The sequence below is a fragment of the Amblyomma maculatum genome, chromosome 4, assembly GCF_055883805.1.
Source record: "Amblyomma maculatum isolate TAMU_Amacu chromosome 4, ASM5588380v1, whole genome shotgun sequence".
In the NCBI taxonomy this organism is placed as follows: domain Eukaryota; kingdom Metazoa; phylum Arthropoda; class Arachnida; order Ixodida; family Ixodidae; genus Amblyomma; species Amblyomma maculatum.
The window spans coordinates 178995959-179066080 of NC_139347.1; the positions used below are offsets into that span (position 1 = coordinate 178995959).

General features: G+C 48.8%; 2 protein-coding genes and 10 non-coding genes across 12 annotated transcripts; all 12 read left to right on the forward strand.

The window, feature by feature from the left end:
* The first annotated feature begins 15473 nt into the window (after positions 1-15473).
* On the forward strand, positions 15474-15594 carry TRNAL-CAA (transfer RNA leucine (anticodon CAA)). The gene is made up of 2 exons: positions 15474-15511; positions 15549-15594. It is a non-coding gene; the product is annotated as a tRNA-Leu (tRNA).
* An 8881-nt stretch (positions 15595-24475) lies between these two features.
* TRNAL-CAA (transfer RNA leucine (anticodon CAA)) lies at positions 24476-24596 on the forward strand. Its single transcript has 2 exons — positions 24476-24513; positions 24551-24596. It is a non-coding gene; the product is annotated as a tRNA-Leu (tRNA).
* Positions 24597-24846: 250 nt separating this feature from the next.
* On the forward strand, positions 24847-24967 carry TRNAL-CAA (transfer RNA leucine (anticodon CAA)). The gene is made up of 2 exons: positions 24847-24884; positions 24922-24967. It is a non-coding gene; the product is annotated as a tRNA-Leu (tRNA).
* Positions 24968-25088: 121 nt separating this feature from the next.
* On the forward strand, positions 25089-26344 carry LOC146193579 (uncharacterized). Its single transcript, XM_084600114.1, has one exon. It carries the CDS (start codon positions 25089-25091, stop codon positions 26280-26282), a length of 1194 nt encoding a protein of 397 aa, XP_084456240.1. The 3' UTR covers positions 26283-26344.
* Positions 26345-30329: 3985 nt separating this feature from the next.
* On the forward strand, positions 30330-30450 carry TRNAL-CAA (transfer RNA leucine (anticodon CAA)). Its single transcript has 2 exons — positions 30330-30367; positions 30405-30450. It is a non-coding gene; the product is annotated as a tRNA-Leu (tRNA).
* Positions 30451-30515: 65 nt separating this feature from the next.
* TRNAL-CAA (transfer RNA leucine (anticodon CAA)) lies at positions 30516-30636 on the forward strand. The gene is made up of 2 exons: positions 30516-30553; positions 30604-30636. It is a non-coding gene; the product is annotated as a tRNA-Leu (tRNA).
* A 10573-nt stretch (positions 30637-41209) lies between these two features.
* Positions 41210-41330, forward strand: TRNAF-GAA (transfer RNA phenylalanine (anticodon GAA)). Its single transcript has 2 exons — positions 41210-41247; positions 41285-41330. It is a non-coding gene; the product is annotated as a tRNA-Phe (tRNA).
* Positions 41331-41395: 65 nt separating this feature from the next.
* On the forward strand, positions 41396-41516 carry TRNAL-CAA (transfer RNA leucine (anticodon CAA)). The gene is made up of 2 exons: positions 41396-41433; positions 41471-41516. It is a non-coding gene; the product is annotated as a tRNA-Leu (tRNA).
* Positions 41517-41640: 124 nt separating this feature from the next.
* Positions 41641-48536, forward strand: LOC146193584 (uncharacterized). Its single transcript, XM_084600586.1, has 2 exons — positions 41641-42499; positions 47956-48536. The coding sequence occupies exons 1-2, from the start codon at positions 41641-41643 to the stop codon at positions 48534-48536; spliced, it is 1440 nt and encodes a 479-aa protein (XP_084456712.1).
* TRNAL-CAA (transfer RNA leucine (anticodon CAA)) lies at positions 47317-47437 on the forward strand. The gene is made up of 2 exons: positions 47317-47354; positions 47392-47437. It is a non-coding gene; the product is annotated as a tRNA-Leu (tRNA).
* Positions 48537-60165: 11629 nt separating the features above from the next.
* On the forward strand, positions 60166-60286 carry TRNAL-CAA (transfer RNA leucine (anticodon CAA)). The gene is made up of 2 exons: positions 60166-60203; positions 60241-60286. It is a non-coding gene; the product is annotated as a tRNA-Leu (tRNA).
* A 195-nt stretch (positions 60287-60481) lies between these two features.
* Positions 60482-60602, forward strand: TRNAL-CAA (transfer RNA leucine (anticodon CAA)). The gene is made up of 2 exons: positions 60482-60519; positions 60557-60602. It is a non-coding gene; the product is annotated as a tRNA-Leu (tRNA).
* The last annotated feature ends 9520 nt before the right edge of the window (positions 60603-70122 follow it).

Here is a 70122-nt window from a genome sequence, read left to right on the forward strand (position 1 = left end):
AGACAAACCTCTTGCCTAAACACGCCTGTAAGTCTACAGGAGGCTTCCACGAGTGAACCACAAGACGTTGACATAGCCGCGGCTTTCAGCATGCCTGTAAAGCGGGCACATGAGGGCGTCAAAGAGCGTGAAGCTGGCAGGAATGCGAACGGCAACGCGGAGCCACCGACGAAGGCCAACCTGATCCGTCGTCAGAGCTTCAAACCGAGGCGAAACGTCCCTCCAGACCAGAAGACTTCGTCATCAACGCCTCCGCCTTAGCGGGGGCGGGTTTTTCAAAGCAGCTGTGATGTCCCGGTCGGTGACCGGGACTAAATACCGTTTGAGACCTGGTGCTGTATAATGCACCTGGCATCGCTTCACGACACGAAACTTTTGATGTATCACTATGTCGCTCTGCATTATATGTGTGAGTAGAATGATCGTCGTCTTCTTTCTTTAAAATGGCTCGTTCTTTTCAAACTTGCCTACGCGTCGCAACGCTTAATATGAGGGGCCTCTCAGTGCGCCGACGGCAACAGCAGTTAAAAATAACGATATCGACTTACTTGCAGTACAAGAAACAAAAATTGAAAGTGAAGAGAAAACAGATCGAATGGTCAAAGTTTTTCGCAGCAGATACAATGTATGTGAATGCCATGCGGTTCAAAAATCTGCCGGATGCATTACTTTAATATACGCAAGAATATCAACCAAGTTAAAGCTAGATAATGTGTGGAACGGGTGGATAGATTAGCAGTGTGTGAATTCCTTTTTGACGGAATTCAAGGAGAGCAGTGTGTGTTTACGCTCCGAATAAGCGTGCGAAACGTGGGGTTTTTTTTTTAATACGTCGAACCGTACCTGGCTTGCGAGAGGCGTATATTATTGCTTGGTGACTTCAATTGTGTATGCAGACCGAGCATAAGTCAACCAAAAACGTTGTCCGACGCACTAGCGCAGAGTTACTTTTGATAGTAGTTGAGGAGAAAGAGTCTGAAGACGTTGGCAATGTGCTTATGCTTGAAGGCCAAGCGAATTATACGCCCTTTCAAGGTACTTGGCATGCTAGACCTGATCGCATTTACGTATCTGTTCCGACTATCTCAATGGGTTTTAGTTAAAGTGCGAGCATGTCAGCTTTAGTGACAATTCCTTAGTTATGGTCACATTTGGCGGAAAGGAGGAAACCACCAAATTCAATTGGGAACTGTGTAAGTTTAATGATAAAGTATTAGAGGATGAAACATTTGTTACTCAACTAGAAGAACGTATTACAAACCTATTACTGGGCAATGTGTGTGCCTGTGTGCAAGCTTGGGAATTAAGTGTGACATTAAAGTAGCCGCAATAAACAGAGCAAGTGTCTAGCGGTTTAAGGAAAGCGAACGCGAAAAATATCTGCGTAGCGAACTCGACTATATGCTAAGCGTAGAAAGCATTGATCCGGAAAAAAATTTTAAAAAGAAATAAAAGAAGAAAAGAGCAAACTGGAAGTGATCGATGAAGACAGGTATCGCGGCGCGATGATAAGGGCGCGGGCCGAGAGGCTGTGCTGTGGGGAAACGCTCACGCAGCGGGTGCTCAATGATGAGAAGCGGCGCGCGGTGAACAAAGAATTAAACAAACTTTATTACCAAAATGAAGTTACTAGTGAAAAGGCATCAGTCGAACGAGCCTTTTGCGAATTTTACAGAGAATTGCTTAGCCAGAAGCTAAAGGACCTTGATTGCTTTGTGAAGAGCTTTTCACCACTCATCTCCAGGTTGGATGATGACATCAAGCAAATGCTGGAAAAAGCAATAACAGCATCGGTAATTGAAAGTGCCATAGATGAATTAAGTCTTCATAAGTCACCTGGACCTGACGGGCTTGGGGCAGCCTCGTATAAGTTATTCAAGACAGAAATATCTGTGTGTTTAGAACGGGTGATAACTGAATGTTATGAGAATGACTTTCCCCCACCATCTTTCCGCGAGTCCCATGTAGTACTGATTACGAAAACCGAAGATGCGGCTAGATTGCTCTTGTCGAAAACCACCGGCCAATAAGTATAACAAATGTGGATTATAAAGTATACATGAAGGTCCTAGCCAGAAGATTGCAGACTGTCATTACAACCCTTGTAGGACCTCATCAGACGCGCGGAATTAAAGGCAGGACTATATTCACCAATATTCACGTGCCGAGAAGCTTGCGGGGGGGGGGGGGGGGGGAGGGGGGTCATGCAAGATCGCGTAGCAATGTTACAACTGGACCTGCACAAGGCCTTTGATCGAGTTGGGCATGATATCGTGTTTGCACTTTTGGAGCATGTAAATGTCGGGGTGTAATCACAAATGGTTTTAAAAAGTTTACAACGACTACGTTGCAAAATTAGTCAAACAATAAATTGAGTGAATGCATACCGGTGCTATCTTTTGTTAGACACGTTTGTCTATTGTCGCCCCTTCGTTTTGCCTTATACTTCTTACCTTTCTGTTTAAGGCTTCTCTCCAGCCAAGCTATTACAGGGTACTCATTTTTCAATGTTGGAGTTAAGGCCCTAGCCTACGCTGACGGCATCGCAGTGCTTTGTGCGAACCAAGGCAGTGTAAAGGAAGTTGCCAAATAAGCTGTGGAGTACTGTAAGGCAACTGGCAGTGCAATTAACTGGACTAAATGGTTAGGTTTCTGGTATGGAGACTGGAAGCACACACCGGAATACTTTTGCAACATTAGATGGATGATAACACCGGGCACATACTTGGTGTACCACTTGATCAACACAAGAACACTAAAGACTACTGGGAGGAAGAAATGCAGCGAGTTAAAAATCAAATGAACAAGTGTGGAGGACACAACTTTTCCGTGTTTTCCAGAGCTCATGTCTGTAACGTGGTTTTGGTTGTCAGGATATTTTATGTTCTTCAAGCTTTATGGATTACAAGAGTGTCTGGACAGAAATTTCCCATGTATTGGCAACGTTTATATAGGCATCCACTTGGGAACGCACGGACCGGTGCAATCTGTTTCACGCAGTTCAGAATGGGGGCCTTGGGTTCACCCATCTATTTTTAAGGACTGTTTTCTAAGGGCTGTAATCCAAGTGAGATTACGTGAGTCACTGCCTGATTACGTCATATCTGCCTTTTCAAAAATAGTGGCATTAAGCCCCTTTTTGCGGAAAGTTGTTTTATCTTTTAGTATCCTTAAGGCAAGGTTCTCAACTGAATGTCTCTCAATTGTGGCGCGAAAGAAGTTGTATAAGGATCTGCGCGATGTATTTTTGGCAGTGCCAGTGTACCACGCTGTGTATAATGTAGCGTCTGAGCGTGACGTTTTGAAAAGGGTAAAACGTATCCCTATCAGAGCTGATGCAAAATCATTCTTTTTTCAATTGCATTCCGGAACTCTTCCAGTTAAACCATGGCTGCAGAACAAAGGGCTCTTTGTACCTTGGTCTATTAACTGCATTATTAGCAGAAAACTCGAGACCATTGAACATATCTTCTTGGAGTGCCATAACTCAGTTTTCCTCTGGGATATCTTGAAGCGAACTTTAAAAAAGGAATGGCCAATAACGCCATCGAAATTCGATATCTGCCATGCGCTGACCCTAAATGAGTGCCGAGTGACGTGCTGATGCTATTATGTATGCATACCGCATGGAAAACGCGTATGGATGTCAGGCATGAGCGAGCCGCTGTACACCCCGATCGAAACTACTTCAACGAGAGCGTGGTATACCTGCGAAATACTGCGTGCACAAGATAGTTCTCCGGAGTGACTACCTGTACTGGACCAGCTGGCCAGCCCTTTTAAATCTAGCGCTTTAGGCACGATGTGTTTAGGGCTTTTAGCATTCCTTTATGTTTTTGTTTTGTTTTTGTATATTCAGAGTGTATGCTGTGTAGTTGAAAATTGGTAATAAAGGAAAGAAAGTCAGGGTGGCCCAGTGGTCTAAAGCGCCAGACTCAAGGTTTAGTACCTTGCTCGCTATGCTGGCTAACCGAGGCTTCTGATCCACGGATGTGAGCGTGGGTTCGAATCGCACTTCTAACACATTTATTTTTTTGTCATGCTTCGAGCATGAAGTGTAGTGTAGCAGCTAAAATCAGACTGGCAGCAGTGTCAGGATGGCCGAGTGAGATTCTGCTTCCGGCCACGGTAGTGAACGGACGTAGGATGCAAGGCTCCGCCTGAGCATCTACAGCGGCCACGTCTGACCGCGGAAACGAAGTTTTTGCATCTGACAAGGAATACCAGGTTATCCTGCCAAGTCTGCCAACCGGGCGAGCTGTTTTGAATTATATTTTTCTGCGCGCTGACGTAAGGGTCCGCCCATACAGGGTGGAACACTTTCGCGACGCGCCAGACGGAATGGCGCTGCTCCCACACGTTATCGCTCTGGGAGTGTATCACATCAGCCATGTATGGGCGGTAACATTCAAGGATGCGGAAGATGTGAAGACGATTTTGAGTGCGGGTGAGCGGAAGGTTAAAGAACATCGGTGTCTTGTTATTGACTCGGTGAACCAATGCGTGCGTATGAAATTGAACTGGCGTCTTCATAGCATGACTGATGAAGACGTGAGGCTAGCTTTTGCGACATACAGGACAGTAGGAGATTTCACGAGATAGCGGTGGCGCGTTGAAGGTGTCGCCATTAAAGGCTCGACTACGACGTTGGTGTCTCTCAAGCTCAAGCTAGGGATGAAGCTTGACGACTTCCACACCAAGTCATTGTTGCAGGAGAGTTGGCACTTGTGGTTGTATCGAGGCGATCGCCACTCTCCCTCCGGTGCCATTCTGCTGGTCACATCCGATGACAGTGTAAAGTACCACGTTGCGGGGGTTGCCGAAGGTATGGGTACGAACAGAACCAATTCACCCGCCCATATGCCAGCGCTGAAGGCCCCGTGAGCAGAATGATACGTCCGATCTGCTCATGAACGAGGTTGAATCTGAAGAGGCAGCAAAAACTGTACCTGATGTGGACGAAACACAGTCAGCCGCTTCAGGATCCGAGCAGAAGACGACCCCTAAAATGGATAATTCAACCGAGACTCAGCAGACGGTAGTTTCTGCCGGCGAAACAACCTCAAAAGAAGGAAAGGACGGGCCACATGCTGAACATTCATCACATGAGATGCATCATCAAGGTGAAACCATGGATGTCATGGAAGATGCAACCGGTAGTCTAGCGGGAAACGTCCACGGGATGCAACAAGCGACGCATCGCGGACGCCAAGAAACAGCATTGGAGATGAACCGCCACCAAAAGCGGCTTCGACCAGACGGCCGAGTTTTACGCCGCGCCCCAACATCCCGCCTGATACACAGACGGCGGGAAAACCGCTAAAGTAACCATCATGAACCTGTGCATTGGTGCTGGCTGCTTTGCAAAGTGCTGAGGGGACTTTGTGAGGACAGTTTCTAGCTACTGTCTGAATATTGGAACGTATGGTGACGACAAAGGCCGTCACCATACGTTCCAATATTCAAACTAAATCATGGAGCCTAGGAAAAAGACAGAGCTACATATTGCCACATTGAACGTAAGAGCACTGGGAGCAAGAAAAAGACAGTACCAGCTTAAAAGACTTCTCTGGAAAAGGAACTTGACCTAATAGCCGTCCAAGAAACAAGATCCAAAGTGTTGAGCAAACGGGTCTTTTGATAGCGCCCTTTCAGACCCGCTAGAACGTATGTGTTTGCCATGCTCTTGGTACATCCGGGGGTTGCATTCTTTTTATTCGCAACGATATAACAGTCTTCCCTGAATCTGTCGTTATTTGTGAAAATGGGCGTTTTCTTGTTGTAGACTTTTTCTTGCGTGCAACTCGCGAGCAGTTTGTGTTTTTGCGCAAAAGGTTGAGGCTGAACGCGCAGTGTTTTTTGATAATTTTTATCAGTATCTTTCATGCGGCAAGAAAGTAATCCTGTTAGGAGACTTTAACTTTGTCTGATGCGCTGCTGTTCGCCTAAAAAAGCTGCCTGTTAGGGACAAGAGTGCGTTAGGGCTTAATCAGATTGTACAAGAATTCAATTTGGAAGATGTGGGGCAGCCCTAAGAGATGGTTTGCGTCCACTATTTACGCATTTTAAGAATGAAAGTCATGCAAGACTTGACAGAATATGTTTCTGTCGAGCTTTTGCCACTGTGTACCAAATATGAGGTCATACCTGCACAGTTTAGTGACCATTGCCTAATAATTGCAACTGTCGGAACAAGGAAGGAAAAACCGAGATTTAGCTGGGATCTTTGGATGCAGAATGAGAAGCTTTTAGAGGAAGAATTTATTAATTACGTATATGAACAAATAAGATATAATTCAGGCTAATTCGGCAAACTCTGTTGCCGAATGGGATTAATTCAAGCAGCACGTAAATATAAAAACTGTAGAGGGAAGCTGCATCAATAAGTTCAATCACAACATGGAAGAAAAGCAATTACATGAACGTCTTGAATTTCTTTTAGGCATTGAAAGCGACAAGCCGGAAAGCTGTTCGAAGGAAATGAGAGAGGTAAAGAGCCGCATGCAACAGATTGACACGAACAAGTACAAAGCGGCGGTGATAAGAGCGCGTGCTCAAAGGCTATGGGCAGGCGCATCGCCGACAAAACGAGTCTTATCGGACGAGAAAACGAAGTGGCGTCCGTGTGCTGTGCGATGTCAGCGCACGTTAAAGATCCCCAGGTGGTCGAAATTACTCCGTAGCCCTCCACTACGGCTCCCCTTTCCCTCTTTCCCCTTTCACTCCCACCTTCATCCCTTCTCTTACGGCGCGGTTCAGGTGCTCACAGAGCAAGTGTGACAGATACTGCGCCTTTTCCTTCTTGTGAACCAAAAATTCGGACGAGAAAAGGTACGCGTGCCAAAGCGAAATTAAACATACGATACCAAGGTGAGGTAATTTCAGACAATAATATCATAGAGCAAGCTTTTGTTACATATTTCAGTGAGTTGTTAGGCCATGAAAGAGATGTTCAAGAGGGGTTTGAAAAAGCTTTTTACCGCTTATGCCAACGCTTCATGATGAGGCAAAAGCGCGATTTGAAGAACCAATTAGTGCTAGCGAAATTGAAAGTGCAATCGATGGCTTACAATCTGGTAAAGCCCTTGGACCAGATGGGTTAAATGCAAATTTTTACAAGGCGGTTAGAACACCAGTGGCCCTTCTGTTACACCGTGTGTTCTCGGAAGCGTATGAAAAGCAAACAATCCCACTGTCCTTTGGCGCTTCCCATATTACCTTGATACCCGACACTGATGATCTTGAGCAAAGGTTGCTGGTGGGGTCGTACCGCCCAATTAGCCTCACCAACACAGACTACAAAATCTACACTAAAGTCTTAGCAAACCGACTGCAAACCGTAATAAAGCTTTTGGTAGACTCACACCCAACTTGTGGCATCAAAGGCCGCACAGTAGCTACAAATATTCATGTTGCCCATAATGTTCTGGAATGTTGCCATGCTTGTGAAGGCCGTATTTTTATGCTGCAACTCGATTTAGCACAAGCTTTTGACCGCGTATCGCACGCGGTTTTACTTAGTATCCTTGAGCACACCAACGTCGGTCGAGTCATACTAGAAGGCTTTAAGACGTCATACGCACGTTGCACGACCCTTGTGATTGTAAATGGCAATCTTACTGAAAGCGTGCCAGTGCGCTCGTCGGTAAGACAGGGCTGCCCGCTGTCGCCCCTGCTATTTGGAATCTACCTCGAACCAATGTGTTTAGCTTTGCTTCACAGCCATAAGGTGTGAAAAACCGGTTTCCTCCCCCTTCGCCGCAACCGACCACCACCACCCCAACGAGCTTCATGGCAGCGCCGGCTGGGAGAGGAGGTAAATACCTCCCATTGGGGGAAGGAGACCAGCGATGGGTGCGCCACCAAGACGTCTACGCGGGTTCCCGCGAGAAGACGAGGAGCTTCTGGATCCAGCCGGCAACGAGAGCGGTCATCTCCCGCCGCCTCTCCCGGCAAGCGCCGGGGGAAAGCAGGCACGGATTACGCAGCGCACACGGGAGGACCCGTGGTGCACGACCGCCCATCTTCTGGTTCCCAACGGCGAAGCGACCGGTAAATACCGCACGCTCTCGCCGCCTCCCGCGGCAAACGCCGTGGTATGGCTTCATCCGAAGAATGCGGCGCGCACGGGAGATCCCGGCCGCCATATTCACGGCGCGTTCAAATGTCCGCAGCCGAAGTCGCACCCCTATTTCCCAGCCGGTGAGTCAAAAGCACTTCTTACGTAGCCTTGCCCTTCCAAGGAAAACCTTGTTGATGTATAGCTAGCAGTCTGCCAACCAAGATCCGTATAACCCGTGCTATGGTCTTTCCAGTTGTGATGTAAGGATGCGAGAGTTGGACTGTGAAAAAGGCTGATCGCCGAAGAATTGACGCGTTTGAATTGTGGTGCTGGCGAAGACTCTTAAGAGTTCCTTGGACTGCCAGAACATCAAATCAGTCGATATTGTCGACCATAAACCCTGACTGCTCATTGGAGGGTCAAATTCTAAAGTTAAAGCTCAGCTACTTTGGTCATCTGATGAGAAGAGAGGAGTCGCTGGAGAAAGATTTGATGTTGGGAAAGGTTGAGGGTCGCCGCAGAAGGGGTAGGCAGCGAACGCGGTGGTTAGATGGCATTCTCAAGGCATTGCAGATGAAGCTATGTGATGTTAAGAAGATAGTGAGAGACCGGAAAGCGTGGCGTGACATGGTCCAGTGGGTCACGAAGAGTCGGACACGACTGAACGCCTGAACTGAACTGATGCTCTGTATTATTTGCAAGTGCAATAAATAGCATTCCAGTATTAACTATGTGTCGTCCCCGTCCTTTGTTCCCCTCCGCGGGTCGCTAGCGAGGATGTTGCGGAGTAGGAGCGGGGCGGAAGACCGTTACCCCTTTAAACCCCACATTGGCGCCTCAACGTGGTTCTCTGGTGGAAAAGCACTTGAGCTAGTTACCCCTCCCTAGGGACAAAGGACGATAGTCAGTTCGCGGCGTGGAATGCCTGCCCGGACATTTAACATTAGGCCTGACCCTACATCGCTATGCTAGCAAGGCTAATATGCTTTCATGACGGCGAGGTGGGAGGAGTTGCAGCGAGAACAAATGGTCGTGCATGTATTTGTGTGTGTGTGGAGCATTTTTATTCGTGTGTGTGTGTGTGTGTGTGTGTGTGTGTGTGTGTGTGTGTGTGTGTGTGTGTGTGTGTGTGTGTGTGTGTGTGTGTGTGTGTGTGTGTGTGTGTGTGTGTGTGTGTGTGTGTGTGTGTGTGTGTGTGTGTGTGTGTGTGTGTGTGTGTGTGTGTGTGTGTGTGTGTGTGTGTGTGCCCAGACCTCAGAGAGGTACAGCCACGAGGTCCGTACATGGAGCATGAGACCGAGCCGTCCACGGAGAACAGCACGCCGGAAGCGAGTGAGTGCCTCAGCCGGGACGGTGGCCCTACTTTTCTTGTATATAGTTGTAAATATTTCCTTTTCTGTCTCTTTGGCTCTGGGAGCCAGGTGCCGCAATCAGCTGACTGGTATTGCAGCCGTGATTGCCGAAAAGCACCGGGGCGCTCCGACACCGCTGGACGCGGTGGGCGCCGTTCGCTTAGAAGTTGCCTTTGGATGTCAGCGAGCGAGTATAGGTCACCCTGGGTTCCTTGGCGGAGATGCACAGCCTCGCGGCGCTGCGTTCTAGCTATTGTCCTTAGCGCTAGAGCGAATAGGCTTAAGGCTCTTTTTGAGAGCTGCCTGTCGCACGTCGGAGGACAGTCTAACCGTGGTATACAGCATGCGCAAATGCGTTTTGCTTGTTTTATATTGACCTAGCTGTAGCCGAACATCTCGCTGGATTAGAGAAAGCTAACTTCGTTCAAATGAACTTGGTATTTTTGGGCTAAGAAGGAGAATCTGAAATTTTGTGGAACCAGATTATTATGTCGGCAAACGAACCGCGGATGCCCGTGCTTCGTTCGGATTAACGGAACGCAGTGCGGTGCCGGATAAAATTGTTTGGCACTCGCATTGGCCCGCATTTTACCAAATGGTCATTTTACTCAATTTATTCAACCTTTTTGGAGATCGGGAGGGTTGTGCAGATATCAAGTGAAGCCGCCTGGACCTGCTGCCATTGTTTACGTTCCCTCCTGCTGCCCTGCGGCCGTGAACCACCGAAGCTCGGAGTCTCACGGAACCAGTCCGGCTTGACGGGAGAGGAGGCCAACCCCTACCTGCCAACAAAGGCGCGCCAGCGGGAACAACACCCTCCCGTCACGCTGGCTTCTGGGACCTGCCGATGGACACCGGGGCCCCTTCACCTTGCTGCTCGTCGGATGACACCAACGTTTGGATCGTCCTGCTAAGCCTAGTGTTTACCTCGCGGATGGCGTCCAAGGAGCAGCTCTCGACAACCGTAGGTGAACATTTAAGCAGGGAGGGATGTGGAAAACCAGTTTCCTCCCCCTTCGCCGCAACCGACCACCACCACCCCAACGAGCTTCATGGCAGCGGCGGCTGGGAGAGGAGGTAAATACCTCCCCTTGGGGGAAGGAGACCGGCGATGGGTGCGCCACCAAGACGTCTACGCAGGTTCCCGCGAGAAGAGGAGAAGGAGCTTCTGGATCCAGCCGGCAACGAGAGCGGTCATCTCCCGCCGCCTCTCCCGGCAAGCGCCGGGGGATAGCAGGCATGGATTACGCAGCGCACACGGGAGGACCCGTGGTGCACGACCGCCCATCTTCTGGTTCCCAACGGCGAAGCGACCGGTAAATACCGCACGCTCTCGCCGCCTCCCGCGGCAAACGCCGTGGTATGGCTTCATCCGAAGAATGCGGCGCGCACGGGAGATCCCGGCCGCCATATTCACGGCGCGTTCAAATGTCCGCAGCCGAAGTCGCACCCCTATTTCCCAGCCGGTGAGTCAAAAGCACTTCTTACGTAGCCTTGCCCTTCCAAGGAAAACCTTGTTGATGTATAGCTAGCAGTCTGCCAACCAAGATCCGTATAACCCGTGCTATGGTCTTTCCAGTTGTGATGTAAGGATGCGAGAGTTGGACTGTGAAAAAGGCTGATCGCCGAAGAATTGACGCGTTTGAATTGTGGTGCTGGCGAAGACTCTTAAGAGTTCCTTGGACTGCCAGAACATCAAATCAGTCGATATTGTCGACCATAAACCCTGACTGCTCATTGGAGGGTCAAATTCTAAAGTTAAAGCTCAGCTACTTTGGTCATCTGATGAGAAGAGAGGAGTCGCTGGAGAAAGATTTGATGTTGGGAAAGGTTGAGGGTCGCCGCAGAAGGGGTAGGCAGCGAACGCGGTGGTTAGATGGCATTCTCAAGGCATTGCAGATGAAGCTATGTGATGTTAAGAAGATAGTGAGAGACCGGAAAGCGTGGCGTGACATGGTCCAGTGGGTCACGAAGAGTCGGACACGACTGAACGCCTGAACTGAACTGATGCTCTGTATTATTTGCAAGTGCAATAAATAGCATTCCAGTATTAACTATGTGTCGTCCCCGTCCTTTGTTCCCCTCCGCGGGTCGCTAGCGAGGATGTTGCGGAGTAGGAGCGGGGCGGAAGACCGTTACCCCTTTAAACCCCACATTGGCGCCTCAACGTGGTTCTCTGGTGCAAAAGCACTTGAGCTAGTTACCCCTCCCTAGGGACAAAGGACGATAGTCAGTTCGCGGCGTGGAATGCCTGCCCGGACATTTAACATTAGGCCTGACCCTACATCGCTATGCTAGCAAGGCTAATATGCTTTCATGACGGCGAGGTGGGAGGAGTTGCAGCGAGAACAAATGGTCGTGCATGTATTTGTGTGTGTGTGGAGCATTTTTATTCGTGTGTGTGTGTGTGTGTGTGTGTGTGTGTGTGTGTGTGTGTGTGTGTGTGTGTGTGTGTGTGTGTGTGTGTGTGTGTGTGTGTGTGTGTGTGTGTGTGTGTGTGTGTGTGTGTGTGTGTGTGTGTGTGTGTGTGTGTGTGTGTGTGTGTGTGTGTGTGTGTGTGTGTGTGTGTGTGCCCAGACCTCAGAGAGGTACAGCCACGAGGTCCGTACATGGAGCATGAGACCGAGCCGTCCACGGAGAACAGCACGCCGGAAGCGAGTGAGTGCCTCAGCCGGGACGGTGGCCCTACTTTTCTTGTATATAGTTGTAAATATTTCCTTTTCTGTCTCTTTGGCTCTGGGAGCCAGGTGCCGCAATCAGCTGACTGGTATTGCAGCCGTGATTGCCGAAAAGCACCGGGGCGCTCCGACACCGCTGGACGCGGTGGGCGCCGTTCGCTTAGAAGTTGCCTTTGGATGTCAGCGAGCGAGTATAGGTCACCCTGGGTTCCTTGGCGGAGATGCACAGCCTCGCGGCGCTGCGTTCTAGCTATTGTCCTTAGCGCTAGAGCGAATAGGCTTAAGGCTCTTTTTGAGAGCTGCCTGTCGCACGTCGGAGGACAGTCTAACCGTGGTATACAGCATGCGCAAATGCGTTTTGCTTGTTTTATATTGACCTAGCTGTAGCCGAACATCTCGCTGGATTAGAGAAAGCTAACTTCGTTCAAATGAACTTGGTATTTTTGGGCTAAGAAGGAGAATCTGAAATTTTGTGGAACCAGATTATTATGTCGGCAAACGAACCGCGGATGCCCGTGCTTCGTTCGGATTAACGGAACGCAGTGCGGTGCCGGATAAAATTGTTTGGCACTCGCATTGGCCCGCATTTTACCAAATGGTCATTTTACTCAATTTATTCAACCTTTTTGGAGATCGGGAGGGTTGTGCAGATATCAAGTGAAGCCGCCTGGACCTGCTGCCATTGTTTACGTTCCCTCCTGCTGCCCTGCGGCCGTGAACCACCGAAGCTCGGAGTCTCACGGAACCAGTCCGGCTTGACGGGAGAGGAGGCCAACCCCTACCTGCCAACAAAGGCGCGCCAGCGGGAACAACACCCTCCCGTCACGCTGGCTTCTGGGACCTGCCGATGGACACCGGGGCCCCTTCACCTTGCTGCTCGTCGGATGACACCAACGTTTGGATCGTCCTGCTAAGCCTAGTGTTTACCTCGCGGATGGCGTCCAAGGAGCAGCTCTCGACAACCGTAGGTGAACATTTAAGCAGGGAGGGATGTGGAAAACCAGTTTCCTCCCCCTTCGCCGCAACCGACCACCACCACCCCAACGAGCTTCATGGCAGCGGCGGCTGGGAGAGGAGGTAAATACCTCCCCTTGGGGGAAGGAGACCGGCGATGGGTGCGCCACCAAGACGTCTACGCAGGTTCCCGCGAGAAGAGGAGAAGGAGCTTCTGGATCCAGCCGGCAACGAGAGCGGTCATCTCCCGCCGCCTCTCCCGGCAAGCGCCGGGGGATAGCAGGCATGGATTACGCAGCGCACACGGGAGGACCCGTGGTGCACGACCGCCCATCTTCTGGTTCCCAACGGCGAAGCGACCGGTAAATACCGCACGCTCTCGCCGCCTCCCGCGGCAAACGCCGTGGTATGGCTTCGTCCGAAGAATGCGGCACGCACGGAAGATCCCGGCCGCCATATTCACTGCGCGTTTAAATGTCCGCCGCCGAAGTCACACCCCTATTTCCCAGCCGGTGAGTCAAAAGCCCTTCTTACGTAGCCTTGTCCTTTCAACGAAAACCTTGTTGATGTATAGCTAGCCGGCATGCTCTGTATTATTTTCAAGTACAATAAATAGCATTCGAGTATTAACTACGTGTCGTCCCCGTCCTTTGTCCCTTTGTTTCCCTGCGCGGGTGCTAGCGAGGACGCAGCACCTGCGGAGTAGGAGCGGGGCGGAAGACCGTTCCCCCTTTAAACCCCACAAAGGTGATCGGTTTTAAGCTTTACGACGCTCTTGTTCAGGTCCTAGCTTATGCGGATGATATTGCCGTCTTTTGTTCAGATAAAGACAGCGTTCGGGATTAAGTTGTTACCATTACGGGGAGATATTGCAAACAGACAGGCTTCAAAATTAATTGGGAAAAATCTCAGGCTTTTGGCAGGGACAATTCGACAATATTTCAGTATTTCGCTTTCATGAAGTGGGCGGAATTACTCACAAAGTACCTCGGCGTGCCGCTTTGCTGTTATCGTGGCACTGAGCGACAGTGGGCAGAGCAAACCAACAGAGTACGGAAAAAAGCGAAAGGATGTCAAGGAAGGGATTTATCTATGTTCGCGGGGACTAGCATCTAGCAGCTTTCAAAAATATGGTATATCATGAGTGTCTTATCTATGTCACGGCTCCATGTACAGAAAGTGCATCGCATTTCTTCTGTGTTTATTTGGTCCTCTACATGGAAAAGAATAAGGCGCACAAATTTGTTTCGGCTTCTTAGATACGGAGGCCTTGGTCTCGTTCATTTATTTTTACGCCAGATTGTATCTCGGTTTCTATATCTTCGAGACCAGCAAGATCCATTTTTGCGAACTGTTTTACAAATAAGAACGTGCAATATGCTTCCGCAATTCATTGTGTCGTCATTTTTAGAGTGAGCGACCGGAAAGCGTGGGGTGACATGGTCCATAGGGTCACGAAGAGTCGGACACGACTGAACAACTGAACTGAACTGACCACGATCTCTGGTTACTTACGTGAGGTTGTTCTTGCATTTAGAATGTTGAGTGTCCAATTTCCAATGGAATATCTCTCTTCAGTTCCAAGGCGCAAACGGTATACAGACCTTATTGACATTATGCTATCTGTGCCTGTGTACCGTTCTGTATACTATGGAGGCCCAGGACAGGAAACCTTGAAGAGAGTAAAGAGGATGCCAGTTAAGCCAAGACAAAGTCGTTTTTCTTCAAATTACATACCGCGACACTTCCACTCAGGGTTTGGCTGGGAAAGAAAGGAATATTTGACCCGGGACAACCAATTGCTTTCTCTGCAAGAAACCCGAAACAGTTGAGCATGTCTTTATAAACTTCTGGGACCCGATATTTCATTGGGATGTTCTTCAAAGAACAATAAAAAAACCTCCCAAGTGATACCTACGGTATACGCTTCCTGTCAGTTGAAAATAAACTCCATACGATATGATAATTCTCCCTAACGTTCATAGTATATGGAAAACTAGAAGGCAATGCGTCATGCGGACGTCAATACGCGACTTGTTAGAGAAAATTTCGTCGAGAGCGTGGCGTATATCCGAGAGGTGTACAAAGGCAAATTTGATCCACCGGAATGGGTAAATATACTTGACCAGTTGGTTGGCATCAAGGAATTTTAAATCACATGTGTCATCCGAAGGATTGGCGACACTTTTATCATTGATTTGTTGTTTTTTACTTGTCATAAGCCTGGTAATAAACAAGAAGTCAGGATGGCCGAGTGGTCTAAGATGCCAGACTCAAGGTTTAGTACTCGGCTCGCTATGCGGGCTAACCGAGGCTTCTGATCCACGGATGCTGGCGTGGGTTCCAATCCCACTTCTGACATATTTACTTTTTGTCATACTTCGATCATGAAGTGTAGTGCAGCAGCAAAATCAGGCTTGCGGCAGTGTCAGGATGGCCGAGTGGTCTAAGGCGCCAGACTCAAGGTTTAATACCTGGCTCGCTATGCGGGCTAACCGAGGCTTCTGGTCCACGTATGTGGACGTGGGTTGGAATCCCACTTCTGACACATTTAATTTTTGTCATACTTTGAGCATGAAGTGTAGTTCAGCAGCTACAATCCGACTGACGGCAGTGTCAGGATAGCCGAGTGGTCTTAGGCACCAGACTCAAGGTTTAGTACCTTGCTCGCTATGCGGGGTAACAGAGGCCTCTGGTCCACTGATGTGGGCGTGGATTCGAATCCAACTTCTGACACATTTATTTTTCGTCATACTTCGAGCATTAAGTGTAGTGCAGCAGCTAATATCAGACTGGTGGCAGTGTCAGGATGGCGGAGTGGGGGACTCCACTTCCGGCCACCGAGCGTGACGGACGTGTTCTGACGAGCTCCGTTGGAGCGGCTTCAGCGGCCATGTCGAGCAGCGGTGACAGGATTTTTGCATCGGGTGAAAAATACCAGATCGTATTGCCTAGCTTGTCTACAGGACGATTCGTTCTAAACACTGTTTTCTTGCACGGAGACATCAGGGTCCGCCCATACCGGGGGGAAAATTTCCGGGATGCGCTCGCTCCCCTATTGCCTATGCGCACGATCCTGCCGGAAGTTATCGCCCTCGGGGCGTACCGCATGATCCACGTTTGGGCCGCAACCTTTAAAGACGACGTGGGCGTAAAGAAGATTGTGGAAATGAGTGAGCTGAAAGTGAAATCTGCTCGATGCCTTGTGATTGACCCGGCGAACCGAGACATCCGGATGAAGCTGCATTGGCCCAGCGTACCGGACGAGGATGTGCGGCTCGCTTTTGCGCCGTTCGGCACAATGACCAACATATCTAAGGAGCGGTGGCGCGCACAGTTTGTGGCGGACTCAAGGTTTAGTACCTTACTCGCCCTGCGAACTAATCGAGGCTTCTGCTCCACAAATCTGGGCGTGGGTTCGAATCCCACTTCTGACACATTTATTTTTTGCCGTACTTCGAGAACGCACTGCAGTGCAGCAACTCGTCGGGGGCGGACGCGGGATGGATCGCTCCGAGCGAGGTGCTTCTTTCAACGGCGAAAGCCGAGGTGCGAGTGTGAATGTCTCCCTCGCGGGATACCGGTTTGTGCTACCTTCGCTGCCGTCGCACGAAGGACTGAAGGAATGTGTTTTCCTGCACTGCGATGGGGAAGGAAGGCCATACAGGATAGAAGATTTTCGAGCACCGGTTGAAGAAATTGGAGTTTTGAAGGCTGTGGCAGGAATCGGCCCGTACCAGATGGGACATGTGCGGCTGCTGAAGCTGCGCAACCATGAAGACAAGGAGAAGCTGGTCCGAGCCCATGGTGTGCAGATGAAGGGACGCTACTGTGCTGTAATTGATCCTGTGCGTAGAGAAATCACCGCGAAGATCCACTGTGTTCCCTTCTACGTGTAGGACGAAGCCCTTCGCAAAGTTTTGAACGAGTTTGGTGAAGTGATGGACATTCGTCAAAAGTTGGCGGAGTCGATGACTCGCGTTGCCCGAATCGTCCTGCAGAAAGGAGTCACGCTGGATAACCTGCCAGACCTTTTCAAGTTTATTGATGGCACTGCCCTTGTCGTCGTGCCCGGACGTGCTCCGACTTGTCTGCGGTGCTAGCTAAAAGGACACATCCGAAGGGACTGTTAGACGCCGTGCTGTAGCAAGTGCCGAGCCTTCGGGCACGAACGCACTGATTGTGTCCGCACGTACACTGTCGTGGCCTGGGCAACGAAGCAGGGTGAGGAAACGAGCCAGCTAATGGACGAGGAAGAAACGGAAAAGGCAGCTTCCTCGCACTTCAACCCAGCGAGTACAGGAAAGCTCTTCACGCCCAGCGCTGATACTGTGATAGAAGTATCAGTGCCTCAATGTGACGAATCTACTGCAGCTGACAAAGAGACCACGATAGTTTCAGCCAGCACAGCTGAGGACAAGACGACCACGCAGGACTTGGGCCCCAAGTCTAACGAAAATGTCTCAGCTCACAACAAAGACGCGACCGCCACAGGAAGCGAGGAAGCCGCCACCATGGACGTCGAGGCGGCATCGGCCAAGAGGCGTCGCGACAAAGGAGAGGTGGTGGTGGGGAAGCAACAAATCGAGTGGAAAGTATACACGTGGAAGAAAGGAAAATATGGCCGTCCCAACCGTACGTCTTCACTGCAGAGGAGCGTCAAAGGCCCGTCCGCGGGACTGGTCCGGGGAGGAGAAGGCGCGTAATCGCCTTGGCTGGGGTGAGTACTCGCTTTCGCAATAGCTCCTGAACTCGCTCCCCTACGCTTAGCCACGCTCAACGCGAGGGGGCTGGGGAGAAAGAGGAGACAGTACCAGCTCAAGAGGCTGGTGATTGAAGTTCAGGAGACCAAAGTGCAGAGCGAGGGCAACACCGACAGCATGGTACAACCGTTTTGTGGAATGTACGGTGTGTGTGTCAGCTGCGCAGGTGGGTTCTCCAGAGGCTGTGTTTTATTTTTGAAAAAGTCGCTAGGCTTTGTTGTAGAAAATGTTATTCCCTCAACGGGAGATATGTGATGTGTGATTTTAAGTATAATTGTCTCGATTTTCGTGTTTTGTGCATGTATGCTCCGACGAAACCTAGAGAGAGGCTCCAGTTTCTTGAGGATGTCGCTCCTTGGTCTAAATGCGACAGGCTTCTCCTGATTATGGGAGACTTCAACTGGGTCTGTGAAGCTGAGGACAGAACGCCGACTAATTTCCATAAAGACGCAAGTGCAGCTTACTTAACAGACCTAGTAAACGATGTTAATTTGATCGGCGTGGCACATTTGGCAAAGGGGGGAAAGCGCCAACATTTCACGCATTATCAAGACACAAGCCATGCCAGATTAGATCGAGCGTACATCTCGGTGCAACTAGCACCTGACTGCGAGTACTACAAGGTGGAAGTTGTGTCATTTACTGATCACAATTTAGTACTTTTCTCGATTGGCCGAACAAAAAGGAGAATAGTAGACTGGGCCATGTGGAAATTTATTGCGAAGCTTTTAAAAGACGATGCATTTATGATAGGAACGGAGAGAGAAATTGAAGCTCTTTTCAGTCCCGACAAAACGACCATAACTGAAAGGTGGGAAACTTTTAAACAAAAAGTGAAAATGCGAGCCATAGATAGAGGTTGTGAACTGAAAGTTATTGCCCGGAAGGAAGAAAAAAGACTTAGAGAGGAGCTTCAATCACTAGTTCAATTAGAGACCGCTATACCTGGTGGTTTTTTTCAAGAAATGAACGAAACTAAACTTAAACTGGCGAAACTCGACGAGGATAAGTACAGGGGAGCCATGATCCGAACGCGGGGTGAGAAGCTGTTGGCCGGTGAGGCTCCGAATAAACGCGCCCCATCGGGCGAGAAGGCGTATGTCCAAGGTAAAGATATCTTGAAGATAGACTGTAAAGGAGTAATGTCATACGATCATTCTGGTACCTAGCGCGCCTTCGAAGAACACTATACGCAGCTTTTTGGACACCGAATTCCCGATAAACCCGGAATTCAGGAAGAGTTTTTGTCGATGATGCCTAAACTTGATCAGGACGCTACAACAGTTCTTGAGAGATACAACACCGTAGGGGAGGTTGAACAAGCCATTGACGATCTCAACCCCGGAAAATCACCGGGTCCGGATGGTCTGAGTGCTGCTTTCTATAAGGAGTTCAAAAATGACATCGCTTCTGCATTACAAATGGTATTCGCAGAGTCCTTCGAAGGCAAGACATTGCCGCCATCGTTCACCCATGCCCACACCGTTTCAATACCTAAAGGTAAAGATGAAGTTACACTTAGTACTGTTACGGGATATAGGGCTATCACATTGACAAATGTCGATTACAAGGTTCTCATGATGTTCGCGAGGAGGCTCCAATCAGTAATTAAGGATTTAATTGGGCCTCAACAGACGTGCGAGATAAAGCACACAACAATATACACGAATATTCACGTCGCTAGAAGCGTTTTAGAGGTTTGTGACAGCGAATTCCTCAGTGTTGCTACGCTCCAGATTGCTTTTGCGACGGCCTTTGATAGAGCGCCGCATGAAACAGATTTTCTTTTGATGAACCATGTGGGTTTAGGTTCGGTGATATGTGAAGGAGTAAAAATGGCCTACTTGTCGTGGCGGAGGGGCTTGCGAAACTCGATGAAGTCGTGAGCTCTGCTGTGTAGTGCCACCCAAGATAGACAGGTCACGGCAGAGAGTTCTGACAAAATGTGATTCACTGGAGAAGGTAATGGCAACCCACTCCAGTATTTCCTGCCAAGAAAACCCTATGGCCAGTCACAATACCATTATCGATATGGCGCCGGAAGATAGCCCCCCAGGTTGGAAGGCGTCCCACATGTTACTGGGGATGAACAAAGGGCGATTCCTAGTAGCTCCAGGACGAATGAAGCGGGTGGGCTAAAGCCAAAAGGACGCTCAGTTGTGGATGTGTCGGGAAGCGACCGGAAAGTCCGATGTTGCAAGGAGATATATCACATAGCAACATGGAATGTAAGATCTATGACGCAAGGTAAACTGGATATCGTCAAGCGAGAAATGGACAGATTGAAGATTGATATCTTGGGTATCAGCGAGCTCAAGTGGACCGGAATGGGAGAATTTAACTCCGGCGACCATTATGTCTTTTATTGTGGGCACGAATCCAAGAGAAGGAATGGGGTCGCTCTCATAGTAAACAGAAGAATGGGCAAAGCAGTGCTAGGGTACAACCCCAAAAACGACCAAATGATTTCACTTCGGATCCAAGGTCACCCTTTCAACATAACAGTTATCCAAGTCTATGCACCGACCACTGCTGCTGAAGAAGCTGACGTTGAGAGATTTTATGCGGACCTACAATGCCTTTTAGACCGCACCCCATCATCAGACGTCGTTTTTCTCATAGGAGACTGGAATGCTAAGGTCGGGAGTGAAGAAATATCCGGAATTACAGGCAAGTTCGGTCTTGGTGAGCCAAATGAAGCTGGGCAGAGGCTAGTAGAGTTCTGTCAAGAAAACAACCTGACCATAGCGAATACTCATTTTCAACAGCACAAGAGGCGCCTGTACACATGGATTTCACCGGACGGTCTGTACAGGAATCAGATCGATTATATTATTTGCCGGCAGAGATGGAGAAGCGCAATACAAGCAGTAAAAACAAGGCCTGGGGCCGATTGTGGCACCGATCATCAGCTTCTTGTTGCCAAAATTAAGCTTAGATTGAGGAAAACGCAGAAAACTAGAAGGCCTTTCAGGTATGATCTGGATCAGATTCCATTAGAATATGCTGTGGAAGTGAGGAATCGATTTCAAGAATTAGATCTAGAAGACAAAGAGCCCGAAGAGATGTGGACTGATGTTCGTAATATAATACAAGAAGTTGCTACTAAGGTAGTTCCAAAGCAAAAGAAATACAAAAAAGCAAACTGGTTATCTGAAGAGGCTTTGCAAATAGCTGAGGAAAGGAGGATGGCAAAAGGTATGGGGCAAAGAGAGAGATACAAGGTTCTCAATGCGGATTTTCAGAAAATAGCAAGGAGAGATAAGAATGCCTTCCTGAACATACAGTGTCAAGCAGTTGAGGACAACAGCCAATTAAGGAACACAAGAGATCTGTATAAGACAATCAAAGATATCAAAGGAAGCTTCTGTGCTAAGCTGGGCGTGATAAAGGACAAACGAGGCAAGAACCTCACTGAAGCCTCAGAGATAAAGAAGAGGTGGCAGGAATACACAGAAGAACTGTACAAGAAGGACCCGGATGTGCAAACCCAACATAGGACGGTTGTGATTACTGATCTCGAGCCGGGCATCCTGAAGAGTGAAGTTGAATGGGCCTTAGCCAGCCTTGCTAAGAACAAAGCTAGCGGAATTGATGGTATTTCAGCTGAGTTGCTTCAAAACCTCAACGACGACACTGTTAACACACTGCATACATTATGTCAAAAGATTTGGACAACCCTGCAGTGGCCACAGGATCGGAGGAGGTCAGTTTACATCCCCATTCCAAAGAAAGGCAGTGCCAAAGATTGTTCCAACTACCGCACGATCGCGCTTATTTCGCATGCTGGCAAGGTGATGTTAAAAATCCTGCAAGGTAGGCTGCAGCAGTATGTGGATCGGGAGCTTCCGGACGTGCAAGCTGGGTTTCGCAAGGGCAGAGGAACTAGAGACTAAATTGCCAACCTTCGCTGGATCATGGAAAAAGCAAGAGAGTTCCAGAAACCCATTTACTTCTGCTTTATTGATTATGCGAAAGCGTTTGACTGCGTAGATCACAGCAGATTGTGGCAAGCTCTCCAAGAGATGGGAGTTCCAATTCACCTCATCTGTCTCCTCAGGAACCTTTATGAAGGGCAAGAGGCCACAGTCAGAACTGGGCATGGTCTTACTGATTGGTTTCCGATTGAGAAAGGGGTGAGGCAAGGCTGCATACTGTCGCCCTGCCTATTTAACCTATATGCAGAGTGCATCATGAGGAAGGCCGGTCTGGACGAGTCTTCAGCTGGAGTGAAGATTGCTGGAAAACGTATCAACAGCCTTAGATATGCGGATGATACCACTTTAATGGCAGAAAGTGAAGTGGAACTCAAGAGACTTCTGATGCGCGTACAAGAAGAGAGTGAGAAGTTTGGGCTTAAACTGAACATTAAAAAGACGAAGATCATGGCGTCTTGCCCTATCAAGTCCTGGAGCATCAATGGACAAGAAGTGGAAGCGGTGACAGATTTTCTGTTCTTGGGCGCCAAGATTACCTCGGAAGGAGACTGCAGCCATGAAATTAGGAGACGCCTGCTTCTGGGAAAGAGAGCAATGGTTAGTCTTGACCGCCTAGTAAAGAGCAGAGACATTAGTCTGCCAACCAAGATCCGTATAACCCGTGCTATGGTCTTTCCAGTTGTGATGTATGGATGCGAGAGTTGGACTGTGAAAAAGGCTGACCGCCGAAGAATTGATGCGTTTTAATTGTGGTGCTGGCGAAGACTCTTAAGAGTTCCTTGGACTGCCAGAAGATCAAATCAGTCGATATTGTCGACCATAAACCCTGACTGCTCATTGGAGGGTCAAATTCTAAAGTAAAGCTCAGCTACTTTGGTCATCTGATGAGAAGAGAGGAGTCGCTGGAGAAAGATTTGATGGTGGGAAAGGTTGAGGGTCACCGGAGAAGGGGTAGGCAGCGAATGCGATGGTTAGATGGCATTCTCGAGGCATTGCAGATGAAGCTATGTGATGTTAAGAAGATAGTGAGAGACCGGAAAGCGTGGCGTCACATGGTCCATAGGGTCACGAAGAGTCGGACACGACTGAACGCCTGAACTGAACTGACATGTATTGCACCATGAGCCTGATCGTAAACCGAGAATTATCAAGACGTACAAATGTACTCTCTTCGGTTCGCCAAGGTTTCCCACTTTCACCGTTACTTTTTGCGCTCTTTTTGGAGCCATTGTGTCGTAAAGTTTCACAGAGTGAGGAGGTTACAGGCATCCGTTTACAGTCATGCGAAGTCCGAGTACTGGCCTACGCGGACGATGTTGCCTTTTTTTCCCTGGACAGACACAGTATCAGGGCTATACTGAAAATAACGCAGGACTACTGTGCCAAAAGCGGCAGCATGCTGAAAGTGTGTTAGATTGTGACATGGTTCATGGGACAAGACACCACCTCTCTTTGAGAAAGTTCAATTGTCTACTACACCGAGCCTCTATCTCGGGGTGTCGCTTGAATGCTACCGGGAAAGTGACTTGACCTGGAGCAGAAAGGCAGTTGAGGTGAAAGAGCTGACGACTCACTGGGGGGGCCGCAGCTTGTCCGTATTCGCGTGGGCAGCAGTGTGCAATGTTTTTCTTGTTGCAAAAAGTATGTATATTTTGCAATGCTTGTTTTGTTTGCGGGGGAATTTCCAGAAATTCCATCGCATTCTTGCAACATTCATCTGGAGGTCCGATTGGAACAGAATGTCCCGAACGAGCCTCTTTCGAAAAGTAGGTGACGGGGGCCTTGGCCTTTGTAATTTATATGTAAGGCAGATTGTTCGGCGCTTCATGTTTCTGCGCAGAATACAGCATCCCTTCCTCCATACTTATGTTCAGCACATGCTGTCCAACGCCTTACCGGATTTAATATTTTCATCAAGCGAAGGGGGTCGTTATGGTGTGTCGCGCTATCTCCGAGAGGTGGTGGCGTCTTATCGCTTTCTTGCCATGCGTTTTACCAGAGAGCATTTGCACAGAGTAAAAAGAAAGCAACTTACGAAAAATCTGATTGACATGAAGTTTCCAGTTCCCTTGTACCTACAAATTTTCATAGTTACTGCTGGGCAAGATGTGTTGAAGAGGGTGAGAAAGATGTGGGTCATGCCCGCAACCAAGACCATTTTTTCCACTTACACACTGGAACCCTACCCGTTTAAACTTGGTTATATAAAAAAGGCTTAGATCTACCATGACGGAAAACTGTTTTTTGTGTAACAAACCAGAAACAATCGAACATATGTTCCCTGAGTGTAACAACTCTACCTTCTTTTTGGACGTGTTGCAGCGTACCATTCAGAAGGATCTTCCTCTTACACCGCGTGCTATCAGGTTTCTGCCAGTTCAAGACGATACAATACCATGCGATGCCATGATCCTGCTGGGCCTGCATTCTATGCGGCTCAGTGCTATGGATTATCGGCACGGTGACACCCGTGCCAGATCCGTGTATGATTATTTTGCCGAGTGCATTAATTGTGAAAATACATGATGTTCTGAAAGATATAGCTACATGATGTTTTGAAAGGTATAGCATGTGGTGCTCAAATTGAGGTGATATTTAGAAATCTTTACAAAATGAAACGACTGCTTCTCTCGCGGGCGGCAAGCGGCCTGCCAACCTTGTAAATATTTCGTATTGTATATTTTGTCATGTTTCATTTAGCAATAAAGAAAAAAAAACAAAAAATAATGTCAGGATGGCCGCGTGGTCTAAGGCGCCAGACTCAAGGTTTAGTACTTCGTTCGCTATGCGAACTAACCGAGGCTTCTGGTCCACGGATGTGGGCGTGGGTTCGAATCCCACTTCTGACACATTTATTTTTGCCATACTCGATCATGCGCTGTAGTGCAGCAACTAAAATCAGGCTAGAACAGTGTCAGGATGGCCGAGTAGTCTAAGGCGCCGGACTCAAGGTCTATTACTTAGTTCGCTATGCGAACTAACCGAGGCTTCTGGTCCACGGATGTGGGCGTGGGTTCGAATCCCACTTCTGACACATTTATTTTTGCCATACTTCGAGAATGCAGTGTAGTGCAGCAACTAAAATCAGGCTAGAACAGTGTCAGGATGGCCGAGTGGTCTAAGGCGCCAGACTCAAGGTTTAGTACTTTGTTCGCTATGAGAACTAACCGAGGCTTCTGGTCCACGGATGTGGGCGTGGGTTGGAATCCCACTTCTGACACATTTATTTTTGCCATACTTCGATCATGCGGTGTAGTGCAGCAACTAAACTCAGGCTAGAACAGTGTCAGGATGGCCGAGGGATTCCACTTCCGGCCACCACTGTGAACGGACGCGTTATCATGAGCTCCATCGGAGCGGTGTTAGCGGCTCAGCCGAGCCGCGGAAACAGGTTTGCTGCTGAAAATAACGACACAGGCTACGAAGTTATGCTGCCCCACCTCCCAACAGGTCGTATTGTTTTTAATACCGTATTTTTGCACGGCGACGTTCGAGCGCGGCCGTATAGGGTCGAGGACTACAGGGATGCCCTAGCCCGTTTGGAATTGCTTCCCGAGGTTGTGGCCTTGGGAGCATTCCAAATGAATCATGTGTGGGCAGTCACGTTTAAGAACACGGAAGCCGTTAAGAAAGTGCTTGCTGCCGGGAGCATGACTGTGAAGGAGCACCGGTGTCCTGTGATTGACCCCAACAAGCAAGAGGTTCGCATTAAAGTGCACTGGGTCCTTCACAACGTGACTGATGAAGAAGTGCGTGCGGCCTTCCTACCGTACGGCGAGGTGACCGAGTGTTCGAAGGAGCGCTGGCGTGTGCACGGCGTCACAGAAAAAGGGTCAACGACCCGTGTACTAAGCCTGAAGCTGAAATCCAACCTGACAGTTGAAGATATACCTCATCAACTGCGAATAGCCGGTGAACCTGCACTTTTGGTTGTGGCTGGGAGGCCTCCGCTCTGCCTCCGTTGCCAAGGGAAAGGCCACATTCGCCGCGACTGTCGGGTACCCCGGTGCTCGCGCTGTCGCCGGTTTGGTCACGACGAAAGCGAGTGTGTACCTACGTACGCAAGCAAGACCGGACCAGAAAGGAACGTCGATGTGACTGAACACGTTATGGACGAGGTGGAGGCTGAGGAAGCATCAAGGGCAGCTGGAGGCAAAACAGCAACCGTCGAGAAGAGCACGCAGCCTTCAAGTGTTAGGCCTAGCGGCACAAGTCCGGCCGAGGCACCTCCAGTACCGCAACGCGTCTCGGAGGAAAAGACGAGCCAAGAAAAGCAGCCGCCTACTCTCAGAGCCCCTGCTAGAACACTTGACGAACCGCACGTCGAACACCCCCATAATGAGGTCTCATTGGAGGAAGCTGCTGTCACGGCCACAAAACGCGCTTACCTCGAAACTGTGAAAGATGACCGACAAACTGATGGAGCACCCGCGGAGGAGCCGCCCACCAAGGCGGTAATGACGCGACGGTCTCCCTACAGGCCAAGACCAAATATTCCACCAGACATACGACCTGCGGTAGAGGCGCCTGAATAGCGCTTCTACAGCTGTAATGTGCTGCCGTCGGTTTCCGGATCAGCGTGCCATGGTGGAGACGATATACCATTGAAGGGAACTGTGAGCTTGACCGTCAAACTTTGGCCATGGACTGTGAAAGTGCGTGTGATCATTGCGAGGCGGTGCACTTTGTGGAGCTCCAGCACGCGGAATCCCCTTCAGCGCCACGGTACCCTGAGGTGAGCACTGCGCGAGCAGTGGGTGCCTTTAAGAATGAACAAAAGATTGAACTGCCACTACGCGTAGCCACACTGAACGTGCGTGAACTGGCGGCGAGGAAGCGCCAGTGTCAGGTCAACCGCCTCTTTTTAGAAAATGAATTGGATATAACCGCATTACAAGAAACTAAGATTGAGAGCGAGGAGCACACAGATCGCATCGGAGCACACAGATCGGTCCCGATACAATGTCTGCGTATGTCACGCGGTTGGAAAGTCCGGAGGTTGCGCGTTATTTTTGAGAAATAATCTTGGAATTGGGAATGAAACCATTGTCACATCCGAAGAGGGTCGGTTACTGGTTGTCGATTTCACCCTTTCTGGATGCTCTTGGAGAGTGATTTGTGTGTATGCCCCTAACAATTACAAGGAACGTGTTAGTTTTTTTGAAAAGGTCAAAGTGTTTTTAAACTGCGAGAGAAGCGTCGTTTTGATGGGTGATTTTAACTGTGTCTGCATGCCAGAGGATCGAGTGCCGATCACCCCTGTGCGTGATCAGAGTGCGCAGTATCTCGATGCAATAATTCAAGAACACGACATGGAAGATCTGGGCTGGGTGTTGCTTCAAGTCTCGCAGCCATGTTTTACGCACTTCCAACGCGGTAGCAATGCAAGACTAGATAGAGTATACGCAAGCATAGGATTTGTGACAATGTGTTCCAACAATGAAGTGAAACATGTTTCTTTCAGCGATCACAGCCTTGTTATTGTAAGCTTTGGGAAGAAACATAGTAGGACTCGTTTCAACTGGAAACTTTGGAAATTTATTGTTAAACTGCTGGAGGATGAAAGCTTTGTTAAAAAAATTATAGACTTAATCAAAATGCCTTGCGTCAAGTCAGCAAGCTGCGCAGATATGTGGGAAAATTTTAAGAACACAGTCAAGATGAAAGCGATAGAACGAGGAACTATCCTTCATCAAAGCGAAAAGAAACGAATCAAAGAATTGGAGTGCAAATTAGACTTTTTGACAAGTATGGAAACAGTAGTGCCCGGTTTGTACATAAAAGAAATCCGAGAAGTCAAAAGCCAGCTAGAAGCTCTGGAGGCAGATAAGTACCCAGCGGCTGTGATAAGGGCGCGCGCCGAAAAGTTGTGGGCTGGTGAAGTGCCGAATAAGCGTGCATTGTGTGATGAAAGAAGATATGCAGCACAAAATGAAATTCAACAGATCCGTTACCGCAACAGAATAACGACCGACCGCGAAGAAATCGAGCGAGTGTTTGTTGAGCATTACAAAGAACTGACAGGGAATGACAGAAGCGCAAAGGGCAGTCTGTGGGACGAATTTTTGCACCTCATGCCTCGATTAGACGAAGAGAAACGTGCGCGCTTAGAACAGCCTATTAGCTTAGAGGAAGTTCAGAAGGCTATTGAGGACCTGCCACTTGGGAAAACACCAGGACCTGATGGGTTAGGCGCTGCTTTCTATAAAACATTCAGAGAAGAAGTCAGCCCGCTGCTATACGATATGATTGCAGAAGCATACAATGTAAAACAAATGCCACCTTCCTTCTCTACTGCCCACATTGTGCTTATCCCCCAAACATGTGACCGAGAAAAAATGCTATCTGTGGGGGCTTATCGCCCGATAACCCTCACAAATGTCGACTACAAGATCTATATGAAGATTCCTGGCAAACGTTTACAGAGTGTCATCACGGACATAGTTGGACCGCACCAAACGTGCGGAGTGAAAGGGCGTACCATCTGCACAAATGTGCACATCGCTCGAAGTATCCTTGAGCGCTGTGATGTGTTCGGTGGCCGCGTTGCAATGGAACAGATAGACCTGTCGTGAGGCGTTTGATCGCGTGGCGCACGATGTCTTGTACTCAGTTTTGGAACATGTAAATGTGGGCAGCATAATACAAGACGGGCTTAAAATGGTTTACAGCAGCTGTACAGTCCAAATAATTGTCAATAAGAACCTGTGTGAACCCATGCCTCTGCGGTTCTCCGTACGGCAGGGATGCCCGCTTTCACCATTGCTTTTTGCACTTTACCTTGAGCCCTTCTGTTTAAGTCTTGTTAACAACGACCGAATAAATGGCTTCATGTTTCAGTCATCTAATGTTAAAATTCTTGCGTATGCGGACAACATTACTGTATTCTGCAGTGACCGCGAGAGTGTACAAGAAAGTGTTGACGTCGCCAAGCGGTTTTGCCAGCAAACTGGGGCTGAGATCAATTGGGAAAAGAGTGCGGGCTTTTGGCACGGAAGCTGGGAAATTACACCACCGTTGTTCGCGAATCTGCAGTGGACAAACATGCCGTTGAACTACTTGGGTGTGCCTCTCGAGCACTATAACAAGAGCGCAGATTCCTGGAACGAGGCGACGTCAAAAGTGAGCGAGAAAGCAAAGGCATGACAAGGACGAGACTTGTCGATGTTTGCGAGAGCAACAGTATGCAACATTTTTTTAATTGCCAAAGTGTGGTATGTTTTGCAGTTTCTGGCTATGTCGCGTGTAAATATGCAAAAAATGCATAGAGTATTTGCTGTGTTTATCTGGAATTCAAGTTGGGAGAGGGTCAGAAGAACCAATTTGTTTCGAACAGTTCAAGATGGTGATCTGGGTCTCGCACATTTGTTTATTCGCCAGGTTGTGTCTCGTTTTATGTTTATGAGGGATTAGAAAGACCCCTTCCTGCGCTCAATGATGCAGGTGCGTCTGAGCAGAGCTCTTCCTGATTTTATAGTGTCCACTGTGAGATTGTCAACTTGTGGCGCTAGAGGTTATTTGAAAGAAGTTGTTGACTCTGTGCAATTTCTCAAGGTTCGGTATTCACAAGAATATCTCAGTACTGTAAAGAGGAAAAAACTGTACAAAGATCTTATAGATCTAATCATGCCAGTGCCTCTGTATTGTATAATAAACTCTGGAGGCCTAGGACAAGATGTTCTTAAAAGAATTAAAGGATGCCAGTTAAAGCAAGTACAAAAACATTCTTTTTCAAAGCCCCGCCGGGGTGGTGCAGTGGTAAGACGCCTGACTACTGTGCCGGAGTACCCGGGTTCGATCCCGACCTCGGCGGCTGCGTTTCGATGGAGGCGAAACGAAGAGGCGTCGTGTGCTGTACGATGTCAGCGCACGTTAAAGATCCCCAGGTGGTCCAAATTACTCCGTAGCCCTCCACTACGGCTCCTCTTTCTCTCTATCCACTTTCTCTCCCACCTTCCTCCCTTCCCTTACGGCGCGGTTCAGGTGTCCACAGCTACAAGTGTGACAGATACTGCGCCTTTCCCTTCCTGTGAACCAATCAATCAATCAATCTTTTTCAAACTGCACACAGGTACCTTGCCGGTTAAGACATGGCTATATGACAAAGGCATTTTTGTACCATGGACAACGAACTGCTTGCTGTGCAAAAAGCCAGAAACCGTTGAACATGTGTTCATTGAATGTTGGGACGCGATCTTCTATTGGGGTGTCCTTCAACGTACACTAAAAAGGAACTACCTTTAACACCGATTGGAATCCGCTACTTACCAACAGACACAGATGACAGAGGTGTCCCTTACGACATGATAATGCTCCTCGGCCTCCATAGTTTATGGAAAACTCGAATGGCGGTACGCAATGCAGATGTAAACGTCCGAACAACAAAGGAAAACTTTGTGGAAAGTGTATGTCATATACGTGATGTGTACCGAGTGCAGAGAGACCCACCCGCGTGGATGGGTGTGCTTGACGATTTAGTTCAAATCAAGTCATTTTAACTTTTGACCGGCTGAAGCAGCCGGGGTGTTTTTAACAATGTATCGGGCTTGTCTCAATAAAAACGATTTAAAAAAAAAAAAAAAGTCAGGATGGCCGAGTGGTCTAAGGCGCCAGACTCAAGGTTTAGTACTTCGTTCGCTATGCGAACTAACCGACGCTTCTGGTCCACGGATGTGGGCGTGGGTTCGAATCCCACTTCTGACACATTTATTTTTGCCATACTTCGAGAATGCAGTGTAGTGCAGCAACCAAAATCAGGCTAGAACAGTGTCAGGATGGCCGAGTGGTCTAAGGTGCCACACTCAAGGTTTATTACTTTGTTCGCTATGCGAACTAACCGAGGCTTCTGGTCCACGGATGTGGGCGTGGGTTCGAATCCCACTTCTGACACATTTATTTTTGCCATACTTCGAGAATGCAGTGTAGTGCAGCAACCAAAATCAGGCTAGAACGGTGTCAGGATGGCCGAGTGGTGATTCTACTTCCGGCTACCGTTCGGTGCGGACGCAGGATCATGGGCTCCACCGGAACAGCGATAGCGGCCCAGGCTGGCCGCGGAAACATGTCCGACGCAAGTACTGAGAGCGAGTATCAGATCGTTTTGCCTCAACTGCCTACAGGACGTGTTGCGTTAAACACGCTTTTTTTGCACGGAGATGTTAAACCTATACCCTTCCGAGTCGAGGATTTCCGCGATGCGCTCGCCGAGACGGACGCGCTCCTCGAGGTTGTCGCCTTGGGGGCGTATCAGGCAAATCACGCATGGGCGGTCACTTTCAAGACCGCTGAAGCCACAAAGCGCATCTGTGCTTTGAAAGAGCTTAACGTTAAGGGGCGACGATGCATTATTTTCGACCCTCAAGACTAGCAAGTCCCCCTCCGACTTCACTGGATGCTCCACGGTGTCGCTGACGAAGATATTCGGACGGCTTTTGCGCCATTCGGCAACGTAACCGAAGTCACCCGTGAACGATGGCGCGTCTCGGGTGTAAACGAAAAAGGCTCCACAACACGGTCCGTACTCCTGAAGTTGAAGACAGGGATGAAATTGGATGACCTTCCCCATCAACTGAGGGTAGCAGGCGAGTTGGCGCTCGTCGTACTGCCCGGAAGGCCTATGCAATGTCTACGTTGCCACGGCTCCGGACACGTGCGACACGAGTGTAAAGTGCCGCGTTGCTCTCGCTGCCGGCGCTTCGGACACGCGGAAGTGGAGTGTGTGCGCACGTACGCGGCGGCGACGGTACCAGCTATGAGAGAGGAGACGCCCGAGGACGTGATGGACGTTGCCGAGGCTGAAGAAGCAGCGAAGGGAACCCAAGAAAACACGGGAGGTTCCGCGGTGCCAGATAATGTGGCGACATCGAATGGCACGGATAAAGAGGTGTGCGTGGACACCAGCACTCAAGAGCCAGCGTTGGCTGTATCGGAGTTGTCCTTGAAAGAGGACGTGTTCAGTCAAGGCGCCGCACAAAAGGGACCAGCAATGAGTGTGAGTGCTATCACGGAAGTCGGAGCTCGGCCAACGGGCACCGCTTGTGCGCCAAAGCGTCCGCATGTCGAGGCCGGCAACTGTGCTGTCAAAGGGAACCCTAGCAACAACGAGGAGCCACCAGCGAAAGCGACACAGAGCCGACGACCACCGTTCAGGCCCAAACCTAATACCTCGGCATACAGGAAAACCGCTGAAAAGCCTTCCCCGCAGCAAGTCGGGCCCACCACAAGTGATGGCGGTGGGACCTCTGGAACTGTCTAGCGGCACGCTAGACGTGAAAGGTAAGCGCCTTGCTCCCGGTGTCCTCCTTATGCATGAAAATGGCGATGAAACAGGCCCTGAGCGTAGCAACGCTTAACGTCCGTGTGTTGGCAGGGAGACGAAAACAAATCCAAGTACATCGCCTTTTGACAGAGCTAGACATAGACGTGCTAGCGGTTCAAGAAACCAAAGTGGAAGGGGAGGAGGCGACTGGGAGCATGGTGCAGCGTTTCATGTCAAGGTATCATGTGGCTGTTAGTCACGCGGTGGATTTATCGGCTGGGTGCCTTCTGCTTGTTAGGCGGTTGCCAGGACTGACAGTGCAGGCCGTGACCTCATCCGCATTTGGAAGGCTCGATGTCTGCGACGTCGTTTTTCACAATAGCGAATGGCGCGTTCTGTGTGTGTATGCACCCAATACTGTTGAAGAAAGGTTCAACTTCTTCACAAGCATGCAACGATATTTAAGTTCAGAGAGGAAACTCGTGGTGATGGGAGATTTTAACTGCGTGTTAAGCGCGAGAGATAAGACCTCAAACCGTGCCTACAAAGACGCAAGCACTGACCGTTGTCCAAGGTGATTCGTGAATTTTCGCTGGAAGACGTTGCGGAGTGTTTGGATGTTGCGCGCAGTGTGCTTTACACTCATTTCCAGGGATCCAGTCATGCGCGACTCGATCGGATTTATGTATCGTTGGATGCAATACCAAACTGTCAAAATTATGCCGTTATCGCGATTTCGTTTTCCGATCACTGTCTTGTGAAGTGCAGTATTGGACCTAGAAATCAAAGCAAACACTTTCTCTGGGAACTCTGGAAGTTAAATTCTAAACTCTTAGATGACCAGATTTTACGTGATGCTATATTAGAGAAAATAAATGAAATAGAGAAGCGACCTAACAGTAACATTGGGGAGCAGTGGGAGCTATTTAAACAAGAAATAAAGATGAAAGCAATAGAAAGAGGTAGTTGCATTCGTCATAATGAAAAGCGAGAAGAGGCAGGACTAAGGTCAACACTAAACATGTGAGTTGCTCAGGAAAGCAAACTGCCGGGGGTGTATAAAGATGACATCAAAAATTTTAAAAAGAAAATAGAGTTAATGGATCAGGAACGATATCGTGGAGCGATCGTTCGTGCAAGGTTTGAAAGATTGACAGATGGCGAGGCCCCCACTAAGCGGGCCCTCAGTCTCGAAAAAGCACACGCTCGTCGAAACGAAATACTAGAAATAGAATGGAACGGCAGCCGTATGACGGATAAGGATGACATACCACGTGTGTTCTATGATTACTATCAGCAGCTATTCGCAATAAGGGACATTGAGTTGGAGAAGTTTAAGGGGGTGTTTGTTTCTTCATTACCCCGACTGGACAACTGCACAAAAGAAAGACTAGAGAAGGTAATTTCCGAGCAAGAAGTAGCACGAGCAACAGAAAACCTAAACCCAGGGAAGTCGCCAGGGCCTGACGGTTTCAGCGCAGCTTTCTACAAGGCATTTAAGGAAGAGCTATCCCCGCTGTTGGCAAAAATTTTTAACGAAGGTTTCCACCTTAAAGTGTTGGCGCCTTCGTTCGCCACGGCACACACTGTGTTAATACCTAAAATTATTGAAACGGAGAAATTAAGATTTGTGACATCATACAGGCCTATATCACTAACAAGTGTTGATTACAAAATTCTAATGAAAGTTCTTGCGGCCAGGCTGCAGACAGTAATTCAAGAGATAGTCGGCACCCATCAGACTTGTGGCATTAAAGGACGGTCCATAACTACTAATATACATAAGGCGAGGTGCGTGCTGGAGTGCTGCGATGCTGTTTGCGCTAGGGTCGCGGTTCTCCAGCTCGACTTGCAAAAGGCTTTTGATTGTGTTTCTCATGATGCTTTTTCTATTTTGGACTATATCAACGTGAGTTCTGTTATCAGAGAGGGCGCGACCCTGGCGTACCGAAACTGCGCCACGAGATTGATTGTCAACAAGGAACTGGGCGATCCAATAAATGTGCAACGCTTGGGGCGCCAGGGCTGCCCCCTCAGCCCTCTCCTGTTCTGTATTGTCACGTAGTGGTGACGAGTTCCACGACACAAATGAAGGGGTCGATGATTGCACTAAAGAAACTCTTTATTTGGGCTGACTTGCGCCCACAAAAGAACTAAGCAGCTCGGCGGCGGCGATAGAAACAAACGTGCTCGTCGATCGTCGTACAAAGAATACCCGTCACACTCGGCAACGCTCAAGTTAAAGGCTGCACAGAACAATCTAGATAACGTCGCAAGCAGCTACCAGCACGGGCTGGAACATTGTGGAAAGACACCCGAGTGGCCGGAACCTTCGAGACAGATCTCGGTGCATCTTGTGCTACAACGAAACTGATAAAGGTGTGACTCGCGGCATCGAGCATTAACAAACAAAGATTACGGAACTGATACGCGGTCCAGAATCAGAGTGATAAGCCTGTATGCCGGCGGCTGTTAAAAAAACAACAAATACTGTTGTGAAGGTTTCGCGGCATTACTCCCCGCTAAAAAAAAAACATCGCCTCGATGTTCCAAAACAAAGCAACTAAACATAAGCACTGCAAATTTTAAACGCCACACATTCTTTAACGCGCGTAATACGGCTTCAGTCGTACAACATGTACAATATCTGGGCGTGCGCGTCGCCGTTGTGATGCTCTCATTCCGTCGGGAATGACTGCATAGTCCAGTGGGCCGACGCGGCGAATGATTTTGTACGGCCCAAAGTATCGACGCAACACCTTTTCACTTAATCCGCGACGGCGAACAGGTGTCCAAACCCACACTTGGTCTCCTGGATTGTACTCTGCGTGGTGTCGTCGTAAGTTGTATCGTCGGCTGTCGGTGCGCTGTTGGTCTTTAATACGCAGCCGTGCGAGTCGTCGGGCTTCCTGTGCACGCTGCAGGTAGGCGGCGACGTCGAGGTTGTCCTCGTTGGTTACGTGCGGTAGCATTGCGTCGAGCGTCGTCGTGGGCTCCCTACCGTACACAAGCTTGAACGGAGTCGCTCTGGTCGTCTCCTGGACTGCCGTGTTATACGCGAAAATCACGTACGGCAAGATGGCGTCCCAGGTCTTGTGTTCAGCGTCGACGTACATAGCGATCATGTCAGCGATCGTTTAGTTCAGGCGCTCCGTAAGGCCATTGGTCTGGGGATTTTACGCAGTTGTTCGTAGATGGCTTGTGTGACTGTATTCCAGGATGGCTTGCGTCAACTCTGCCGTAAACGCCGTTCCCCTGTCCGTGATGAGCACTTCTGGGGCGCCGTGTCCCAAGAGAATTTGTTAGACAAAAAATTTGGCGACTTCTGCCGCGGTACCATTTGGTAGTGCTCTTGCTTCGGCGTAACGGGTAAGGTAGTCAGTGGCCTCGATGATTCACTTGTTACCCATAGACGAAGATGGAAAGGGGCCGAGGAGATCCATCCCAATTTGTTGAAAGGGCAGGACTGGGGGCGGAATCGGGTTTAGTAGTCCTGCTGGTTTGATCGGCGGCGTCTTGCGTCGTTGGCACTAACGACACGTCTTCACTTAGTGTTCAACTTCGGCAGGCAGTCGCGGCCAGTAATACTTCTCCTGGATTCGACGCAACGTGCGCGCAAATCCGAGGTGGCCTGCTGTGGGCTCATCGTGCAACGCCTGCAGAATTTCTTGCCGAAGGGTTTTAGGCACTACGAGAAGCTGCGCGGTCTTGTTGGGTGCGAAGTTCTTCTTCACGAGGAGGCCATTGTTTAACGTGAAGGATGATAAATGTCGCCTGAACACACCAGGAGGGGAAGCGGTCTTTCCTTCCAAGTAATCGGCTAGCGCTTTCAGCTCAGGGTCTGATCGCTATTGTCCTGCGAAACTGCTGGCGCTTACCGGTTCCAAAAAGGCGTCATCGTCCTTCGGGGGAGAATCGAGGGGAGCGCGGGATAAGCAGTCTGCGTCGGAATGCTTCCGGCCCGACTTATAGACTACAGTCATGTCAAATTCTTGAAGTCGTAGGCTCCATCTGGCAAGGCGGCCGGAAGGATCTTTCAAATTAGCCAGCCAGCAGAGCGCGTGATGGTCGCTTACCACCTTGAATGGTCTACCGTATAGGTATGGACGAAACTTAGAAGTAGCCCAGATGATCGCAAGTCACTCATTCTCGGTCGTCGAGTAATTGACTTCGGCTTTTGTGAGAGACCTGCTAGCGTAGGCGATTACTTTTTCCTGTCTGGCAGTCTTCTGGACGAGAATGGCTCCTAGGCCTACACTGCTCGCGTCGGTGTGAATTTCGGTCTCGGCGTTTTCATCAAAGTGGCCAAGTACAGGAGGGCATTGCAGGCGGCGCTTAAGTTCGTCGAAGGCTTCTCCTTGCGGCGCTTCCCATTTAAAAGGTACGTCAGCCTTTGTAAGCTGCGTCAACGGTTCGGCGATCCGCGAAAAGTTTCTGACAAATCGTCGATAATAAGCGCACAGCCCAAGGAATCGGCGCACAGCTTTCTTGTCGGCAGGCGGTGGGAATTGTGCGATTGCAGCTGTTTTCTCCGGGTCTGGGCGAATACCGTCCTTGCTAAAGATGTGACCTAGGAATCGGAGTTCTTCGTAGGCGAAGTGACACTTCTCTGCTTTTAGCGTTAGCCCCGATGACTTGATGGCTTCCAGCACTGTCTGTAGTCGTTTTCGGTGCTCTTCAAAGTTTGACGAGAAGACAACAACGTCGTCCAAATATACCAAACAAATTTGCCACTTCAAGCCTGCCAGGACTATGAACATTACTCGTTGAAACGTGGCTGGTGCGGAGCAGAGGCCAAATGACATCACCTTAAATTCATAAAGGCCGTCCGGTGTGATGAATGCGGTCTTCTCGCGATCTCTTTTGTCGACCTCAATTTGCCAATATCCGCTCTTCAGGTCCATCGATGAGAAGTACCTTGCATTGCAGAGCCGGTCGAGAGTGTCGTCGATGCGGGGAAGCGGGTAGACATCCTTCTTCGTTATGCTATTCAAGCGGCGGTAATCAACGCAGAAGCGAAGTGTGCATTCTTTCTTCTTGACCAAAACGACTGGTGCTGCCCAGGGGCTGTTCGATGGCTGGATGACGTAATCACGGAGCATTTCCTCAGCTTGGTCGCGAATGGCCTGGCGTTCTGGCGGCGATACACGATAAGTGCTTTGGCGCAGAGGTCGGGCGTGTTCGTCCGTTATTATGCGATGCTTGGCCAGTGGTGTTTGTCGTACCTTCGATGACGATGAGAAGCCCTCCCCGTAGCTTCGAAGCAGACTGAGAATCTGGTCTTTCCGGTTGTGGGTCAATGCCGGGTTGATGTCAAATGTGGGCTGACGGAATAGGTCCGGTGCGTCTTCCAGCGTTTGGTCGTGGAGGGTGAATACATCTTTGAGGTCCGCTAATTCGTCGAGAAAGGCGATCGTCGTGCCCTTGTTGAGATGCCGGTATTCTTCGGCGAAGTTTGTTACCAGAACCTGAGCTTGACCTCTCCGGAATTTCGTGATGCCTCTTGCGATGCCGACACCTCGTTCTAAGAGCAATTGGATATTTCCTTCGACGATGCCTTCAGCGGTTTTGATGTTGGCGCTACCTACGCAGACTGCGATACTTGATCGGGGCGGGACGTTCAATTCTTCGTCGAGGACGTTTAGAGGGATGTGTTGCTTCGACGTCGTCGTAGCAGGAATGGCTTTATCTGCAGAGAGCTTGATGAGCTTGGATCGCAGGTCGATGATAGCGCTATGTTCATTTAGGAAGTCCATGCCTAAAATCACGTCGCGGAAGCACTGCTGCAAGACCACAAAGCTGGTGGGGTGAATACGCCCATTTACGGTTATTCTCGCTGTGCATCGTCCCAATGGAGTAATCAGGTTGCCACCTGCTGTGCGAATCAGCGGGCCATCCCAAGCGGTGGTAACTTTTCTTAGCTGAGAGGCTAACGGTCCACTAATGACTGAATAGTCAGCTCCGGTGTCTACTAGGGCAGTGACTCTGCGACCGTCGACATCAACTTCAAGGTCACTTGTTCGCGTCCTCGCATTGCACGTGGGCCTTAGTGTCCGATCTCGGCTCCGTCGTTTCTTCAGATCATGGCCGGGGCATACCGTTGTTACTTCGCTGGGCGGCGGTGTCTGCTTGCACTTTGGTCATGTTGTCGTCGATGACGTCGTGTGGAGCGTCGGTGAAAAGGCTGCGTCGTCGTTAGTGGTCGTCGGCGGCGGAGGATATTCGTCTTTTCGCCGTTGAGCAACCTCACCTCCAAAGGTTGCTGCCTCTAGTTTCCCCTACGGGGGCTTGGGGACCTTCTGCGCACACTATCATCATAGTTATGTCCTGGCGACGCAAAGCAGGCCCTGTACGGCGATGGAGACCTGAATCGACGGCTTGGTGGCGCAATCTCACCGCTACGCAGATAGTTGTCGATTTCTTGCGGTCGTTCACCTGGGCGTGGTCGTGGAGCGTCGACTGCAAAGCCGCGGAGACCGATTCGTTAGTACGGGCAGTGCCGCAGAATGTGGCCGGCCTCACCGCAGTGGAAGCATGTTGGCCGGTTGTTCGCTGTCCTCCATGCGTCGCACTTCCTGGGGCTTGTTGGTCGTTGGTAGGCTTGGCGGGCGGGAGCCAAGGGGCGGTTTTCAGAAACAGGCCGGTAGCGGCGACGGCTCGGAAAGTCATCACGTTGGGGCGGAGGGCGACGTAATGTACCAGCGTAGTTCATCGCTGTTGCCTCTTGTGCTGGAACAGTCGCAGCCGTCGCTTCAGGAACGCCCAGCGCCTGCTGGACTTCTTCACGGACGACGTCCGCGAGCGTCGCCACCTGGGGTTGTGCTGTGCTGTAGGCTGGGCCATTGTCAGCGTCGATGCCTTCCGAGATCGAATGGGGTCAAGCAGCAGACCGTGTTCGGGTTGTAGGCCTTGAAGTCGGCGGCTGGCTCGGTGACCTGTAGGCTGGTCTTCCAGGGCGACAGGAACACGGCTTGGGTCTTCGCTTGAAGGATCAAAGGCAGCACCTCCACCAGATGTCACGTAGTGGTGACGAGGTCGACGACACAAATGAAGGGGTCGATGATTGCACTAAAGAAACTCTTTATTTGGGCTGACTTGCGCCCACAAAAGAACTACGCAGCTCTGCGGCGGCGATAGAAACAAACGTGCTCGTCGATCGTCGAACAAAGAATACCCGTCACACTCGGCAACGCTCAACTTAAAGGCTGCACAGAACAATCCAGATAACGTCGCAAGCAGCTACCAGCACGGGCTGGAACATTGTGGAAAGACACCCGAGTGGCCGAAACCTTCGAGACAGATCTCGGTGCATCTTGTGCTACAACAAAACTGATAAAGGTGTGACTCGCGGCATCGAGCATTAACAAACAAAGATTACGGAACTGATACGCGGTCCAGAATCAGAGTGATAAGCCTGTATGCCGGCGGCTGTTAAAAAAACAACAAATACTGTTTTGAAGGTTTCGCGGCAGTATTTATATAGAAACTTTGTGCTTGTCTATTATACGAAGCGAATTTGTCTAGGGGGTTTCCAACTGCATATGTGCGAGCTGAAACTCTTGGCGTACGCACATGACGTAGCAGTTTTCTGCTTGGACAAAGAAAGTGTACTCAAGGCTGTTGAGATAGTGAAAGAATTCAGTGCGATCTCAGGAAGCCCAGTAAACTGGGGAAAGTGCTTAGGGTTCTGGCATGGGGAGTGGTCATCGACACCCAATGTTTTTGCCAACGTAACCTGGGTCACAACACCGGTGAAGTATTTGGGCGTACCTTTCGAATGCTATGAAGACAGTGATTCATTCTGGCGTGCTCAAGCTCAAGAAATAAGCGAGAAGGTCGACAAGTGAAAGGGGCGCCGCTATCTATCTTCGCACGAGCCACTGTGTGCAATCTGTTTTTTGTGGCAAAGTTGTGGTATGTCATGCAGGCACTTCATTGTTCCAGGTTAAATGTACAAAAGCTTCATCGAGTTTTTTCAGTTTTTATTTGGGCATCCAAATGGGAAAGGTGTAGCCGAGATAACTTGTTTCGCCGGGTTCGAGAAGGTGGACTTGGGCTTGCTCATCTATTTGTACGCCAACTGGTTGGTTGGTTGGTTTAATCGTTTTATTTTCCTCCGTGACGTCTCAGACCCTTTCTTACGTACTGCGTGCCAAGTAAGGCTCATGCGGGCAGTGCCCAATTTTGTTGTCTCTACGAGAAGTATTCCAGGGCGAATTTCCAAGATTTTTCAAGAAATAGTAAGCAGTGTCCGAAATTTAACTGCTCGTTTTTCGGTAGAATACTTAAATACAGTCAAAAAGAAGAAACTGTACAACGATATTTGTGACAACCTTTTTCCTCTTCCTATGTACAGAGCCTTGTACAGCGAGAGTCTAGGTCAAGACGTAGTAAAACGCGTGAAAAGAATGCCAGTTTCTCCGGGGGTAAAGACATTTTTCTTTAAGCTACATACAGGTACATTATCGGTGAAAACATTTTTCGAAGACAAGTGTTCTAATCTGCCTTGGCGTTCACAATGCCTAATATGTAGACAACCAGAGACAATAGACAATGTTTTTCTGCACTGCTGGGAGGGGGTTTATTTTTGGGACGTATTACAAAGAACACCTAAAAAAGAATTACCTTTAGATCCACACGGAATCAGGTTCCTGCCGACAGATAATGAAGATGATGTACCCCTAGACACCGTAATGTTGCTAGGATTACACAGTCTTTAGCGGTCCCGAATGGCGGGCTTCCACGTTGACTCTGAAGCTGGCCCTGCAAGGCTCTACTTTCGCGAGTGTATGTACACATTTGCTGAAATGCACAAAGCGATGAGTGCAGTCCAGCATGGGTGGTGAAAGTTGAACCACTGGTAGAGTTGAAAGAATTTTAACTCGACAACGTCAACCCCAATAGGGTCAACGGCTTTTTTACCTGTGTCATATTTTTGTGAACATCACGAGCCAGAGTGTTCAGTTCAATTTGTGTGTCAACCTTGGTTATGTGTATGACAGCCGGCAATAAAAAAAAACAGGATGGCCGAGTGGTCTAAGGCGCAAGACTCAAGGTTTAGTACTTTGTTCGCTATGCTAACTAACCGAGGCTTCTGGTCCACTGATGTGGGCGTGAATTCGAATCCCGCTTCTGACACATTTATTTTTGCCATACTTCGATCATGCGGTGTAGTGCAGCAACAAAAAATCAGGCTAGAACAGTGGCAGGATGGCCGAGTGGTCTAAGGCGCCAGACTGAAGGTTTATTACTTTGTTCGCTATGCGAACTAACCGAGGCTTCTGGTCCACGGATGTGGGCGTGGGTTCGAATCCCACTTCTGACACATTTATTTTTGTCATACTTCGAGAATGCAGTGTAGTGCAGCAACTAAAATTAGGCTAGAACAGTGTCAGGATGGCCGAGTGGTCTAAGGCGCCAGACTCAAGGTTTAGTACTTTGTTCGCTATGCGAACTAAGCGAGGCTTCTGGTCCACGGATGTGGGCGTGGGTTCGAATCCCACTTCTGACACATTTATTTTTGCCATACTTCGATCATGCGGTGTAGTGCAGCAACTAAAATCAGGCTATAACAGTGTCAGGATGGCCGAGTGGGATTCCACTTCCGGCCACCGAGCATGACGGACGTGATTATCATGGGCTCCCAAGTAGCGGATTCAGCGTCCCAGCTGGGCCGTGGTATCAGGAGCATGGAAAGGCCTGCCAAGGATTATGAACTGGTTCTGCCGCATCTGCCTACAGCTTCGAGTGTTTTGCACACTGTGTTTTTGCATGGTGACATAAAAGCCAGGCCGTACCTGGTGGAGCTCTTTCGAGACTCCCTCGCTCGTCTTTCACTGCTGCCGGAAGTGGTTGCCCTCGGGGCATATCAAATAAATCACGTGTGGCCGGTAACGTTTAAAGGTGAAGAGGCGAAAGCGAAGATTTTGCAAGCCCAAGCTCTTGAAGTGAAGGAACACCGACGCGTGGTCATTGACCCTTGTAACCTAGGCATCAGGTTGAAACTTTTCTGGCTGCTGCACGGCGTGCAAGACGATGATCTGCGAGCGGCGTTGGCAGCTTTTGGAAAAGTTACTGAAATTTCGAGAGACAAGTGGAAAGCGCAAGGGTGTGTCGACAAGGCTTCAACGACTCGAACGGTCACGCTGAAGCTAAAAGTGGGCGTGACCATTGAGGACTTGCCGCATCAGCTTCGGGTCGCCGAGGACGTCGCACTCGTCCACGTCCCAGGCAGAGCCCCGCTTTGCCTCCTGTGCCGCGGGAAAGGTCATATACGGCGCGAGTGTCGTGTGCCGCGCTGCGGGCTGTGTCGTCGCTACAGCCATGACGAGTCCCAGTGTGTGCGCACGTATGCCAACGTTCCAGGTCCCGTGCCGAGTGAAGTGGCAGGCGAGCACTTGATGGACGCTGTGGACGCCGAGGAAGCGAGCAGTGGAATCACTGAGGAGGCAGAACAGAAAGAACAGTCCTCTGAGAAGACCCCTGCCCTTAAAGGCACACTGTCCACCCTCCGGTCGAAAATATTTTCTTCCCCGGTGACTGTGAGACTTCGCCCCTAGAACGCAAGGCCGCAAAATGTTTTTGAAAAGAGTAACTAATAACGCAGTCACAGCCATCGCAATCACCCGATTCTGTCATGCCTCTCTCCTTCCGTTCCCTCGCAAAAGTTTTTCACTCTCCTGCCCGAGGTCGTCTAGCCTCCGCAATACAAATTCCCCTTCCTCCTCCGCGTTTGGCGGGAGGTGGGGCGCGGCTCTCCGCGAGCGCGAAAAAAAACGGTCGAGGGAGCGCGCGCCGCTGGATTCAGTCTGGCCGTGGCGAGGGAAAAGTGCGCTGCGAGCGGTAGACACCCATCCTTCTCCCGTCAGTCAGCGAGACGGACCAATGGACATCGTTCGTGGTACGTACGTCATTATTGGGACCCGTCGGGCCAGCGCAGGAAACAGGGAAGCTGGCTTCCCAAAGGAGAGCATGAGAGAGCTTTGAATTGTATTTTCGATGCTTTGCGGCGCGCGTGTCACTGTAGCATTTTGCACAGACTATCTCCGGTACCTTATCGAAACACTGCAGCTCCTTTGCTTAAAAGGGCCTTCCCTGGACAGTGGCTCTTTAAAGAACACTGTGAATCAGAGTTGATAGTTCCGTTGTCGAATGTCGCTGGGACCGAGACACCCACGAAAGAAAACGGCAATACCAGTGCTGCAAGCCCAGCTTCGCCTACGCAACACAGTGAGGAACAGGGAGACACTGAAGCTGAGATGCCAGTTGCTTCTACCTTGCCTGTGAAGCGTGTGCACGAAGACAGTGTCAACGAGGAATCAATACAAGGAGGAGCGGGGAACGGTCAGCCTCCACTGAAGGCGGCCCCCCTTCGCCGGTCGGTCTTCAAGCCAATGTCAAACGTGCCTCCAGAGCGGAGAACTATGTCACCTGTGCCTCCGCCATAGCGGGGGTACCCTTTCGGTCGAGACGTCACAAGCCCGGTCCATGATCGGGAGCAGCGCTTGGAACGACGGACAGACTCGCCAAAACGGAAGAATGGTCAACCCATGCAACAGTTCAACCGCAATGCTGTCTTTCTGCAGAAGAGATGTGAGTGAAATGTTTCGCGATTTATAATTTCTTGAGATGGCGACCAATTTATCCACTAGCTTGCGCGTAGCCACGCTAAATGTGAGAGGGTTGTCAACGCGTCGGAGACAACAGCAGCTGAACCGCCTTCTGCTAGAAAATGAAATTGATGTGCTAGCAGTTCAAGAGAGCAAAATGGAAAGCAAACAACAGACAGATCAAATGGCTGAAATATATCGTTCCAGATATAGTGTTTGCGTTTGTCATGCGGTTGGAAGATCGGGGGGATGTGCCATTTTCATTCGAAATTGCATAGAGTGCGTACAGTCTGTGTTCTCGTGTGAGAGTTGTCGGCTTTTGAAATGTGATTTCAGTTTTTCTGGATTGGAGTTATCCGTGTTTATGCGCCTACTAGAACGTTTGAGCGCGAAGATCTTTTTCACTATATGAAATCCTTCCTAATACATGAGAGGCGTGTTCTCCTGCTTGGAGACTTCAACTGTGTCTGTAGACCGGAAGATAGAACAACAGACCGCGTCCTTCGTGACAAGAGTGCAGAGTTACTTATTGACATTGTTAATGAGGCAGAGCTTGAAGATGCTGGCTGTATACTGACGCATGAAGGCCAAGCAATGTTCACGCACTTTGAAGGTAGCTGTCATGCAAGGTAGGACCGAATATATGTTCCCATTGATTGTGTGCTCTTGTGCTCGGAATATCAAACACTTTCCATGAGCTTTAGTGACCACTCCCTCGTAATGATTACTCTAGGTATGAAAAGTAACGCAACAAAGTTCAATTGGGAGCTATGGAAATTTAATGAAAAACTGCGGCTCGATGAAGAGTTTACCACTAAAGTGAAAGAATATATTACGCATATATTACAAAATGACTCTAATTTTATACAAGCATGGGAGCAGTTTAAGTATGATTTAAAGAAAGCTGCTATTGACCGAGCATGCACTATCCGACGTTAAGAAAGAGAACAAGAAAAAGAACTTCGTAGCACACTTGAATACATGCTTAGCATGGAAAGCGTTAAGCCTGGCTTGTTCGCCCAAGATATAAAAAAGATAAAAACCAAACTTGAGGTGATAGACGAAGAGAAGTATCGCGGTGCGGTGATAAGGACACGCAGCGAAAAATTGTGGCTCGGAGAGACGCCCACGAAAAGGGCGCTTAGTGATGAAAAAAGGTCCGCAGTGTCAAAAGAGATAAAAGAAATCTGCTATCAGAACGTATTTACCTCGGAAAAAAAAAAAACGATTGAACGGGCGTTTGTGGAATTTTACAGGGAATCGTTTAGCCTGAAAACACTGGACACTGAACGCTTCAGAAAAGACTCTGTCGCTGATGCCAAGAGTGGAAGACGAAGTTGCGCAGAGACTTGAAGCAAGTATTACTTCCGAGACAATTGATGCCGTTATCGGGGAATTAAATTCCGATAAGTCACCCGGACCAGATGGTCTTGGTGCTGCCATATACAAGGCCTTTCCCACTGAAATGGCTGTTTTACTGGAAAGAGTTATTAGTGAATGCTACGAAAAGAACGTACCTCCTCCGTCTTTTCGAATGTCACACGTTGTACTAATCCCGAAAACAAATGACCCAGTTAAGCTTCAGTCTGTGGCGTATTACCGTCCTATAAGTCTAACGAATGTTGACTATAAAATTTACATGAGAGTATTAGGGCGACGACTCCAACGTGTAATTACTTCTCTTGTAGGCCCACATCATACATGCGGTATAAAAGGAAGGACCATTTTTACTAATATACACGCAGCAAGGAGTGTTCTCGAATGTTGTGACGCGATGCATGACCACGTAGCCATTATGCAATTAGACCTCCACAAAGCATTTGATAAAGTGGTACATGAAATTTTGTTCTCTGTTTTAGAGTATGTCAATGCAGGTTCCTTGATTACAAATGGCGTGAAAATGGTTTACGAGTGCTGTTCAGCGAGACTGGTCGTGAATAAGCATTTAACCGATCGTATACCTGTCCAGTCGTTAGTAAGGCAGGGCTGTCCTCTGTCTCTCCTTTTGTTTGCACTTTATCTGGAGCCTTTCTATTTAAGATTGCTTACAAGGCCAAACATACGTGGTTACAGATTTTTTCAAAGTGAAGTACGGGTTTTGGCATACGCGGACAATATTGCGGTTTTTTGTACGGACCATGAGAGCGTTCAAGAAGTTGTAAAAGAAGCCGCTCCTTTTTGCACTGCAAGTGGAAGGGAAATTAGTTGGGCAAAGTGTTTAGGATTTTGGCATGAAATCTGGCAATACGCGCCTGAACTGTTCTACAGTATGCAATGGACATTAACGCCAGGCAATTATCTTGGTGTTCCACTAAAGCATTACCGTGAAAGCAAGGAATGTTGGGGCGGGGAAGTTGAGCAAGTGAAAACCCAAACAAACAAATGGGGAGAACATAACTTTTCTATGTTCGCCAGAGCTACCTTTTACAATATGTTCCTAGTTGCAAAAATTTTTTACATGCTGCAAGTGTTATCTATGTCAAGAATTTCTTTTCGAAAACTGCATAGGGTATTTGCCACGTTTGTGTGGCTTCAACATGGGAGCGTACCAGTCGATGCAATCTGTTTCATAAGGTGCATAACCGTGGACTGGGATTGTCACATTTATACTTTTAAAGCAGATTGTAACCAGGTTCTTTTTTTTTTTGCGCGAACAAAGCGATGTTTTTCTTAGAACGGTAATCCAAGTGCGATTGCGTGATTCACTGCCGGAATATGTAGTTTCGACTGTCTACAGGGCCAATGGCTCTAAGTGCTTTTCTTCGCGAAGTTGTCGCGTCTTTCCAAATAGTGAAGCCGAGATTTTCAATTGAGTATATGTGTACTGTTACGCAAAAACGGCTTTACAAAGATTTATTGGAAACCTTTTTACCTGTGCCTCTTTATCGCGCTGTATATGTTTTGGGTCCGGAGCGGGACGTGTTGAAAAGAGTGAAAAGAATGCCCATCAGATTGTCCTCTAAATCTTTCTTTTTTCAATTGCATACCGGAACTCTTCCGGTGAAGCCATGGCTGGAAAGCAAAGGCATTTTTGTGCCTTGGTCTGCTGACTGTTTAATTTGCAAAAAGCTGGAATCCATAGAGCATATTTTCCTTGATTGTCACGATGCGGTTTTTTTTTTGTGGGACGTGCTACAGCGTACTATTGAAAAGGACTTACCAATAACGCCGTTTGGCATACGCTACCTTCATTGCGCCCAGCCATGAGAAGTGCCCAGTGATTTATTAATGGTCTTGTGTATGCACAGCATATGGAGAACGCGGATGGATGTTCGCCATGAGCATGTTGTCGTACACCCAGTCCATCAGCATTTTGTTGAAAGTGTAATGTACACGCGTGATGTTTTCGGAGGGCAATCTGAACCCCCGGAATGGCGGCCAGTCTTGGACAAGCTCATGTCACTTAATCCATTTTATCACAAGAAACCTGTCAGAAAGTGACTGGTGTTTTTAATTCCATTCGACTTTTCATCGTTCTTTGTAGTTGCCAAGTCGGTAATTAAGGAAAAAAAAAAGGTCAGGATGGCCGAATGGTCTAAGGCGCCATACTCAAGGTTTATTACTTTGTTCGCTATGCGAACTAACCGAGGCTTCTGGTTCACGGTTGTGGGCGTGGGTTCGAATTCCACTTCTGACACATTTATTTTTGCCGTACTTCGATCATGCGGTGTAGTGCAGCAACAAAAATCAGGCTAGAACAGTGTCAGGATGGCCGAGTGGTCTAAGGCGCCAGACTCAAGGTTTATTACTTTGTTCGCTATGCGAGCTAACCGAGGCTTCTGGTCCACGGAAGTGGGCGTGGGTTCGAATCCCACTTCTGTCACATTTATTTTTGCCATACTTCGATCATGCAGTGTAGTGCAGCAAATAAAATCAGGCTAGAACAGTGTCAGGATGGCCGAGTGGTCGTCATTCTACTTCCGGGTACCGTTCGGTGCGGACGCAGGATCATGGGCTCCACCGGAGCGGCGATAGCGGCCCAGGCTGGCCGCGGAAACAGGTCCGACGCAAGTACTGATAGCGAGTATCAGATCGTTTTGCCTCAGCTGCCTACAGGACGTGTTGCGTTAAACACGCTTTTTTTACACGATGTTAAAGCTAGACCCTTCCGAGTCGAGGATTTCCGCGATGTGCTCGCCGAGACGGACGCGCTCCCCGAGGTTGTCGCCTTAGGGGCGTATCAGGTAAATCACGTATGGGCTGTCACTTTCAACACCGCTGAACCCACAAAGCGCATCTGTGCTTTGAAAGAGCTTAGTGTTAAGGGGCGACGATGCATTATTTTCGACCCTCAAGACCAGCAAGTCCGCCTCCGACTTCACTGGATGCTCCACGGTGTAGCTGACGAAGATATTCGGATGGCTTTCGCCCCATTCGGCAACGTAACCGAAGTCACCCGTGAACGGTGGCGCGTCTCGGGTGTAAGCGAAAAAGGCTCCACAACACGGTCCGTACTCCTGAAGTTGAAGACAGGGATGAAATTGGATGACCTTCCCCATCAACTGAGGGTAGCAGGCGAGTTGGCTCTCGTCGTAGTGCCCGGAAGGCCTATGCAATGTCTACGTTGCCACGGCTCCGGACACGTGCGACGCGAGTGTAAAGTGCCGCGTTGCTCTCGCTGCCGGCGCTTCGGACACACGGAAGTGGAGTGTGTGCGCACGTACGCGGCGGCAACGGTACCAGCTATGAGAGAGGAGACGCCCGAGGACGTAATGGACGTTGCCGAGGCTGAAGAAGCAGCGAAGGGAACCCAAGACAACACGGGAGGTTCCGAAGTGCCAGATAATGGGGCGACATCGCATGGCACGGATAAAGAGGTGTGCGTGGACACCAGCACTCATGAGCCAGCGTCAGCTGTATCGGAGTTGTCCTTGAAAGAGGACGTGTTCAGTCAAGGCGACCACAACAGGGACCAGCAATGAGTGTGAGTGCTATCACGGAAGTCGGAGCTCGGCCAACGGGCACCGCTTGTGCGCCAAAGCGTCCGCATGCCGAGGCCGGCAACTGTGCTGACAAAGGGAACCCGAGCAACAACGAGGAGCCACCAGCGAAAGCGACACAGAGCCGACGACCACCGTTCAGGCCCTAACCTAATACCTCGGCAGACAGGAAAACCGCTGAAAAGCCTTCCCCGCAGCAAGTCGGGCCCACAACAAGTGATGGCGGTGGGACCTCTGGAACTTTCTAGCGGCACGCTAGACGTGAAAGGTAAGCGCCTTGCTCCCGGTGTCCTCCTTATGCATGAAAATGGCGATGAAACAGGCCCTGAGCGTAGCAACGCTTAACGTCCGTGGGTTGGCAGGGAGACGAAAACAAATCCAAGTACATCGCCTTTTGACAGAGCTAGACATAGACGTGCTAGCGGTTCAAGAAACCAAAGTGGAAGGGGAGGAGGCGACTGGGAGCATGGTGCAGCGTTTCACGTCAAGGTATGACGTGGATGTTAGTCACGCGGTGGGTTCATCGGCTGGGTGCCTTCTGCTTGTTAGGCGGTTGCCAGGACTGACAGTGCAGGCCGTGACCTCATCCGCATGGGGAAGGCTCATTGTCTGCGACGTCGTTTTTCACAATAGCGAATGGCGCGCTCTGTGTGTGTATGCACCCAATACTGTTGAAGAGAGGTTCAACTTCTTCACAAGCATGCAACGATATTTAAGTTCAGAGAGGAAACTCGTGGTGATGGGGGATTTTAACTGCGTGTTAAGCGCTAGAGATAAGACCTCAAAGTGTGCCTACAAAGACGCAAGCACTGACCGTTTGTCCAAGATGATTGGTGAATTTTCGCTGGAAGACGTTGCGGAGTGTTTGGATGGTGCGCGCAGTGTGCTTTACACGCATTTCCAGGGATCCAGTCATGCGCAACTCGATCGGATTTATGTGTCGTTGGATGCGATACCAAACTGTCAAAATTATGCCGTTATCGCGATTTCGTTTTCCGATCACTGTCTTGTGAAGTGCAGTACTGGACCTAGAAATCAAAGCAAACACTTTCTCTGGGAACTCTGGAAGTTAAATTCTAAACTCTTAGATGACCAGATTTTACGTGATACTATATTAGAGAAGATAAAAGAAATAGAGAAGCGACCTAACAGTAACATTGGGGAGCAGTGGGAGCTATTTAAACAAGAAATAAAGATGAAAGGGATAGAAAGAGGTAGTTGCATTCGTCGTAATGAAAAGCGAGAAGAGGCAGGACTAAGGTCAACGCTAAACATGTTATTTGCTCAGGAAAGCAAACAGCCGGGGGTGTAAAAGATGACATCAAAAATTTTAAAAAGAAAATAGAGTTAATGGATGAGGAACGATATCGTGGAGCGATCGTTCGTGCAAGGTTTGAAAGATTGACAGCTGGCGAGGCCCCCACTAAGCGGGCCCTCAGTCTCGAAAAAGCACGCGCTCGTCGAAAGGAAATACTAGAAATAGAATGGAACGGCAGCCGTATGACGGATAAGCATGACATAGCACGTGCGTTCTATGATGACTATCAGCAGCTATTCGCAATAAGGGACATTGAGTTGGAGAAGTTTAAGGGGGTGTTTGTTTCTTCATTACCCCGACTGGACAACTGCACAAATGAAAGACTAGAGCAGGTAATTTCCGAGCAAGAAGTAGCACGAGCAACAGAAAACCTAAACCCAGGGAAGTCGCCAGGGCCTGACGGTTTGAGCGCAGCTTTCTACAAAGCATTTAAGGAAGAGCTATCCCCGCTGTTGGCAGAATTTTGTAACGAAGGTTTCCTCCTTAGTGTTGCCGCCTTCGTTTGCCACGTCACACACTGTGTTAACCCTTTCTTGGCCAATGATTCCTGCAGGAATCATAATACACTGGCGGGCTTCACTGCCTTACACTAAAAGCGAAACCGAAACTGACACCTGGAATGAATTTCTCGAAGAGTCTAGTTAGCCTTCGCACCGCTAGATGGGAGCACAGGTTCTACTGTTTGCAGTCAATGTAAAGTTCGCGGGCTTTTTCACCAAGGCTGCTCAAGTGGATGTTTGCAAGAATTTCGTGCATCTATTCCGAGGGTAAGAGATATTTCTGAGCTTTCTAAAAAAATTGTCACGTTCTTTGTGCCTTTATTTACGCTTGCACTCACTTTTTGCCCGCTCAAAGGAATGAACGGCTCCGTGAAAGCTCTCGAATGTTTTGATTCCTTCTGGAGTCTTTGACTCACAATGGTGGACCCAGTCACCTTTTATGGACGGTCGCAACCAAGGCACCTTTCGAAGTTCCGGGGGCGTAACATCGTAGACATCTTCGCTGCCGACACTAGAGACGACGAGGATGATGATCCCCACCCTTCGGGATTCGAACTTGGTGAGCTGTCACCGCATGACGTTTCTGATTCGTCGGAATCGGACTTTGAAAGCGAAAGCTCAGAAAGTGAAGACGAGAGCAGCAAAACCGATGCTCCGTCAACCAATCGTCGCGGTAAAGCAAGCCAGTCAGCAAAGGAAAAAAAGGCTGCCACAAAAAACAAGTGAAGAGGACGTTTGTGTGGCAAAAAACGTCCATGCTGGATATTGACGTTCAGTGGAAAGGTTCTGTTCCCGATCCACCACCTGAAGTTAGGACTCCGTTTCAATACTTCAGACAGTTCTTTGATCGTCAAATGTTTGACATCTTGGCAGAGCAGACAAATTTGTACTCTGTCCAAAAAAGTGGCAAATCTATCAATACCGACGGCGACGAGATGGAGCAATTTGTAGGTATGCTTTTTCTAATGGGGCTGATCCCATTTCCCCAGTACCATCTGTATTGGTCAGAAAAGCTCCAGTTTTCTCCTGTTTCTGAGACCATGTCCAGAAACAGATTCAAGCTTTTGAGACGATATTTTCACGTCGCCGACAACACGCAGATGTTGCCAAGAGACGATCACAATTTTGACATTCTTTTCAAGTTGCGCACATTTTTAGATGCTCTCCAGGAAAAATGCTTGGCATTTCCCCCTGAGGAAGCACAGAGCGTGGATGAGCAAAATGCTCCATTCAAGGGAAGGTCAAGCTTGCGCCAGTACATGAAGAGCAAACCTCACAAATGGGGCTTCAAAATTTTTGTTCGGGCCGGAATTTCGGGGATCGTGCACCAGTTTGCAGTGTACGCTGGTGCGTACACGTTCAGCAAAAGCCAAGACTACAATTTAGGCTTTTCAGGGAATGTTGTCATGGCACTATGCGAAGGCCTCCCAAATCACCAGAATTTCAAGGTAACCTTCGACAACTGGTTCTGCTCAATTGAGCTAATCGAGGCACTCAAGAAAAAAGGAGTATACTCGTGCGGTACAATTCGCAGCAATCGCATGAGAGGCTGTGCACTGAAGAGCGAGAAGGACCATCGTAAGGAAGGAAGAGGTGCTTTTGATCATCGAGTGGAAAGCACAGAAGACGTAGTAGCTCTGCGATGGCTTGACAATAAATCTGTTCAGCTCGCATCATCATATCTGGGAGTTGAGCCAACAGATGAGGTGAAACGGTGGAGTGCTTCAGACAAAAAACTCGTGTTGGTCGGTCGGCCAGCAATCGTGAAGACGTACAATGAAACAATGGGAGGTGTCGACCTGGCAGACCAACTGATCGAGTACTACAGGATCCCAACAAGGTTCAAGTGGTATAAAAAAATGTTCGTGCACTTCCTCAACCTCATAGCAGTGAACTCGTGGCTTCTCTACAGGAGGCACGCAAATCAGCTTCAGATTTCAAAGCAGCTGACGTTGTTTGATTTCGTCTTGGATGTCTCTGACGCGCTGCGGAAGTCAGGAAAGGTTTCAAAAAGAAAAAGGGGCAGGCCTGCAACAAGTCCAAGTGCACCCATGAAAAAATGTGGTCGACCAGCTAACCTACGCCCACCAGCTGACACAAGGTATGACCAGATGGCTCACTGGCCACAGTTTGAAGACGTAAACAACGCTGCAAGCTCTGAGTTTCTTCATACACAAAGTGGAAGTGTACAAAATGTAACATAGGGCTCTGCCTCAGCAACACCAAAAACTGCTTTGTGGAATTCCACAACAGCTAGAGGCGGTACAGGATGACCCTAACTGACCGATGACACCTGGGGGAATCATAATGGTCATAGCCCGATATCAGCCAAGAGGTCAAGTTAGGATTTTTTCTTTATTTTTCCTTGAGTCTGTAATAAAAAAAAAACAGTGAAAAAATTTCTTGTTGTGATTTCAAAATTTGGCCCTGAAAGCCTAAAACTAATGAAACGGAGAAATTAAGATTTGTGACATCATACAGGCCTATATAAGTAACAAATGTTGATTACAAAATTCTAATGAAAGTTCTTGCGGCCAGGCTGCAGACCCTAATTCAAGAGATAGTCGGCACCCATCAGACTTGTGGTATCAAAGGACGGTCCATAACTACTAATATACATAAGGCGAGGTGCGTGCTGGAGTGCTGCGACGCTGTTTGCGCTAGGGTCGCGGTTCTCCAGCTCGACTTGGAAAAGGCTTTTGATTGTGTTTCTCATGATGCTTTGTTTTCTATTTTGGACTATATCAACGTGGGTTCTGTTATCAGACTGGGCGTGGCCCTGGCGTACCGAAACTGCACCACGAGATTGATTGTCAACAAGGAACTGGGCGATCCAATAAATGTGCAACGCTAGGTGCGCCAGGGCTGCCCCCTCAGCCCTCTTCTGTTCTGTATTTATATAGAAACTTTGTGCTTGTCTATTATACGAAGCGAATTTGTCCAGGGCTTCCAACTGCATATGTGCGAGGTGAAACTCTTGGCGTACACAGATGACGTAGCAGTTTTCTGCTTGGACAAAGAAAGTGTACTCAAGGCTGTTCAGATAGTGAAAAAATTCAGTGCGATCTCAGGAAGCCCAGTAAACTGGGAAAAGTGCTTAGGGTTCTGGCATGGGGAGTGGTCATCGACACCCAATGTTTTTGCCAACGTAACCTGGGTCAAAACACCGGTGAAGTATTTGGGAGTACCTTTGGAATGCTATGAAGACAGTGATTCATTCTAGCGTGCCCAAGCACAAGAAATAAGCGAGAGGGTCGACAAGTGGAAAGGGGCGCCGCTATCTATCTTCGCACGAGCCACTGTGTGCAATCTGTTTTTTGTGGCAAAGTTGTGGTATGTCATGCAGGTACTTCATTGTTCCAGGTTAAATGTACAAAAGCTTCATCGAGTTTTTTCAGTTTTTATTTGGGCATCCAAATGGAAAAGGTGTAGCCGAGATAACTTGTTTCGCCGGGTTCGAGAAGGTGGACTTTGGCTTGCTCATCTATTTGTACGCCAACTGGTTAATCGTTTTATTTTCCTCCGTGACGTCTCAGACCCTTTCTTACGTACTGCGTGCCAAGTAAGGCTCGTGCGTTCAGTGCCCAATTTTGTTGTCTCTGCGAGAAGTATTCCAGGGCGAATTTCCAAGTTTTTTCAAGAAATAGTAAGCAGTTTCCGAAATTTAACTGCTCGTTTTTCGGTAGAATACTTAAATACAGTCAAAAAGAAGAAACTGTACAACGATATTTGTGACAACCTTTTTCCTCTTCCTATGTACAGAGCCTTGTACAGCGAGAGTCTAGGTCAAGACGTATTAAAACGCGTGAAAAGAATGCCAGTTTCTCCGGGGGTAAAGACGTTTTTCTTTAAGCTACATACAGGTACATTATCGGTGAAAACATTTTTCGACGACAAGTGTTTTCATCTGCCTTGGGGTTCACAATGCCTAATATGTAAACAACCAGAGACAATAGACCATGTTTTTCTGCACTGCTGGGAGGAGGTTTATTTTTGGGATGTACAAGAACACTTAAAAAAGAATTACCTTTAGATCCGCACGGAATCAGGTTCCTGCCGACAGATAATGAAGGTGATGTACCCCTAGACACCGTAATGTTGCTAGGATTACACAGTCTTTGGCGGTCCCGAATGGCGGGCTTCCACGTTGACCCTGAAGCTCGCCCTGCAAGGCTCTACTTTCGCGAGTGTATGTACACCTTTGTTGAAATGCACAAAGCGATGAGTGCAGTCCCAGCATGGGTCGTGAAAGTTGAACTATTCGTAGAGTTGAAACAATTTTAACTCGACAACGTCAACCCCAATAGGGTCAACGGCTTTTTTACCTGTGTCATATTTATGTGAACATCACGAGCCAGAGTGTTCAGTTCAATTTGTGTGTCAACCTTGGTTATGTGTATGACAGCCGGCAATAAAAAAAAAACAGGATTGCCGAGTGGTTTAAGGCGCAACACTCAAGGTTTAGTACTATGTTCGCTATGCTAACTAACCGAGGCTTCTGGTCCACGGATGTGAGCTTGGGTTCGAATCCCACTTCTGACACATTTAGTTTTGCCATACTTCGAGAATGCAGTGTAGTGCAGCAACTAAATTCAGGCTAGAACAGTCAGGATGGCCGAGTGGTCTAAGGCGCCAGACTCAAGGTTTATTACTTTGTTCGCTATGCGAACTAACCGAGGCTTCTGGTCCACGGATGTGGGCGTGGGTTCAAATCGCACTACTGAAACATTTATTTTTGCAATACTTCGATCATGCGGTGTAGTGCAGCAACTAAAATTAGGCTAGAACAGTGTCAGGATGGCCGAGGATTCTGCTTCCGGCCACGCCAGTGAACGGACGCAGGATGCAGGGCTCCTCAGGAGCGGCTTCAGCGGCCATGTCAGGCCGCGGTAACAGGACTGCTGAACAGGATAGTACTTATCAAGTTGTTTTGCCTGCACTCCCAAAGGTCGGTCTGTTTTGAATACGGTTTTTTTTGCACGCCGATATCAGGGCCCGCCCTTACCGGGTGGAAGATTTCCGCGACGCGTTGGCACAGCATTCGCTGATCCCCGATGTTGTTGCGATGGGGGCGTATCGGATGAGCCACGTCTGGGCTGTCACTCTCAAGGATTCTGAAGCGGTGACTAAGCTTGTTAGTGTAGGCGAGTTGTGTGTGAAAAACAGTCGCTGCTTGGTAATTTACCCGGCGAACCAGGACGTGCGGCTGAAACTTCACTGGCTGCTACACAACGTACCAGACGAGGATGTTCGTGCTGCCTTTACGCCGTATGGAAAGGTGTTAGAAGTTACAAGGGAGCGCTGGCGTGTGAAAGCTATGGTAGAAAAAGGCTCAACTACTAGACTTGTCACGCCTAAGTGGAAAGCTGGCGTGAAGCTGGATGACCTGCCACATCAGTTGAACGTTAGCGGTGAGCTGGCGCTCGTTGTTGTGCCAGGCAGACCCCCGTTGTGCATACGCTGTCGGAGCACGGGTCACATCCGCAAGGAGTGCCGGGTTCCTCGCTGCGGAACCTGTCCACGGTTCGCTCATGAAGACAGCCAGTGTGCACGTACCTACGCAAGCATTGCCGGACCTGGGACCAGCGAAAACTCGTCCGAGTTGATAATGGATGAGGTGGATGCGGACGAGGCGGCTGAAATTCAGGGCGAGGTCAGTCAACGAAACAGGACGCGCCTTCCTTGACGGTTTTAACTAAGCATAAGGTGACGGTCTCAAGTGAAAAGAATGAAACTCGGCACGTCTCGCACGTTCCATCGCAGGACCAACAGGACCACGAAAGCGCATCAACGGAAGCGTCAGAAGACGTAATCAAGTTTTCCGACGCTGAGGAGCATCTGAGTACTGAGCCTCCTTGCACTGATGCCATGGAAGTTGAGCCGGAGACAGCGGCCTTAATTGCCTCAAAACGTCCACACGAGGAAAGCTTCGAGGAGACTCAGCTGCCAGGCGGCGTTTGTGGTGAGCCGCCGCCGAAAACTGCGGGCATCCGAAGATCGACTTTGAGACCGAAGCCGAACTTCTCTGCCGACACTCGGCAGGCGGGGAAACCGCCTCCGTAGGTTTTGTGGTGTCCTGAACGATTTGTGGGTCGGCTGCCTACCGACCAGCGTCAGGAACATTCTGCAACCAAGCGGGGCGTGTGTGAAAAAAAAATGAAAAACGGTGCTTGGACTTCGTTTGAATGCAGCCCGACGTTCTGCTGGGAGGACAATACGTGCACACATATGCCGCTCTTCTTCAGAAACGGAGGCCACGCAACCATGAAGGTAGGCACCATGCGGGTACGGGCGTCCCTTTTTAACACATGACTCTCAATCTTAATTCGCCGTTACACGCAGCTACTTTGAATGTCAGAAGGCTGGGAGCAAGAAGGCGACAATGCCAGCTCAGTCGCCTCCTTGTTGATAATGATATAGATATAGCAGCTGTGCAAGAGTCAAAGATTGAGAGCCAAGAAAGCACTGACCGTATGATGGCTTCTTTTCAAGCAAACTTTTATGTGTGTGTATGCCATTCTGTTGGTGTATCGGGTGGATGCCTTTTATTTATACGTAACACGCTGGGAGTAAGCGTAGAGTTCGTTTTTGCCTGTCCAAGTGGTCGGCTTTTGGTTACTGATTTTACCTACTGTAATTTATGCTGGCTTGTTGTGTGCGTGTATGCTCCCAATTCAGAAGGCGAACGTGAATTTTTTTTTGAGTCTTTTGAATTGTGGTTGAAGGTCGACAACATCTTGCTTGTACTTGGCGATTACAACTGTGTGTGCCCAGCTGTGGACCGAGCGGCGAAGTGTAAACCTCGAAGAGACAGATGCTCCGAGCTATTGAATGCACTTGTGCATGAATACGGCCTTGAAGATGTTGGCAGTGTGCTCTCCACTGGAAACCAACCAGAGTTCACGCACTTTCAGCGAGATAGCCATGCTAGATTGGACAGGGTGTATGCCTCGGTTGATCTTGTTCCCCTATGTACTGCTTATGAGGTCAAACCTGTGTCTTTCAGCGATCATTGTCTCGTGAGTGCAGTGTTCGGAAGGGCAGGAAAGAAATAGCGCTTTAACTGGTACCTATGGAAACTGAATGCCAAACTTCTCGCCGATGAAGAGTTCCTTACGGAAGTTAAGACCGAGTTTGAAGATCGTCTGGTTATGCGACCAGTAAGTTTTGCAGCGGAATGGGACAGCTTCAAAGAGTGGGTCAAATTGAAATACATAGAAAAGAGCAGTAAGGTGCGGCATAAAGAGAAAGAAAAAGAAAAAGAACTGAATGAACAACTTCAGGTTTTTTTGAGCATGGAAAGTACCGTGCCAGGGCATTTCGCCAGTAAACTACGAGATATTAAAAGTGAGCTGGAAACAATCGACAGCGAAAGATACACAGCGGCTGTCATACGTGCAAGGGCTGAAAAACTTTGGGCTGGAGAAGTGCCGACAAAACGAGCCCTAGCAGACGAAAAAAGATACGCCTGCCAGAAAGAAATGAGTATAAGGTATGCCGGCCATATCACTGAAGATGCTAAAGATATTCAGCGTGCGGTAGCAGAGCACTTTGAAGAACTGCTTAGCGCTAAGCTTGAGACTGTAGGCGGCTTTCAAACAGATTTTCTAAGACTGATGCCTGCACTGGATGACGAAAGTAAAACGCGCCTAGAAACACCGATAACGTTGCAGGAGACAGAATCTGCAATAGATGACCTGACACCTGGGAAAGCACCTGAGCCGGATGGTCTAAGCGCTGCCTTCTTTAAAACTTTTCAGCAGTATGCGGCTCATTTTATGCTCGATGTAATCCTGAAGCTTATGAACGTAATACTTTTCCATTGTCTTTCGCTACATCGCACATTGTGCTAATACCCAAGACAGATGATCCGGAGAAACGACTGTTGGTGGGGTCATATCGACCGATTAGCCTCACCAATGTTGACTACAAGGTGTATATGAAGGTTTTAGCAAAAAGACTGCAAAGCGTAATAAAAAAACTGGTTGGGTCTCATCAAACGTGCGGCATCAAGGGTCGATCCATTTCCACGTATATACATGTCGCAAGAACCGTACAAGATTGTGTTGATGCACTCGGTGGTCCGATAGCCATGATGCAGTTAGATTTGGCGAAAGCCTTTGACCGTGTTTCTCACGAAATTCTTTTTTTTTTCCATTTTGGAGCATTCTAACCTTGGTGAAGTCATAGTGGAGGGTGTTAAAATGGCTTACGCGAACTGCACGACCCGTATTATAGTGAATGGTGAACTGACTGACAGCATCACAGTACGTTCATCGGTAAGGCAGGGCTGCCCGCTCTCACCCCTGCTTTTTGCACTGTATATAGAGCCACTTTGCTTGGCTATCATTGATAGCGATCGCATTTTAGGGTTCAAGCTGCAATCAGCACACGTGAAAATGCTATCATATGCTGATGACATAGCAGTGTTTTGTGCAACTAGAAAGAGCATCTGTGAAGTTACGGGTGTCTTCCAAACATTTTGTGATCAAACCGGATGTAAGATCAATTGGGAGAAAAGCTCTGGGTTTTGGCACGGTGATTGGGACGTGACACCTGATTTCTTCTGTAAGCTGCGATGGTCTGCTCTCCCAACGCGATATCTAGGCGTGCCTTTAGATTGTTATCGAGATCCCAACGTGCACTGGATGGAAGAGACATCCAGAGCGAAAGAAAAAGCGGATGCGTGGCAAGGAAGGCAACTGTCAATGTTTTCGCGCACTTCTATTTGCAATGTTTTTCTTATTTCGAGGCTGTGGTACCTCATGAATGTGTTGTGTGTCCCACGAACCTCAATTCAGAAAATGCACCGCGTTTTTGCTGTTTTATTTGGGCATCCACATGGGAAAAAACCGCCAGGACGAATTTGTTTATTTCTGTTAAAAGGGGCGGGCTTGGCCTTGCCCATTTGTTCTTGCGTCAAGTGGTTTCGCGATTTATATTCCTGCGTGATCAAAAAGATTCCTTTCTAAGAACTGTGATGCAAGTGCGATTGCAGAGGCTGCTCCCTGAATGGATTGTGTCATGTGAAAGCATGCCTGGTACTGTGACTGGCTACGTGCGCGATGTTGTTTTTTCGTGCAAGTTGCTGGAAGTGGGGCTTTCTTTTTATTACCTTTTCAATGTTCCCAGAAAAAAAAACTGTATCAAGATCTCATTGACGTGATGCTGCCGGTGCCTTTTTTACCGGGCATTAGTGGAATCCCAGGGCAGGACGTTTTGAAAAGAGTCAAGAAGATGCCCGTGAGGCCATCTGCTAAAACGTTCCTTTTCAAACTTCACTCTAATACGCTCCCTGTTAAAACCTGGCTGAATGAAAGAGGTATCTTCGTCCATTGACAACAAATTGCCTGTTGTGCAAAAAAACGGAGACAATTGAACACGTCTTCTTACAGTGTTGGGATGCTGTCTTTCTATGGGACGTCCTCCAAAGGACAATTAAAAAGGAACTTCCCCTAACTCCGTACGATATCAGATTCCTACCAGTGCAGAACAATGATGCACCTTATGATTTAATTATGCTTCTTGGCCTCCATAGTTTGTGGAAAACACGAATGCAGGTGCGTCACGCAGATATAAATACACGATCTGCGTGTGAAAACTTCATTGAAAGTGCGGTGTATATACGCGAAACTTTCAGGATGCACCAGGATCCACCACAATGGCAATGTCTATTTGATGAGTTGGTGCACCTGAAAAGATTTTAGCCGCGTACGCGTTAACTCAAGTGTAGTTGACGTGTTTTATCATGTGTATTTTTGTTTTGTGTTTCACGGCAATAAAGAAAAAAAAAGTCAGGATGGCCGAGTGGTCTAAGGCGCCAGACTCAAGGTTTATTACTTTGTTCGCTATGCGAACTAACCGAGGCTTCTGGTCCACCGATGTGGGCGTGGGTTCGAATCCCACTTCTGATACATTTATTTTTGCCATACGTCGAGAATGCAGTGTAGTGCAGCAACTAAAATCAGGCTAGAACACTGTCAGGATGGCCGAGTGGTCTAAGGTGCCAGACTGAAGGTTTATTACATTGTTCGCTATGCGAACTAACCGAGGCTTCTGGTCCACGGATTGTGGGCGTAGTGCAGCAACTAAAATAAGGCTAGAACAGTGTCAGGATGGCCGAGTGGTCAAAGGCGCCAGGCTCAAGGTTTATTACTATGTTCGCTATGCGAACTTACCGAGGCTTCTGGTGCACGGATGTGGGCGTGGGTTCGAATCCCACTTCTGACACATTTATGTTTGCCATACTTCGAGAATGCAGTGTAGTGCAGCAACTAAAATCAGGGTAGAACAGTGTCAGGATGGCCGAGTCATTCTAGTTCCGGCCACCGGCGTGTACGGACGCAGAATCATGAGCTCCGGCGGAGCGGCGATTGCGGCCCAGGCTGGCCGCGGTAACAGGCTTAACGCAAACGATGATAAGGAATATCAGCTCATTTTGCCGCATCTGCCCACCGGACGTGTTGTTTTCAACACAGTTTTTTTGCACGGAGACGTACGTGTGCGACCCTTCAGGGTTAAAGATTTCCGGGACGCCCTGGCCAAGACTGGTACGCTCCCAGACGTGGTGGCATTGGGGGCTTACCAAATAAACCATGTCTGGGCGGTGACTTTGAGCAGCACTGAAGCAACCAAGCGGCTGGTAGCCTTCAAGGAGCTTCAAGTGAAAGGTCGACGGTGCATCATCATTGACCCGGAGGATCAACAGGTGAAGCTACGGCTCCACTGGATGTTGCATGGCGTGGCGGATGAGGACATCCGAACTGCTTTTGCGGCTTTCGGCGAGGTGACCGAAGTGACCCGTGAGCGCTGGCGAGTCCAGGGCGTGCACGAAAAGGGCTCCACAACGCGAACCCTGCTCGTGAAGTTAAAGCCCGGGATTAAGATAGATGACCTGCCTCGCCAGATAAGAGTAGCAGGAGAGTTGGCCCTTGTTGTGGTGCCTGGGCGGCCAATTCAGTGCCTGCGCTGCCGCGGGACCGGTCATGTGCGCCGGGAATGTAAGGTTCCGCGTTGCTCGACATGTAAGCGTTTTGGCCACGCCGAGGAAGATTACGTGCGAACGTATGCAGTCGCTACTGCACCAACAGCGAGGGCGGACATGACTGAGCACCAAATGGATGTGGCAGAGACAGAAGAGGCCGCAAAAGGGGTCGGAGAAGATGAAAAGCTAGCAGCAACGACAGGCATGTTAGTGCCCCCGGGGGGCGGTGACGAGATACTCAGTAGGTCAGACAAGGAAGTCAAGCTACCGAACAACGGACCGTCAGAGGAAGAAAGGGTGAGCGATGCCGAGAGCTCAAAAACTGAACTTCCGGAGTCTGCGGGCCGACAGGAAACTCTTGAAAAGAGCAGCGGCCGAGCGACCAACGTCCAAGGCCCTGCGAAGCGTGCCCACGACGAGAGCACAAGTGAGACAAGCAAGGCAGAGGCAGCTAGCAACGACGTGCCGCCGATAAAAACGCCAATAGGGAGGAGGGCGACCTTCAAACCAAGACCGAATGTCTCGGCGGACAGGAGAGCTGCCGAAAAGCCGCCCCTGTCACAAGGTCTGCCAGTCCAACCTCATGGCTCTGGCGTCAACGAAAGCGTCTAGCGCCATGCTAGACGTGAAAGGTAAGCACCATGCTCTTGGCCTCTTTTCACTCTAAGAAAATGGCTTATGAACTGTCACTAAAGATTGCGACCCTTAACGTGAGAGGTCTAGCAGCGAAAAAGAAGCAGAGCCAAGTCCTGCGCCTTTTAAATGAAAATGACAGCGATATACTTGGAGTTCAAGAGACAAAAGTCGAGGGTGAACAAGAGACCGAGAGCATGGTGCAGCGTTTCACGTCGCGGTTTTACGCAGTTGTCAGCCATGCAGTCGGTACTGCTGCTGGATGCGTCCTGTTTGTGAAGAAGTTGCCGGGTCTTGTGGTGCAGTCGCATGCTTCTTTTCCGTCGGGTCGGGGTGTGGTCTTCGATTTTAGTTTTTGCTCGGCTGAGTGGCGTGCTGTTTGTATATATGCACCTACGGTAGTTGATGAGCGGGCTGCTTTGTTTGATTTTGTTGAAGGGTATTTAAACACGGATAAGCAACTTGTCTTTCTGGGAGATTTCAATTGTGTACTGAGCTCCGGTGACAAAACTAGCCATGGTACATTTAGGGATCGTAGCACAGAGGTACTTTCGCGCTTGATTGACGAGTTTGCACTGGAAGAGGTTGCAGAGTGTCCCACGAGCGAGCGACGGGTTCAATATACTAATTTTCAGGGTGCTAGCTACGCCCGCTTTGACAGAATTTATGTGGCCGCAGAACTGGCTCCAAAAAGCCAGGATTATTATGTTTTGGCGGTAACGTACTCAGATCACTGCATGGTTCAGTGTACAATTGGAACAAGAAAGGGAGGTAGCGGTTTTAATTGGGAATTGTGGAAGTTAAATAATAAACTGCTGAATGACGAGCAATTCACCAGACTAGTAGAAGAAGAAATTGGTAAGATTGGTCAGGAGGACACCCACGAACTGGGTCAAGAATGGGAACTGTGTAAGCAACAAATTAAAATCAAAGCTATAGAAAAAGCCAGCTGCATACGGTTTCAAGAAAAACAAAATGAAATGCATTTAAGATCTTTGCTAGATAAATTGTTAGCCCTGGAGTGTAACACGCCAGGGTTATACATGGACGACGTTAGAAAAATAAAACAGACTTCAACTGCATGACGAAGACCGTTATCGAGGAGCACTGGTGCGTGCGAGAGCGGAAAAATTGGCCATGGATGAGACGCCGACAAAAAGGTCGTTGGGAATAGAAAAAGCAAATTCAAGGCGAAATCACGTGGCAGAGGTAGATTGGGCAGGACGCACAGAAACCGTTAACGATGGAATCGCGAAAGCTTTCCGGGAGTATTATAAAGAACTCTTTTCGTCCCGAGAGGTTAATTTGGACCGTTTTAAAGAATCCTTTGTTCACGCGATGCCAAAAATTGATGACGAACAAAAAGAAAGACTGGAGCGGCCAATAAGCGAAAAAGAAGTGCAGCAGGCAATAGAAAATTTAAGCCCAGGGAAATCACCCGGGCCTGATGGCCTGAGTGCGGCTTTTTATAAAGCGTTCAAGGAACAGCTATCTCCTTTGTTGTGTGCCTTATTTAATGAAGCGTATGAACTGAAGGCACTGCCTGCGTCTTTCGGATCGTCGCACACAGTACTTATTCCGAAAACTGACCAACCAGATAAGCTTAGGCAGTTGTCATCTTACAGGCCCATTGCTCTGACAAACGTTGATTACAAGATTTATATGAAGGTGCTTGCTGGCAGACTACAAACGATTATATGCGAACTAGTGGGCCCTCACCAAACGTGCGGTATCAAAGGGCGATCTATCTTTCAGAACATTCACAAAGCGAGAAGTGTGCTCGAATGCTGCGATGCAACTCATGCATGTGTTGCGTTACTGCAGTTGGACTTGGAGAAAGCTTTTGATTGTGTGGCACATACTATTCTGTTCAGTATATTAGACTATGTTAATGTCGGCTCTGTTATTCGAGAGGGAGTGGCCTTGGCGTACCGTAACTGCACTACGAGATTAATTGTCAATAAGTCACTGGGGGTCCCCATCAACGTACGACGTTCGGTGCGCCAAGGTTGCCCCCTCAGCCCTCTTTTGTTCGGCATTTATATTGAAACATTGTGTTTAAGCATTCTACAAAACAATGACATTGATGGTTTTCGACTGCAGGAGTCAGAAGTCAAATTGCTGGCTTACGCAGATGACGTTGCGGTTTTTGTGTGAATAAGGAGAGTATAAAGAGGACAGTGGATGTGGTAAAACATTTTAGCAAAGTCACAGGGAGTAAAGTTAACTGGGGTAAGTTCCTGGGATTTTGGCACGGAGAGTGGCAGCTGACCCCCGACACTTTCGCTAATGTGTTGTGGGTTACAACGCCTGCAAAGTACTTGGGTGTGCCCTTGGAATTTTACAAGGAAAGCGAGCCATACTGGCTAAAGCAGGTCAGAGAAACCCGTGAAAAAGCGGAAAAATGGAAAAGCGCTCAATTATCAATATTTGCAAGAGCCGCCGTTTGCAACCTGTTTTTAATTAGTAAGTTATGGTATGTAATGCAAGTGTTGCATTGCTCCCGTGTAAATGTGCAAAAATTGCATCGAGTTTTTGCTGTGTTTGTTTGGGCCTCGAGTTGGGAGAGGTGCAGTCGGACAAATTTGTTCCGGCAGATGAAGCATGGGGGGCTTGGTCTGGGTCATTTGTTCGTGCGACAGATTGTCAACCGGTTTATGTTTTTTAGGGATGCCAGCGATCCATTCCTGAGCACAGGGTGTCAACAAAGACTTGGTCGAGCGTTGCCTGATTTCGTAGTTTATACTCAATGTATGCCGGGTTCTCTTTTTGGATTCTTTAGGGAAATTGTTGTGAGCGTGAAATTCTTAAGCGCACGTTTTTCGAAAGTGTATTTAAGTAATGTTAACAGGAGAACATTATACAAGGATGTTTGTGAAGTGGTGTTCCCGGTGCCCTTGTACAGAGCTTTATACTATGGAGGCACATGAAGTAATGTATTAAAACGCGTCAAGAAAATGCAAGTTGCTACGGGAGCTAAAACGTTTTTCTTTATTCTACATACCGGTACTTTGAGTGTAAAATCATTTATGGAGGAAACGGGTATGTTCCTACCGTGGAGGGCCCAATGTCTCATCTGCAAACAGCCAGATGTTTTTGCATTGCTCGGAGGGAGTATATTTGTGGGATGTTCTGCAAAGGACAATAAAAAAAACAGTTGCCACTTCATTCCCATGGCATTAGGTATTTGCCATTGGATAACCACGATGATATGCCGTTAGACCAGGTTATGTTAATGTGCCTCCACAGTATATGGAGCGCACGAATGGCTGGTTATCACTGCGATCCAGATGCACGGCCAGCCCGCTTGTATTTCCGTTAAAGTGTGCAGCGATGGCTCGACGTGCTTAAATTGCAACCATGTGCTCCTGAGTGGCTGTCAAAGCTGGAACCTTTGACGGTGCTCAAGGAATTTTAACATGACAATGCCTGCCCCTCAGTGGGGGTTAGGCAACGCGAACTAGCTTTGTGTACATATATTATTCTTATGTTCATGTTGTTTTGAGTTCCAGTGCGTTGTATTTCTGTCAAAGTCAGGCAATAAAGGAAAAAAAAGTCAGGATGGCCGATTGGTCTAAGGCGCCAGACTCAAGGTTTATTACTTTGTTCGCTATGCGAACTATAGCCGAGGCTTCTGGTTCACGTATGTGGGCGTGGGTTCGACTCCCACTAGCATAGCGAGCAAGGTACTAAACCTTGAGTCCGGCGCCTTAGACCTCTCGGCCATCCTTTTTTTTTCTTTATTGCCGAATTCAAAACAAGCCGATTAACAATAAAACATGCCAACACACTTTCGCGTGACACGGCAGGTTAAAACTTTTTCAGTTTTACCAAACTGTCAAGGACATGAATCCATTGTGGCTGCTCGGGGAGTGTCATATGCACTTCCCTGAACCGCACAACACTGTGTATGGAATGTTCTAGCACAGGATTGAGTTGTATATCTGCATTGTTAAACTGCATTCTGGTTTTCCAGAAGCTTTGGATGCCCAGGAGCATTATTGTATCAATGGGAAACTCCTCTGTATTAGGAAAAGGTAAAAGTCGTATGCCGTATGCATCTAGAGGTAGCTCTTTTTTTTTTAAGTTCTCTGAAGCACATCCCAGAAACAAATGGCATCCCAACAGTCCAAAAACACGTGTTCTATCGTCTCAGGTCTGTTACACAGGAAACAGTTTGTTGACCAAGGGACGAAAAGGCCTTTAGCGTGCATCCATGTTTTGACTGATAATGTGCTAGTGTGGAGTTAAAGAAAAATGATTTGACTGGTGGTGATATTGGCATCTTCTTAACTCTCTTGAGTACATTATCTCCTGGGCCTGGACAGTGTGACAAACGGTATATCGGTACAGGAAGCAGTGTGTCCACTAGGTCCGCATACAATTTTATCCGCTTAACATTGCACAAATACTCCATGGAAAAGCTCACATGCAGCAATCTGTACGCGAGCACCGCTTTTCGCAAGTACCTTCTAACTGTACCACCTACATTGAGATACGAACTGACAAGAAAATTAGGAAGGAGTCGACCAAGCCCAACTTGGATTACTGTTCTGAGGAAGACATCATTTTGGTCACGAAGGTACATGAAACGCGAGACAACTTGTCGCAAAAATAAATGCTCCAGACCAAGCCCTCCTTTTTGTACGGAGAGAAACAAATTTGTTCGGCTCGCCCTTTCTCAGGTCGACGCCCAAATGAAAACGGCAAAAACACGGTGAAGTTTTTGTATGTTTGTTCTCGACGCACTGAGCACATTCATCACGTACCACACTTTAGCAGTAAGGAACAGATTACATATAGTGGCACGCGAGAACATGGACAACTGCCTTCCTTGCCACGCATCACTTTTTTCCTTGGCCCTCGATGCTTGGTCATGCCAGTACGGATCTGGGTCCCGGTAAGAATCAAGGGGCACTCCTAGATACAATGCTGGAGTGGTTGACCAGCGCATCCGAGAATAGTGTTCGGGTGTGACCTCCCAGCTACCATGCCAGAAACCGCAGCTTTTTTCCCAGTTTATCTGGGCACCTGTGCAGCTGCAAAATTTCTGTACTACATTAGTCACCTCACAAATACTTTCTCTATTTGCACAAAAGACAGCGATGTCGTCGGCATAAGCCAGGATTTTTGTCGTGTTTTAGGCAAGACAACTGAGGCAGCATAGCTCAGACAGGAACGGCTTTATTCCGTCATAACGGAAGCGAAAGAAATGTGCTGCAGTGGCTGGCACAGCGCGCTTTAATAAGCCACCTTATCACAGTGGCAAGGGTGAGCGGAGAGAGCGTGGCTGAGTCGAGGTAGTTCCGCAGCTTTGATAACACTTCGCGATACCACATCCCTCCGCACTTATTTACAGCTCAAACCAAATTCCTGTTCACGGCACATAGCGGTCGGGTGGTCTCCTCTCCCGAAGTGGGTACCGCCGTTCTGCAGGTTCTGTATCCGAATGGCGGTCTTTCACTCCAGCCTGTTGACGGGAAGACCGGCAGGACTCCGCTTGCGCATCAGATTCCGGGTATGGCGCCAGAGGAGCAGACGTGTCTTCTTCTGGAGCCACTCGGACGATGTGGCGGTGTGTTTCAGTGGCGAACCCACTGAAACACACCTCTAGGAGTTACGACACTTAAGCGGTACGAGACTGGACCAGTTGCGCCAAAATGGTTGCTGAAAACCATTTTTCTCCGCGCCTGAAGTTCCTGACCTTTACACTATCACCAACCTTAAGAAGTCGCTCTTTGTGATAGCATGACTTAGGCCTTAAGGTTTGGTCAAACTGCTTAGCCGATACTTTTGATTGGATTGAAGGCTTTACAAGATCCAACCTTGTGCGAAGACGTCTGCCAAGCAGGAGGAGTGCAGGAACTTCCCCAGTGGTTGTATGAGGAGTGTTGCGATACGCCAAAAGAATATCAGCAATAGCTGAGCGTAGGGGTACGGACGGATTCTTACGCAACGAACGCAGACTTGAGTGACTGCACGAAGCGCTCAGCCTGTCCATTGCTGCTTAGATGATACGGCGCTGTGCGAACATGACGGGTGCAAATGCTGCGCATGTATTTTGAGAACGCGTCCGATGTGAATTGCGGACCGTTATCCGATACAAGCGTCTCTGGAAAACCGAAACGACAGAAAAGTTCATGAAGACGGTCAATGGTTTTCTCTGCGGATGTATCTTTCATTTCAAACACTTCTGGCCACTTAGAATGAGCGTCTATGACTATCAAGAGCATCGCACCTCTGAATGGGCCTGCGAAGTCGACGTGAACCCGTTCCCAGGGCCGGCTAGGCCACGCCCATGGATGAAGCGGAGCAGGGCACGGCATGTTGCGCTGCGACTGGCACGACCGACATGCACTCACTTTCTGTTCGATGTCTCTGTCAATTGTTGGCCACCACACGTAACTTCTCGCCAACTCCTTCGTCCTGACGATTCCAGGGTGTCCCTGGTGCAGCTCCTCAAGCGTGAACGACTGGAAGCGCTCAGGAATGACGACACGAGTTCCCAGCACCAGGCATCCTTGCTGCAAAGACAACTCCAAACGTCTGTAGAAAAACGGCTTCAGTAGGTCATTCGGAGCGCGATTCGGCCAGCCGCTCAAAACGTACTGCATGGCTGCTTTGAGTACAGGGTCACGACTGGCCTCGCGTGCTATGTCATGGCAGTTTACTGGAAGCGAGTCAAAACGCAGAACGTAGAACTTATCTTCCGGTGCTTCATCATCATTGCCATGCAATGGCAGCCGCGAAAGGCAATCAGAGTCTGCGTTTTCTGCTGACGACTTGTACTTGAGCGTGTAGTTGTAGGCAGATAACAAAACGGCCCAACGCTGCAATCTCGCTGCAGCTATCGTAGGAATGCCTCTTTTGGGCCCGAGAATGGTGTGCAATGGCTTATGATCGCTTACGAGGATGAATGAACGGCCATAGAGGTAGTAGTGAAACTTTTTCACACCGAAAATTAGGGCGAGTGCCTCTTTCTCAATTTGGCTGTAGCTAGCCTTTGCCTTAGTCAATGTTCTTGATGCGTATGCTATTGGCTTGCACATACCATTTAGTAGGACGTGAGAGAGCACGGCTCCGATGCCGTATGCTGATGCGTCGCAAGACAGCTGTAGTGGCAATCCGGGCTCGTAGTGGGTAAGCACGGGTGGCATGGACAGCAACTTCCTTACTTCAACGAAGGCGTCCTCGCATTTCCTGCTCCAGACCCAGGGCACATCACTGCGTAAAAGCCTGTTGAGCGGTGCAATTACACTGGATAGGTTCGGAATGAACTTTCCATAGTAGTTAACTAGGCCAAGCAGGGACCGCAGCTGATGCTTGTCATTTGGCCTCGGTGCCTTTGAAATAGCTGCCACTTTGTCATCGGCTGGACGCACGCCATCAGCGCTTACAATGTGACCGAGGTACTGAAGCTGGTCCTTAAAGAACTGACATTTAGGAGTCTTCACCTTAACGCCTCTTTCTGACAAGCTTTTCAGAACAGCTTCGAGGTTACGCAGGTGCTCTTCATCAGTCTTTCCCGTTACGAGGATATCATCAATGTAACATGCAACCCCTTCGAGTCCTTCGAGCATGTTATCCATTATCCTTTGAAATATTGCAGGAGCTGATGCTATGCCAAAAGGTAGGCGGTTGACGACGTACAACCCTTTGTGTGTATTTAGCGTCAAGTATTCTTTCGACCGTTCGTCCATTTCTACCTGCTGGTATGCTCTGTTGAGGTCAAGTTTCGAGAACTTCTTTCCTCCCGCAAGGATTGCAAAAAGCTCGTCTGCTCTTGGAAGCGGATAATGCTCAGTGTCTAGAATTGGATTCAGGGTGACCTTGTAGTCACCGCACAGTCTTATCGAGCCATCAGCTTTAATGACCGGCACAACCGGCGTAGCAAACTTGCTGCTAGCCACTGGTGAGATAACGCCAAGCTTTTCTAGCTTCACAAGTTCCTGTTCTACTGCGGACGTAATGCGAATGGCACAGTCCTTGCCTTCAAAAATCTAGGCTCTTGATTGTCTTTGAAATAAAGAGTAGCTTTCTCACCATTTATCTTGCCCAAGTCTTCGCTGAACAGTTGCGTATACTTTCGTAGCAAGGCCTGAAGTTTCTCCGACGACTCTTCGGTCGCACAAG

Excerpts from the sequence above, each read along its gene's own strand:
- LOC146193579 (XM_084600114.1), top strand. The coding sequence starts at position 25,089 with ATGAGCTCCATCGGAGCGGTGTTAGCGGCTCAGCCGAGCCGCGGAAAC.
- LOC146193584 (XM_084600586.1), top strand. The coding sequence starts at position 41,641 with ATGGGCTCCCAAGTAGCGGATTCAGCGTCCCAGCTGGGCCGTGGTATC. Across the intron at positions 42,500-47,955 it reads GAAGACCCCTGCCCTTAAAG|CTGACGAAGATATTCGGATG; the intron begins GCACACTGTCCA and ends TCCACGGTGTAG.